Source organism: Aquarana catesbeiana, linkage group LG06 (genome assembly GCF_042186555.1).
Source record: "Aquarana catesbeiana isolate 2022-GZ linkage group LG06, ASM4218655v1, whole genome shotgun sequence".
Lineage (NCBI taxonomy): Eukaryota > Metazoa > Chordata > Amphibia > Anura > Ranidae > Aquarana > Aquarana catesbeiana.
Window position 1 is genome coordinate 59,192,941 of NC_133329.1, and position 52,937 is coordinate 59,245,877.

At 43.4% G+C, this 52,937-nt stretch overlaps 1 protein-coding gene and 3 non-coding genes across 4 annotated transcripts; 3 read left to right on the forward strand and 1 right to left on the reverse strand.

Moving 5' to 3' along the window:
* Positions 1 to 3,805: 3,805 nt before the first annotated feature.
* Positions 3,806 to 3,877, forward strand: TRNAC-GCA (transfer RNA cysteine (anticodon GCA)). The gene has a single exon. It is a non-coding gene; the product is annotated as a tRNA-Cys (tRNA).
* Positions 3,878 to 7,314: 3,437 nt separating this feature from the next.
* TRNAC-GCA (transfer RNA cysteine (anticodon GCA)) lies at positions 7,315 to 7,386 on the forward strand. The gene has a single exon. It is a non-coding gene; the product is annotated as a tRNA-Cys (tRNA).
* A 6,612-nt stretch (positions 7,387 to 13,998) lies between these two features.
* TRNAC-GCA (transfer RNA cysteine (anticodon GCA)) lies at positions 13,999 to 14,070 on the forward strand. The gene has a single exon. It is a non-coding gene; the product is annotated as a tRNA-Cys (tRNA).
* Positions 14,071 to 16,419: 2,349 nt separating this feature from the next.
* On the reverse strand, positions 16,420 to 50,825 carry CLN3 (CLN3 lysosomal/endosomal transmembrane protein, battenin). Its single transcript, XM_073636016.1, has 15 exons — positions 50,481 to 50,825; positions 48,005 to 48,095; positions 43,859 to 43,949; positions 37,907 to 37,963; positions 37,673 to 37,752; positions 36,131 to 36,216; positions 35,738 to 35,810; positions 31,275 to 31,418; positions 31,000 to 31,124; positions 28,783 to 28,844; positions 27,557 to 27,625; positions 27,408 to 27,463; positions 24,643 to 24,736; positions 22,914 to 23,060; positions 16,420 to 19,263 (listed from the first exon to the last, which is right to left on the reverse strand). Exons 1-15 carry the CDS (start codon positions 50,533 to 50,535, stop codon positions 19,144 to 19,146), a joined length of 1,350 nt encoding a protein of 449 aa, XP_073492117.1. The 5' UTR covers positions 50,536 to 50,825; the 3' UTR covers positions 16,420 to 19,143.
* Between the last annotated feature and the right edge of the window lie 2,112 nt (positions 50,826 to 52,937).

Consider the following 52,937-nt stretch of genomic DNA (forward strand, 5'->3'; position numbering starts at 1 on the left):
AAAAAAAAAAAAAATTTAAAGTTCCCCCATGCTCACGTTTAAATGCACATGTAGGTCCCTCATGCATATGTAAACGGCGATCGCACACATGTGAGGTATCGCCGCAAACATCAGAGTGAGAGCAATCATTCTAATACCAGACCTCCTGGGTAACGCTAAACTGATAACTTGTAAAGACTTTTAAAACAATGCCCATGGGTGTTTTTATGTAATGTAATTTGGCCCTGTTCCATGGGCGGACGCAATTTTAAAGTGTGACATGTTTGGTATCTATTTACTCAGCGTAACATCATCTTTTATAATTTACCAAACAATTGGGTATTATATTGTGTCTTTGTGCACTAAAAACCATTAAAGTGTATTTTTTCCCAAAAAATTTGGATTTGAAAAACCACTGCACAGATATCGTCTGACGTAAATATATGCAAATTACAGTGACTGAAGCAGGCTAAATATAGCTAAATTACATCGAGAAACAGGTTGTCATTATTTGTAATTTGGTTTAAAAAACAAATTGGCCTTCTCAACTTAGAATGCCCAGGCCTGGGCCTATTTTTTGTCCCAGTCCGGGCCTGGTTTCACTGCATTTGGACCAGAATACACAGGAGAGGAAGAGCTTGGGGCATGCTGTGCGTGTTTTTCTCACAGCTCTGAACACCCAATACATACATACCTAATCAAGCAATGTTTTAATGTTTTAGGATTCACAAATAGTGCGGCCTGCAGAGTTCAGATACACTTCACATGCTAAACCTCCAAAACCAGTGGTGGTCAACTTGAAATTTATAGAGGGAGTCAAGAATGGCCTTCAAGACACTTCAATAGGGTCACACAATAGCAAAGTGTTTTTTAATGTGTTAAGGTGCATTACATTAACATAGTTGCCAACTGTCCCGGATTTCTCGGGACATTCCCGGGACTTACACTCCATTCCCGAATTTTTTGTGTCCCGGGAAATGTCCCGAAAAATCCGGTTTTTGATTTTCCCCGCCGCCGCCGCCCGCTGCCGCTAGAGGTCAGCCATCTTGAAGAAGCTCAGGAAGACGGCTGGGGGGGGGCTAGACGGAGCTCCTCCGTCGCCGCCCACCCTCCGCTCCGCCCCGCCTCACTCCGCCTACCCCCGCCCCGCTGACAGTCTGTTATGGAAAGGGGCTGGGATTTTGCCATGCGGTATTCGAGAAGACACTGGCGGACACCTCTGAGGTAGGGGAGGGGGGCGCACCGCTGTGGGAATTTGTAATGGGGGCTCCACTGGGGACACACCTGATGTAAGGGGAGCTCCACTGGGGACACCTGATGTGAGGGGGGCTCTGCCAGGGACACCTGATGTGAGGGGGGCTCTGCCAGGGACACCTGATGTGAGGGGGGCTCTGCCAGGGACACCTGATGTGAGGGGGGCTCTGCCAGGGACACCTGATGTGAGGGGGGGCTCCGCCAGGGACACCTGATGTGAGGGGGGCTCCGCCAGGGACACCTGATGTGAGGGGGGGCTCTGCCGGGGACACCTGATGTGAGGGGGGCTCTGCCGGGACACCTGATGTGAGAGGGGGCTCTGCCGGGGACACCTGATGTGAGGGGGGGCTCCGCTGGGGGCACCTGATGTAAGGGGGGGCTCCGCTGGGGGCACCTGGTGTGAGGGGAGGCTCCGCTGGGGACACCTGATGTAAGGGGGGGCTCTGTCGGGGACACCTGATGTAAGGGGGGGCTCCGCTGGGGGCACCTGGTGTGAGTGGGGGCTCCGCTGGGGGCACCTGGTGTGAGGGGGGGCTCCGCTGGGGCCACCTGGTGTGAGTGGGGGCTCCGCTGGGGGCACCTGGTGTGAGGGGGGGCTCTGCTGGGCACACCTGATGCAAGGACGGACTCTGCTGGGGGCACCTGATGCAAGGACGGACGGCTGGTGGCAGGCGACGTGGCAGGTGACACACTCGGGGCTCCCACTAATTCTGCATTATGGTGAGTTGAATGATTTCATTTTATATTACAATGTAATAATAGAAATAATGCACTTCAATCATCCTGACACCATAACAACCATGGTGCCGGGATTATTGAAGTGCTAACACCAGGTGTTTGGAGTATCTTTATCTGCTGATTGTTAAACTTTCTAGAATACACATATTTTTATTGTGTAGGATCTGTGGCTGCTGTCCCGTCATTTCCCTCTCCCCCTCTCCCCCTTTCCCTCTCCATCCCTCATTCATCTCAGACTCTAACCACACCCTCTTGGGCCACGCCCATTTAAGCCACACCCACAATGCCGCGTAAACCACGCCCATTTTTCGCTGCGCCACACTTGTATATTTTTCTAAGCCACGCCTGCAAACGAATGCCCCACCCCCTAATTATTGTGCGGCTCCGCCTACAGCCACAAAAGTGTCCCACATTTTTTTTTTACAATGTTGGCAACTATGCATTAAAGTTAAGCAGCTCTTTAAAACTGAAAGGACTGTAACACACCTCACCACCTGAAAATGTTGATCCTGCATGTTTTGCATAATACTGCAACGCACACTGAAGAGAAAGTGAGAGTAAAATAAGCCCCATCATTGGTGTCGGTGGCAGTAATTGGGGGGGGGGGTCACAGTCAGAATTCCCACCTTTGTGATGTAATAATAACCCCAAGCTTTGGTGTAAGTGATTGTAATAATAACACCCAGCATTGGTGTAAGTGGATGTAATATTAACCTCCAGCATTGGTTTAAGTGTATGTAATAACAACCCCCAGCATTGTTGTAAGACGATGTAATAGTAAACCCCAGCATTGGTGAAAGTGGATGCAAGAATAACCCCCAGCATTGGTGTCAGTGGATGTAATAACGCCTAGCATTGGTGTCAGTGGATGTAATAACGCCTAGCATTGGTGTAAGTAAATACAATAACAACCCCCAGCATTGGTATAAGTGGTACAATAATAACTCCCAGCATTGGTGTAATTGGATGCAATAATAACCCCCAGCATTGGTATAAGTGGATGCAATAATAACCCCCAGCATTGGTGTAAGTGGATGCAATAATAATCCCCAGCATTGGTGTCAGTGGATGCAATAATAATAATCGCTTTTTTAACTGTTCATCTCTTCTACCATAAAGTTTATAGGAACACTTTTATAAAAATGATGTAATTTATGTTTAAGCTCCTTTATTAACTTGATGACCCATGGGACAACCCTGTACTAGAATGAATCCTACATTATACAAACAATAGTAGAGCAATTAGCTTGAGATATTCTGCAGTGAAGTCCCCAATTCCCACAGCACAGCAATATATACTAACTTCTGAGAACTGATTAACCCGTGTATCTGCTGAGCTCTGGGAAGTGGAGTTTATATTTTGCTCATTCTGCAGATTTTGGCTCATTGCAATGTGACAATCTCTAGCCACAAATCACGTTCCAGGAGGAAGGGTTCACGCCGTGACCTCAAATGACATATAGGGAGTGCAGTGTCTGACATGATCCACAAGGTGGCGTAAAATACATATTCTATTTGTCCATGCATGACCCTATTACAGGGTCACTTTTAAAAAATTACATACATGTAATAAAAGAGACCTTCTGCTATTCTTCTGATGAAACGTCATCTCTTTACTGCTTGCAACTAACCTGTGTCAAATATCTCCCCTAGTTCGTAGGGGGACATCTTCCTTGCTTTCTAGATGGCTGTACATGGCTTTGCTACCTTGCTCAGCCTTGAAATGGTCCAGGTGTAAATGACAAAATAAATGATCTCAGATGGGTTGAAGGTCGGCCCGCTCCCATAGGGTTATACTGAAAAACAGTTGCATTAGGCACCTTTGACATCAAAGGGGGGTATAGCTCAGTGGTAGAGCATTCGACTGCAGATCGAGAGGTCCCTGGTTCAAATCCGGGTGCCCCCTTGAGATTTCTTGGTTTGCACTTTCTTCAGAGGAACTGAATGCCCTGCGCTAGAAAATGCATTATAAAGCTTATATAAAGAATAATCTGTGAAATGCACCCGTGCTCTGGGACACAATCATTTTCTTTTGTTTCAATGGCTCCCACTTCCTCCAGGTATAGGGCGTAACGATGGGGACTTTCTGTGCCCCATCCTATGCCAATCTGTACCTGGGGGAGTGGGAACGTATGATCAATATGTCCAAGAGCATGGGTGCATTTCATGACTACATGCTACTCTGGTACAGATATATAGACGACATTTTTCTGGTCTGGAATGGCTCTTCCAAGCTACTCCATTTCTTTCTACAGTCCATCAACGACAACATCTTCAATCTGCATTTCACTATGAAATATGACAGAGACTCCATCACTTTTCTTGATGTTCAGATACACAAGGATGGTGATGATGGCCTCTTAAACAGTAGCCTTTTTTGCAAGCCTACGGCTGGCAACTGCATTTTGTGTGACGACAGCTTCTAGACCCCATGTTGTTTCAATACCTTACAGTCAGTACCTGAGGATCAGGCGCAACTTTACGGACAATACTATTTTTAAGAAAGAGGCAGATGCCTTAAAAACTAGACTCTTGGCACATGGATATTCCCATACATGCCTAAAAAGGGCCTTTAAAACGAGCATGTGTCAGTACACGTCACGATCTGTTATTTAGTAAGACCCCTATACCCAAAACCACTGGTCCAATTAGGATCATTACTCGGTTCTCCAATCAACATAAGGAGAACAAAAAGATTGTGAACAAATACTGGCACATGCTCACTATGGACCCTATTGCCAGTGCTTTTGTCACCTCCACTCCAGCATTTCATTTTAGGAAAGCCCATTCGATTAAGGATAACTTAGTGTCAAGTGAATACAAAGGCTCTGCAGGTAAAGACCCCTGTAAAAGATGGGGCACCTTCACATGTGGAGGTTGCAATTATTGTAGGTATATGCATACCAAACCCCACACCATTTTGCCTAATGGTGAAAGATATCATCCAAAACACTACTCCAACTGCAAAACAGAAGGCGTTTATTTGCTTCTCTGTGAATGTTCCTGCTTCTACGTGGAGAAAACTAAGATGCAATTTTGGCAACGGGCTTACAGGCATATTCATGAAAAGAAAACTTGTGACTCTGATCTCCCTTTGGGACGACATGTCACGACAGTGCATGGGGGCCGGTTTCCCAATATTTCATTTTTAATCCTGGATTGAGTACATCCTGGGATTTGTGGTGGAGACTGGAATAAGATTCTGCTCCAGCATGAGCAGAAGTGGATATTCCGTCTCAACACCACCTCCCCCTCCCCCCCAGGATTAAATGAATTTATCTCATTTAGACCATTTTTGGAGGGTTTCAAATCAGGGGTTTCAGAAATGAATATTTGACACTTTGGTATTATCCCTGTCCGACTACCTGTTTTCACTGTCACTATTGCATAATTCTATATTTTATTCGTTGGTTAGTAATAGCGAAGAGACTAGAATGATTATTTTGATGATATCATTTTTTGGAAATTATTACCGTCAGGCTTACCATAGTATTAATCTATTGTTCCTTTGTCCTATTTGTAAATTTGCTCTTTTTGCTATTTTTGCTATGACTACGTCATCACGCCGGCCTTGTTCTCTTGGTTGCCTGGCAGCAGGATCTCTTTCCCGCTGCTCTGGTATCCTGTGTGCGCTGGTGGGCGGATGACGCGGGCCCTCGCTGCCCCACCCACCTGGCAGTATCCACGCGTATCTGCCACCTTGTGGTCTCGGCATCTTATGCCGGGTCCGCTGCGAGCGGACACTTGCTATCTGGTGGCAATTTTGCGCGCTGCCCACCCAGGGGGGGCCACTCTGGGTATGCCCGCCCCCTCCCTCCATTCCGACTGTGGGGAACATCTGAGGGTAACACACGCCCCCCCCTTTCTTGGTCCAGTACTGTGGGTGTTCCATCTACTCACTCTCAAACCTATCCTTCTTCCTATCTCTCTAACTTCCTCCCCCTTATTGGGGTATATAAGGTTAGTCCTGTATACACCAGTTCAGGCTGTGGCAGACTCAGTGGGGATCTCTTTGCTGTTTGGCGATCTAGCTAGGTTTATGTCCCTGATACTTATATCGATCGTCAGATGAGCTTTGCACTCTTCCTTTGTAGCTATTATAGTCTATATACTTATACCCATTATATATATTATTTATTTATTTTTAATTTAGATTGATGTACCTACTTTAAGGCTCACATATTGATCTCTCGCTTTCGGGTGAATCCTTTATTTAATTTAGTGTTCATCCTATTGGATTCTGCACTTTTGTGACAGCAAGCTATAAGTAAGCATATCTCTTATACATCTACAATTTATTTATATTAGTGTGAACACGATTTTATTTGGGCTGTAGACATCAAATATCTTATATATGTATATATTCCTTAATTATAGATCATTAGACCTGCCATTATAATATCTACGAGTGTGGGGACCACACAATTGGGTGTCCTGATCCCCTCCTTCCCCACTGTGAACCCCTCCAGTCCAGCATACTAACCACTTTTGAGTGAGGTAGATTAAGCTATGAATATATATATATTTTTTTTTTCTTTGATAAGATTGATATGCTCTGATTTTCATGGGCATATTTTTTTCTCTACACAGATCGAGTGTAGTTTTTACCTTTTTTCATGCTTTCTATAGGATCATCCAGACTTGGGCGTTATACCCCTGCCACGGATGTTTAAACTGTGTGTCTGTGGCTTTGTCCTCTCTTCTCTGGCTCCCCCTTTTGATCTCCATCGTTCTCTGGTCTTCCCCGTCCCCGCCTTCTGGGTCACCGTTGGGGTCAGCGCAGCCAAATTTTTACCTTTGCAGGTTGCCGTTAATCTTCAACCTCTTTTCTATATTCAAGATATCTGCCTCCATATCTCTGGTCAGTAGACACGGTTACAAAATTGTAATTAAGTGCCTGTTTGTTCAAGCAAGGAATTGTCTGTATATCTATTTTGTACTCATTATAGCTTTTAATTTGTAGATATCATAAACCTTTATGCCATCTGCTCCTGAAGAAGAGGAATGACGTTTCATCTTGAAACGCGTAGAGTTTCACTCTGTATTTTCGTACAAGAGTGATGTAAAGTAAGTGGTTTTCTATGATTTCATGTGAATATATCATTGAACCTTGATTGAACCATGTTTTAGCATTTGTATCATTAAATGTATATTAATTTTTATACTTATTGTCTATACATACAATTTTTTGGAGTCATTGCCTTTTAAAGTCCCGCCAGAGGGTTTCTGCTTTGTTGTTCAGGTGTAAATGTCAGAATAAATTATCTCAGATGGGATGCAGATGGACCCACTCTCATAGGGTTATACTGAAAAACAGTTGTATTTGACAACTTTGACATCAAGGGGGGTATAGCTCAGTGGTAGAGCATTCGACTGCAGATCGAGAGGTCCCTGGTTCAAATCCGGGTGCCCCCTTGAGAACTTTTGATTTGCACTTTCTTCAGAGGAACTGAATGCTCTGCGCTGGAAAAAGATTCATAAAGTTTATATATAGAATAATCTGTGAAGAAAAAAAAAAAAATTAAAAAAATCACTGCAGGCCTTTTAACAAATGACAACTGAGTGTGAGGGTCTCACATCCTTGGTGGATGTCATATGACATCCATCCAGGATCGCTCCTCACTAGGGTTTATACTAGGACGGTCCACTAGACACAGTGGATGACAGATCATTGTACTGGGCTGCCACCGGTGCCATGTGACCAATCACAGCGATCACATGACAGTTGTACACATTGAATGGCTATCATTAATTTTGTAATATGTTGGTCGATTTATGTAGGATATTATATATATATATATATATATATATATATATATATATATATATATATATATATATATATATATATATATATATATATATATATATATGTGTGTGTGTGTGTGTGTGTACACATACAGCACAATATTGACATATTGACCAGGCCAGAATTCAGTTGATAATGGTTGAATTGTCAAAGCCAACTCAAACATTAACATATCAAAAGGACGGCTGATGACCTTTGATATGTTAATCTTATGCAAGTCTACCTCGTTATTTGAGGAATGGCCTGTTAATCTAATTGAACATTTGAAAGGGTACATTGTTTACATACTTAAAGAGAGAGTCCCACAAAATTTTTTTTTTTTTAAAGTCAGCAGCTACAAATACTGCAGCTGCTGACTTTTAAAATAAGGACACTTACCGGTCACAGGGTCCAGCGATGTTGGCACCCGAGGCCGAACCGTCCCTTAGTCCTCGGGTGCTGCCGCCACCATCTTCGGTATGGGAATCAGGAAATGAAGCCTTGCGGCTTCACTTCCTGGTTCCTTACTGCGCATGCGCGAGTCACACAGCGCAATCTGAATGGTCCGTGCTGTCTCTGGGACCCGTGTGTCTCCCAGCAGACAGCGCGGCGGGACGGGAAGAGGCATAGACTCCCGTGGGAGTCTATGCCCGGAAGTGGGTGCAAATATCTGTCTTAGATAGGTATCTGCACCCCCCTCCCCTCTGAAAGGTGCCAAACGTGACACCTGGAGGGGGGTGGAGGGTTCCGAAAAGCGGAGGTTCAATTTTTGTGTGAGCCTCCGCTTTAAAGTGTAAGTAAACTTCCTATAGTTTTCAGCCAAAGAACATGCCAAATTTGCCTTTGTTTAATCTACAACTGCCATGATTCTGCACATGTGATCAGTTATGACACCAGCCAGTGGACGGTTTGACAGTTTGGTTGAGAGAACAACCAATGGGAGTGTTACATTTTCGGCACGAAAACTGTTTTATGGATGGGTTTACTTCCACTTTATGGATGATAAAGGACCATAGAAGAAGTATTTATTGATGGTAATTAGACTTGAGGGGGTATTCATGGAAATGGTGGCTTGTTTACCTGGGAAACACTAATGTGAGGTTATTGCCAGTAATTACAAGGCCCAATGTGACTATATCTAGACCTGTGACCCTCATCTTCATGGAGAATGAAAAGACTGACTGCCAGCTTGAGTCGTCCACTGAAATACTAGTCTGACACTGGGGGGGAGGTTTCTGCTAGGTCAACCCAAAGTACTTTTTGATCTTATTGTTAATCAAGGTGAAAAGACTCTTTTCACCTTGAGTCTTTTCACCTTGATTAAAAATAAGATCAAAAAGGACTTTGGGTTGACCTAGCAGAAACCTCCCTCCAGTTTCAGACTAGTATTCCAGTGGACGATTCAAGCTGGCAGTCAGTCTTTTTCATTCTCCATGAAGATGAGGGCCACAGGTCTAGATATAGTCTGGGACAAATGGGACTCTGAAGGCTACTGTTCCTTGTCATATTTACTGATGGCATCAGTCAGACATTGTGTGAGAGAGGGACAGTTGTTGGGCCCAAAAGGTGTCCTGCATTGAGCCTAGGTTCACATTGGGCCAATTTGGCATGCAATTTGACATGTCAAATCGCATGCCAAATCGGTGGCTATTGCTGGCAATGCCACCGTCCAAATCGGTATGTAAAATATTGTGGAAAAAAATTATTTAACTCCTTCATTTTCCAAAAAATTTTGAAAAAAAAATTACATTTAAAAAAAAATGCCATACTTCTTACTAAATATATTGGACCGTTTACTTTCCAAAAAGGGGTCATTTGGGGGATATTTGTACTGTTCTGGCATTTTAGGACCTCAAGAAATGAAAAAGGTCATCAGTACATCAGGACTGATCTATTTTCAAATATATATACCATAGCAAAAAATGAAAAAGTGATACTGTAAGTGAGCAAAATTTAGCTGCACGCCCCAATGAAAATGTCGAAAAGAGTATGGAGAATTTCCCTGTGGGGTTTTGTATTGCAGCAAATAATTCAAAATGTTTTATGAAAATAGTTTATTACAAAAAAGTATTGTACAAGATAACAAATGTCAGTCAAGACATGAGCTTTATAATCAAAACTGGAAGACATAGATAGAATACATTTAGTACAGTGTTAAATCCATGCAATGTTACATCAATACCATGAACATGATAAAAATAGCAACTTATCGGTAGAACATCATGTAAGAAGACCCCCAACGCATTTCGACCACATATATACAGGTCTTCTTCAGGGAGGAAAAGATACTAAAAAAAAATGTAATATTTAAAAGAGTATATTAAGACGAGCCAAAAGGCGGGTAACAAATCTGTGTCCACTCCGCTGATACAGAGTGGACACAGATACAGCCCGCTGTCCTCTATGGGCTGTTGGATAAAAACAGACCGCCTATCTGTTTGTCATCTGATCCGACATCCGTCTGTTTTTAGCGGACAAGATCGGATGTTGGCGGATGTCAACGGAAAGATTGTCAGGCAGACACAGTTGGCCTGTCCGCGTGAAAGGGGCCTAAGTAGGTGATAAAAAGCACCTCCAGACCAAGGCAGTGAAAGTGGTATACCTCTGTGGTCTCTGATTGAGAGGTCCTTGCTTCAGATCTGGGTGCCCCCTCACGTGTTTGGGTCCTGTGTGCTGCAGAAGAGCTGAACCTGATCCAAGTGCTCCCTCAAGTAGGCTTGATTTTGAGTTACATTTGCTGCAAAGGAGCTAGGCCTTAGCTGTCACCTTTTTTTTGCAGTAAAATATACAATGTGGCCGTTGAACTGAAAAGTTTAGAAACCCCTGCTTTGGAGTGAACACATCCTGGGAACAGTTCAGGTGTAAATAACAGCTATAAATTATCTCAGGGAGGATGTTGGTGGACCCACTGTAAAGCCAGATTAAAGGGGTTGTAAAGTCTCAAGGTTTTTTACCTTAATGCATTAAGGTGAAAAACATTCTGTGCTGCAGCAGGTCCCCAGAGTCCCATTTTACTTACCTGAACCCGTTCGTTCCAGTGTCAAGGAGGAGTCCAGCAGCTCCAGCTGCTGTCTCAGGTTCTCATTGGATAGATTGATAGACTGTCAATCAAATCCAGTGGCACGGGAGCCGAGGAGCGGGACTCGGGAGCGCACCCGCACGAGTGCCCCCTTGGAATGCGGCTCTCCGTGGGGGCACCTGATGAGGAAGAGGAGCCAGGAGCGCTGTCCGGGCACCCCAGAAGAGGAGGATCGGGGCCAGAACCCTTGCACAGAGGAGGTAAGTATGACATGTTTGTAAAGGGGTTTTTTTGTAAAATAACAATCAGTTTAAAGAAAATGGTGCACTAGCGGCACATGGCTGGAGTAATTCCTACCATATGATTCCTTTCTTGTTCCCTATTCATCGAAGCTTACATTTTGTGCATGGTTGTGTCTCCTACCTACCATGATTCTCGTACATAGTAATGCCCCGTACACACGGTCGGATTTTCCGCCGGGAAATGTTCGATGGGAGCTTGTTGTCGGAAATTCCGACCGCGTGTAGGCTCCATCGGACATTTTCTGTTGGAATTTCCGACAAAAAAAATTTGAGATCTGGATCTCAAATTTTCCAACAACAAAATCCATTGTCGGAAATTCCGATCGTGTGTACACAATTCCGACGCACAAAATACCACACATGCTCGGAATCAAGCAGAAGAGCCGGGCTGGCTATTGAACTTCAATTTTCTCGGCTCGTCGTACGTCACCGCGTTCTTGACTTTTGGAATTTCTGACAAGATTTGTGTGACCGTGTGTATGCAAGACAAGTTTGAGGCAACATCCGTTGGAAAAAAAAAACATGGATTTTGTTGTCGGAATGTGCGATCGTCTGTACGCGGCATAAGGGTTATGAAGTATAAAGTGTGCATCTACTGTATGTATGGGCACCATCAAACTAAAACTAAGATGGGTATTGAAATTATTTTCTTTTTTTTTGCAGTATAGTCACATGAGGAAACCAAACCTTTTTGCTGGCCCTTTCTTAACAATAGCTACGGCAACCCCTCAGCTTGCGGTCCATCTCTGTTGATTTGGTTTCTGTACCCGGAAGAGCGCTGACGTCACATGCACATCTTCGCGCATGTTCGGCTCTGTCCGGCATCCTCCTCTCCTTCGCCTCGGCTCCACCGCACTGACGGACGTCATCCTAGCCAGAAGCCGTGTTTGGGGACCACAGAGGCCAGCTCCGATCACTGCTGTGGCCAGCGGGAGATCCCTCTGCTTTTCCATTCCTCAAAAAATGGGACTTTAAATGGACGTCAGGCAGCAATGAGTATAAAAAATTACAACATTTATTGTGCAATACATAAATTACAACATAAAACACATATTTGTTTTATGTTGTAATTTATGTATTGCTCAATAAATTCTGTGATTTTTAATACTCATTACTGCCTGACGTCCATTTAAAGTCCCATTTTTTTAAAGGAATCTTGTTCTATATTCTGTTTTGGGATGGGACGCACAGGCTGTTTAGTCATTTAAATGAGGCAAACCCCCATTTTCATATCCTCCGCTTTTCCATCTCCACACTCATCGGCCCCGTGACAACAGGCGGAGTTCGCTGTCATCTCACTTCATCATATTGGAGCCAGAGTGTTCTTCCCTGGATGACTTCCTGTCAATAGTGAACGGCGAGCCTTCCGAGGGCAGTTCAGGAATATACGGTGATACCGTGTTTTAAAACTTCTTCTTTTAAATTCTATTTTAGTGTATAGTTTTCAAGTAGAGTTCCACCCACTTTTACAACTTATCAGCATCCCTCACTAAACTGTGCACCGTAAATTAATTGGATATTTTTTTATTTTTTTTCTCAGCACTTACTGTATGTGCTGTATTCATTTATTTTTCACTTCCTCCTCCCTGGCCGCGGCCCATCGCATCATTTCCTGTTTGCAATGCCTTCTGGGAAGGGGCGGCAACTTCCACCGACACTGCCGCTGCTATGGAAACCTGATCTGAAACCTATTACACTGCTTGTACTGCACTGAGCATGTGCAAGATCTGCAAGGATGAGATCCAGGAAGAAATACAGTCTGGCTTCAGATGCCCACACTTAAGATGGCCACGGCCTGCTGTAAGTTTATAAAATAACAAACTACTGCTATAAACTAAGAAAACAGACCTTAGTTTACACATTAACTTTTTATTAGAATACATTAAGCTTGTGTATTATAGGGGTATTTTTATTTAAAAAGTATAATTTCGGCCGGAACACCACTTTAATAATTTTTTCTATATACACTACTATTTACACTTTTACTTATAGCCCTATGGACATTGTTGGGCTCTAACCTATGTGCAATAAAGTGTTTTTTTTAAATTGAATCCAAGGTGTACATACATTTATATGTTGTAAATACACATATAGACATATATTGTTTTACCTTTTTTCCCACAGAGCGCCGCTTGTGTTTTCGTATATTTTGTTCTCCATTTTCCAGTGGTTGGCAGCTGCACTGGGGGTCAATCTTATTCCTATACACCCCCTATTCACGTTCAGTTTGAGGGCTTCAGGAACTTGTTGTTTGTTTTTTTTCCTTTATTAACTTGATGACCCATGGGACAACCAGGGACTAGAATGAATACTACATTATACAAACAATAGTAAAGCAATTGGCTTGGGATATTCATATACAGCACAGCAATATATATTAACTTCCGAGAACTGATTAACCCGTGTAATCTGTTGAGCTCTGGGAAGTGGGGTTTATAATTTGCTCATTCTGTAGATTTTGGCTCATCGCAATGTGACAATCTCTAGCCACAAATCACGCTCCAGGAGGAAGGGTTCACGCCATGGCCTGAAATGACATATAGGGAGCGCAGTGTCTGACATGATCCACAAGGTGGTGTAAAATACATACTCTATTTGTCCATGCATTCAAGTGACCCTATTACAGGGTCACTTGTAAAGAATTACATATTTGTAATAAAAGAGACCTTCTGCGTATTCTTCTGACGAAACGTCATCTTTTTGCTGCTTGCAACTGACCTGTGTCAAATATCTCCCCTAGTTTGTAGGAGGACATCTTCCTTGTTTTCTAGATGGCTGTACATGGATTTGCTACCTTGCTCAGCCTGGAAATGGTCCAGGTGTAAATGACAATAAATCATCTCAGATAGGATGCAGGTGGACCAGCTCTCATAGGGTTATACGGAAAAGCAGTTGCATTAGATAACTTAGCCATCAAGGGGGGTATAGCTCAGTGGTAGAGCATTCGACTGCAGATCGAGAGGTCCCTGGTTCAAATCCGGGTGCCCCCTTGAGAATTTTTGGTTTGCACTTTCTTCATAAGGAACTGAATGTTCTGCGCTAGAAAACGCATCATAAAGTTATTATAAAGAATAATCTGTGAAGAAAAAAAATTTTTTAAAAATTCAACCTCAAATACAGGAAAACTCAGGAAGCGCAGTTTAGTGGTAGAACATTCAACTGCAGTTGTCTGGTCCATGTCCAGGTTGACCCTTCATGTAGGTTTAACAGTAGAACTATAGGCAAAACTTTTTTTGTCATTTTGGATAGAGCAATGGAGGGTTATAACCCCTGTCAGATCCCCCCCCCCCACACCATCTGTGTCCCATTGCCGATATTTCCTTTCACTTCCTGTCCCATAGCCAAACAGGAAGTGAGAGCAAATCCCTGCAAATTAGGGGAATTTCTTGGGGACCCCCCCAGGTCACAAGAACTAGTGTCCCCATTAGAAGATTTCCCCTCTATTACTTTTCTGGGGACAACACAAAATATGGGGTTTTCTTTACCATTAAAAGTGAAAGCAAAAACAAGACAAAGAGAGAAGCTGAATCTCTGTAACGGGGAACGGACAGCAATAAAAACTGACAGGGGTTCTAATCCCTCTCCACCCTATCCAAAACTAAAAAAAAAAAAAAAGTTTTGCCTTTAGTAATGCTTTAACTGCTTCCCATCCAGCTTATTAACAAATGACGGCTGAGCTGGAGCTCTCACATCCTGGGTGGACGTCGTATGATGTCCTCCTAGGATCGCTCTTCGCCCTAGGGATCGCGCTAGAGTAGTCCACTAGACACAGTGGATGACAGATCACTGTACTGGGCTGCTGCCGGTGCCATGTGACCAATCACATGACAGTTGTACACAGTGAAAGGCTATAATTCACTGTGTTTCTTTCTATGATTGGTCAGAGTGATCACATGGTACAGCCAGGACCAGTCACAGTGCATCCGTACCATGTGATAGCTGTGGCCAATCACAGCTTCACAATAGTGTACACTGGATGAATGGATGTCATTCATAAAAAATGATTGCTTTTAACAGTGATCAATGTTTTAAGCAATCATAGTGTGCAAAAAAAAAATCCTGATCACATCCCAATAAAATACATTTATGTTTTTGGTTGTAACATGACAAAATGTGGAAAATTAAGAGGTATGAATACTTTTTCAAGGCCCTGTATAGCCGCTAGAAATAATCACTATGTTCTCTTGGCAGGGACAGCTCCACGTGCACAACAACCCCCCCCCGCCAGAAGAACGAAATAGCTCCACGGTAGGGATTCCCCCATCAACACTGACTGCGTTACTGGGGGAATTAAGCTATCTTCTTTCCTGCAACTATACGTTGCAGGAAAGAAAATAGCTTAATTGCATCATCTAAAATAGAAAATAGCTTAAATGCATCATCTATGGCCTGTCTTAGTCTTCACCTTTTTCCCCCCAGGTCCTTTGAAAAACAAGTTAGGAAATAGCAAAATGAAGAAAAGAACTAGAGGGTATAGCTCATTGATAGAACATTGAACTGCAGCTCAACAGGTCCCGGTTTCAAATCCGGGTGCCTCACTCATATTAATTATGTGCCATGGTTGCAGGGGGAGAACTGAACCTCTTAAATATAAATAAATATATATATATATATATATATATATATATATATATATATATATATATATATATATATATATATATATATATATATAACTGTTGCAGGAGTCACTTTGGGCGGGGGGCTGGTGGAACCCAGAATCCCTTGGAGAGGTTTGAAAAACCTTGCTTCACCTCCCCACGCATCTTCTATGTCTAAGTCAACCTGTGCCTAGTAGGGGCACAGGGTGACCGAGAACCCCAGTTTGATCTGTACTAATCAGACTCACCGTACAACTACACTGGAATGTTGTGTGTGTGTATATATATATATTGTATATTGTCCTATACTGTTGTGGACTGTTTACTGGGTCTCTTGGGGTGTGGCTGTATTCCATTGTTCTATTGTGTCTGTCTGCCTTGTAAGAAAAGTATTATGGTATGTGTATTTGCTGTGAGGGAGGGGGGAATTCCTCCAACAGCTCTCTCTGCTGATTGGACAGTCTACCCCACCCTGAATGAAAAGGGGGGGGGGAATTGTGCAGAGTGTTACCTCTGTGTACCTGTGTTTCAATAAACAGTTCCATGTTCAGTTTGTAACTAAGCTAGTCTCGTCTGGTTCTTGGTTACAATATATGGCTGTAATAAATGATATCTGAGGACCCAGATTGGAGAAAGCAGTGTACTGACGGAAGCACTCAAGCGGAGTACGACGGGGTTCCATTACAATAATGTTGCAGTAAATATAGAGAAAAGGAAATTTAAAAAAATAATTCACAATTTCAGACTAAAAAAACTGTCAATCTTTATTTTAATAACAGTTAAAAAAGCTTACATCATTACAAAATAATAAAACACCTTAGTAACTGCAACCCATAGTAGCACAGGAAAACAGGTCTCATTAAACAGCCACACCCTTTAAACAGAAACCCTTAAACCAGGGGGGGGGGGGTGTCAGCAACCTGAAGATCGCCAACAAGTGACTGGAAGATCTCCGTCTGGTCTTGCTGAACCGCCATTCCAGAGCATCAAACAGAGTGCAATGCAGAGGGACTACTTATAAATTTGAAGGGAGCAAGAGCCGCATAAGCCGATGCCTCCTCTATAGCACTGGCTCCTGTCCCATCCTGAATGCAGGGGCTTTGGTGTGCTTTTAGAAAGTGCACCATACCTGCAGGATAGATTAGAAGTCTATGGCAAAGCGCATCTAACCCAGCCACCCATAGGGGGCTCAGAACAGTAAGGGGGGTGGGGTTTTTACCACCCCCACCACACTCCCTTTAGCTGCAGTGGCCAGAGGTGTACACATGTCGTAGCGGCAGCAGAAGTTATACGCCCTGTCATGGTTGGTGGGTGTAGCACCTACCAAACATCACCCATTCAAGTGAAGGAGACCACTCTGCAAATGCCCTGAAACATTGTGCAGTAGAGCAAATAAGGAGTTAAAGAAGGCAGTGTTCTGTTGCTTTCTCACCACCTGCTTTAACGCCGCAGAAGCATGCAGTTGGCCCCATTTACTTGAATGGGTTGCGTTTTGCAGGCGGTAGTGCCCACCAAAGCAACAGAGGGTGACATTGTGCCCGGTGATCTTTGATTTCTCCCATGTTGTTCAGGTAGATCTCCACCTCTTTAAGGTTGCTCCTGGCTTAAACCATTCTTTGGGTTTTGCTGTAGTTGTACATTAACATTGAGGCTGATTGTCAACTTAAATCTGAATCGGTAGATAAAGTCACACAGAGAGGTCAGTTAGCTTGAAGCTTGAGCAATCATCAGCACTTCTGTCCATGTCAACTGAAGATATTTGCCAATTTAAGTGTATTGGTTGTGGTGAAATCAGGGAGGTGGGGTTGAGGTGGCACCGATGATAATGTCATTTTTGACTTTATTAGGAGCCAATGAGACCTGACACTGAGATGTCTATCACGCTGTTGGGTGTCGGGTTGTAATTTTACAAAGTGGGTTTAAACCCAAGAGCAAAATGTAAAATACTGCTTATGTTCACCTGGTGATCCTGCCAGTAGCGCACTTCCCATCCTAAGGCGACAACGCTCATTTGTTCTCTACTGTGTGTATAGAGGAGAAGCATCGTCTCCCTAAGGCTGGATTCACACCTATGCATTTTTAGTGCTTTTTGCAGATTTGTACTACAGAACGTGTTCCATGGGAAATCATGTTAAATGGACTGTAGTGCAAATATACAAAATGCACAGGTTTGAATCCAGCCTTAGGCCCCTTTCACACTGTAGGGAGCCCGCCAGCGGATCTTCTCGCTCAGCAGGGGATCTGTCTGCTGATTCCCAGTGAGCAGGTGGACGACAGGTCTGTGTCTGCTCCGCTTATGCAGAGCAGACATGGACACAGCCCGCTGTTCTCTATGGGGCTTTTGGAAGGAAAAGGACCACTTGTCTGTTTCCATCCAACTGTCCTCCGATCCATTGGATTGATGGGGAATGGATCCCCATTCGTCTGTTCATAGCGAACAGGATCTGATGTTGGTGGGTGTCAGCTGACATCTGCCGCACCATAGCGAGGACCCGATTGGTCCATCAGGGCCTAAATCAGGGAGTGTGCTAGGACTACAGAACTCCCCCACCTCTCAATAACATGGGGGGGAGTGTTCTGTAGTAAACAGAAAAAAAACCTGATAGCACTGCTAATGATCAGCACAGGAAGTTTGCAGCTTAATGGAGTTCCGGCAGGGTCAACAACCTTTTTTTTTCCCCTACATACTTTGGTCATTGCACAACATGAATGAAGTCATGTACATAAGATTTGTATAAAGAATAATAAAAGCGGATTTGCTGCTTAAAGATAGTAACATGACTAAAATACATAGGAAAACCATAGGAAATAAGAACATGGTCAGCACAGAACAGGCACGCCAACCTTGTGGAGACTGGATGTGGGGAAGAGGGTTATGTCCCTAAGGAGATAAAACAAACCAGTAGTGTGATGGGTGCAAAAACTCTCCTCTGGACCAGTAAGTAGAGGTTGGAAACTCGGGTGATTTTGGTTGGTGGGAAAGGATAAACGGGTAAAAGTAGTAGTAAAAGTTTACCATAAAATAGGTTTTATGGTAAATTTAATACACCAAAAACGTCAGCAAATAAATTCATTCATTTAAAGAAATTTAAATCCCCTTTAATCACTTGTCCTCTATGCTTTGTCATAGAGAATAGCGTTACCTTAGCACAGGCCACTTTACTGCTGCAAAAAAAACAGCAATACGTCACCCAGCCATGAGCTAGCAAGACATTCTGGGACTTACGTTTCTTAACACTTATTGGTTTTGTCCCTATGCAAGCCTATCCATTGCTGCTTTAGGGCGTTATTACTTTAATTTGGAATTTCTGTGTTGGCTGACATTGGGCAGGAGAGGACCTTAAGTTGTTTATAGCCAGGCTTTCCCTCCTCTCCATAATCCGCATAAATGACCGATCTCTATCAGCTCCCAGAGTCATGGTGCTTTTCTACATAGGATCCTCTGCAGCACATCAGATGACATCAATGCAGTCCACAGAAGTAGTTATGAACAGGGATGGCCACGGCTCCGGAGATGGATATTCCCAGAGTGTCCGACACGCAGGCAGCCGCCATGGCAAACTCCTTGTCTTCTGGTTTACTCTGTGGAACAATGTGAAATCAAATGTCATCAAATGATCATCATCATCCATTCAGCAAAGTGTAGAAAATTAGTCACCATCAAACCATCTTCCAGCGAGGACCTCACTTCTGGTAACAATTCAATGTGAACTCCAGGAAACTTAAAATTTCTCCCTTTCAGTGGAGCTGCGCCTGCACGGCAAGAGATAACTGCTCATTTAGATCTAAGGGGCATGGAAAAGTAGATTTACTTACCCGATCCTCTGCGCTGCTATACTGGTTGGCATCTTCTCCCCCCCCCGGCTCCAGTGGTCTAAGGTCCTGACGTAATCAAGTTCGATGCAGGGTCCATAGCGAGGTGAGAGACAGTCCACCACCGGAGCCTAGGGGATTGCTGTCCGTGGGGAGCAGCGGATTGGGTAAGTAAAAAATGCTTTTTAGTCTCCCCTAGATGAAATGAGTAGTTAACCCTTGCAGTGCAGGCAGAGCCCACATTTCCAGGATTTAGGCTTTAAGAACGAATTTCCTCTCACTTTAAAGAGATTTACCCCTCGCTTTTCTTTTAGATCTCCTCAGTGGGAACACAGACAGCAAAAATCAAAAATGATGCTTTTAACTCTTCTCTTGGCAAAACTAGGAGGGATCACTTACCTACTCAGTTCCTCAGTCAATGGGGTATAGCTCAGTGGTAGAGCATTTGACTGCAGATTAAGAGATCCCCGGTGCCCCTGCAGGTATATCTAATGTTAACGTCAACCCCGATAGTTACAACACGGGTGTCTATTGGCATCCTCACAGAACCCCATCCCCTTCAGACACAGCTGAACACAGGGTGAATCACAGCGGCCCTTTACCATGTGATCAGCTGTGTCCAATCACAGCTGATATCTTGTAAACAAATGCCAGTTATCGGCATTTCCTTTCCTCAGCACTGTCACTGTGTGAGGAAAGGAAAGCCGATAACTGGATATCCTGAGACAGCACACATTTAGGCAAGTGGTTAAAGAGGAGTTCCACATATGGATATTTTATACATAGTTACATTGATCCAGCTCGGACCAATGTAACTATGTATATACCATACCTGGCTGATGTTGCGCCCCCCCGGAAATCTCTGAAGTACCCCACTAACTGCAGTGATCTCCATCACCTTCCATGTCCATCATAGCAGCATTTGACTGCAGAAAAAGAGGTCCCTGGTTCAAATCCAGGTGTCCCCATAAGAAGATTTAAACCTGAGTCATGATTTCTGCAAGAGAACTAAGCCTGGTCCAAATCCCAATGACCCCTCGTGTAGGCTTGAGTTGGAGCCACACTTGCTACAATGGAATTAGGCATCGCCCTTTTTATCTCATTCCTAATGTCACATCCACTGGCTATTTGGCAGGCTTGAGAAGACGAATGTCCCAGGATGCACCTCCATAATTCATGCAAGGCATGACATTTACAAAGTGCAATGAGGAAATAATAAGTGCACATTATGGGGCGGATCAGTTAGGAATTTTTTTCCCGCGCTGGAGCAAATTGGATCGTGTTTTGTTGTTTTTTTGAATGCCTTCCTCTGGGTCAACTGTGGGTATAGGAGTGTGTGTGTGTGTGTATGTATATATTATATATATATATCTATATATCTATATATATATATATATATATATATATATATATATAGATATATAGATATATATATATATATCTATATATCTATATACACACACACACACACACGTGGAACCTTGGTTAACAAGCGTTTTGAAAGACGAGCAAAAAAAAAATTCTGACTCGGTTTGCAAGTGCTGTCTTGCAAAACAAGCATAATTCAAGCTAATGTGGTGTGCAGTACCGCATTTGGCCAGAGGTGCGGGGGCGCCGGTGACACTTGGAACGGTTCGGAGCCGTTTGGAAATACTCGGTAATACTCCGTTCGAGGCTTTCCGAGTTCAGCCGAAGCTCTCCGGCGCCCCCCCCCCACCTCTGGCCACATGCGGTATTGCATGCAATAGAAGTCAATGCGGAACAAATTATCTTCGTTTCCATTGATTTCTATGGGGAAACTCCCTTTGAGTGCTTTAAATTACAAGCATTCTCCTGGAACGGATTATGCTCGTAATCCAAGGTTCCACTGTATACACACACACACATATCAGGGACCTCTGATTCCTCTTGTACCAAATTGTAATGTAACTGTAATGTCTGCCCTCATGTTGTAAAGCACTGCGCAAACTGTTGGCGCTATATAAATCCTGTATAATAATAATATACACACACACACACATACATACACATATAAATATATATACTAGATGGACTTGTGCCTTTTTTCAACCAGACTAACTATGTAACTATTATATTGTAAGGATGGACTAAAGCCTCATACACACTATCAGATTTTCTGCTGATTTTTGTCTTTTTTGTCTTCAGATTTACCAAAACCATGTAGTGCACGGGCCTGCCTGATTGCATACAAATTGAAACTCCTAAGGTTTGACCTCATATTATATGTTTTTGGTAAATCTGAAGACAAAAATCAGCAGAAAATCTGATAGTGTGTATGGGGCTTTAAAGTGTTTTTAAAGCTTCCAGGTTTTTTACCTTCATGCATTCTTACCTTCACACCTTCTGTTTGCAGCTTTTTTTTCCCAACCACCCCCCCCCATACTAACCTGAGCCCCATCACAATCCAGCCATGTGCACGAGAGTCTCGGCTCTCCGAGGACTCTCCCTCCTCATTGTCAATCACAGTGTGCCCATGAGGAGGGGGGGGTGGCAAGCCAGGCTCTGTGTGAATGGACACGTAGAGCAGCAGCTGGGGAGCAAGCCTGCTTAGAGGCCCCCACAGGAAGCTGTTTTCTGTGGGGGCACTTGTCAGAAAAGAGGGTCCAGGAGCGATGGCAGGGGACCTGAGAGGAGGAGGATCCAGGCTGCTCTGTGCAAAACCACTACACAGAGCAGGTAAGTATAACATGTTTGTTATTTAAAAAATAAGAAAAACCCTTGCCTTTAAAGTGATTGTAAAGGTTTGTTTTTCTTTTTTGTAAAATAACAAACATGTCATACTTACCTACTGTGTGCAAGGGTTTTTGCACATAGCGGCCCCGATCCTACTTTTTCTGGGGTGTCCCAGCAGCGCTCCTCCTCTTCATCAGGTGCCGCCACTAAGAGATGCTTTCCGTGTGGGCGCACTCTCGAGTCCTGCTGCTGTGTCCATTGACAGACAGCAGGACTTGGCCCCGCCCCCCAGCTCCCGTGTCACTGGATTTGATTGACAGCAGCAGGAGCCAATGTCTCCCGCTTCTATCAATCTATCCAATGAGAACCTGAGAAAGCGGCTGGGCCCGTGCTCATTGCTGGAACGATCAGGTTCAGGTAAGAAAAAGGGGGGGCTCAGAGGGGCAGAAGGTTTTTCAACTTAATGCATAGAATGCATTACCTTGAGGGTTTACAACTCCTTTAATATCACTTTAAAGGAACCATCCCTTTATCATCGGTCACCCTGGATTATGTGTCCACAAGCCATTAAAAAATGAACTCTGGTCAACTATGTATACAAAGAATTATTACCCAGAGCAACCCAATGATAGCTTTCATGAATAATAAAAAACAATAGGAGCTGGGATTTGATTGGCCGCTGCAGGCAGCCGGTGCTGATGTAGGACAAGCACATTGGAACTCACCGTTACTGCAATGTTGTTGAAGGTGTTGACGTATGCAGCGCCCCCCAGAAGCCCCTCAAATGTTATAATGGCACAAATTCCGTACAGCGTGAACTTGATGAGGAAGAGGTAGTACACTCCGATCAGGAGGAAGGTGGCCAGTCCACACTGCGGAAGACAGACATAGAAAAGGTTATTGGCTTCCAAAAAAAATAGAACTGTAAGACTAAAGCTGACCATTTGCATGCAGGACAACCGGGTATTATTTTAACTACTTCCTGCCCGTATGACGTCCTCCGGTGGTTATACCAGGATAATGCCTGCAGATGAGGCGTCGTCTCAGTATGAAAGTTTTTACCTGGCAAATTCCCTTCTAAGCAGAAGTGATCGAGTAACTGAATAGCCACTCGATCACTTCTGCGGGTGGTTGAAGGGGCCCCCCTCCGCCGCCTTTCCCAGGCTCTGCCATCCGATAGCGGAGCCAGGGAGTGATGAGACTGGTGGTGAGGGCATCTCTACACAGAAAGAGGGGAACCAACGCTTGTTCCTCCCTCTCTGTGACCCCAGAAACCGGAAGCGACAAGTTCACATCCAGTTTTGACTCTTGGTTTACCTGGCTGTTACCGGCCAGGGAAGAAGCCGATCAGACCGATCTGTGTCTGTACTGGAGCCCAGAGGAGAGATTTGTGCTCGAATAGACCCCAGATCTCTCCATAAAGAAGGCCATACTTTCAAGCAATAAAGTAAAGGTAAAAAACAAAAGTGATAGATAAAAAAGAAAAAAAAAGAAGTTTTGAATAAAATAATAAAAAAAAAATTATATATATATAATTATAAATTATAAATTATTATATAAATTATATATATATATATATATATATATATATATATATATATATATATATATATATATATATATTTTTTTTTTTTTTTTATTATTTTTTTTATTCAAAACTTCTTTTTTTTTTTATCTATCACTTTTATTTTTTACCAACTTTATTGCTTGAAAGTATGGCCCTCTTTATGGAGAGATCTGGGGTCTATTCAAGCACAAATATATATATATGCCCCTCCCCCACCACGCTTACTTGTAAACGCGAGCGCATATGTTCGGTGAGCACAAACATCAGAGCGAGAGCAATAATTTTAGCTCCAGACCTCCTGTGCAACTCTAAACTGCTAAGCTGTAAAGGCTTTTAAAGCGGGGCTAATAGAGATTATTAGGTAGCGTAGCATTGCGCTGTTCCACAGACGTATACAAATTTTAAAGCCTGAGATATTTGGTATCCAATTACTTGGCGTAACATCATTTTTTATATTCTAACAAAAAATTGTGTATTATTTAGTGTTTGTGTGCAAAAAAAAAAAATCATCAAAGTGTATTTAAAAAAATAAAATAAAATAAATTGCTTTTAAAAGGCCGCTGTGCAAATACCGTGTGACATAAAAAATTGCAACACCCACCATTTTATTCTTAAGGGTCTCTGCTAAAAAAAAAAAAAAAAAAATGTTTGGGGGTTCCAAGTAATTTTCTAGCAAAAAGAAAAAAATACAGATTTTTACATATAGGAGAGAAATGTCAGAATTGGCCTGGGTGGGAACTGGTTAATTAATTCTGCAGATCTAAAAATATTGATAACTATTGAAGGGACATTGACATGTTAAAGCTTCTATAAGATTTTAGTGATGGGGTTTGGATCTACCTTAATTTAGCAGCCTGCCGTATTTCTGTTAAATGTGTTTTACCTACCTGGAGACATGCAAGGATCCAGATGCGTCTAATAGTGACACAGCGAAGAGATGATCGAGATATAAACACTCCGGCCTGGTACAGCATCTGATACCTGAAGAGGAGACAACCAGGTGACACACAGACACATTAACCACTTGCTTACTGGGCACTTAAACCCCCTTCCTGCCCAGGCCAATTTCCAGCTTTCAGAGCTGTCACTCTTTGAATGACAATTGCGTGATCATGCAACACTGTACACAAATAGAATTTTTATCAATTCAATTTTTTTCCCCACAAATAGAGCTTTCTTTTGGTGGTATTTAATCACTGCTGGGTTTCTTATTTTTTGCTAAAAAAAAAAAAAAGAAGACTGAAGATTTTGCAAAAAACAAAAAACAGGTAATTTTTCTCCTTCATTTCATTGATGGGCACTGATAGGCTGCACTGATAGGTGGCACTCGTGGGCACTGATGAGGCCGCACTGGTAGGTGGCACTGATGGGCATTGATAGGTGGCACTAGTTGGCGGCATTGCTATGCACCGGTGGACACTGGCAGGCGGCACTGATGGGCTCTGATTGGCAGCACTGATGGGCATTGATAGGTGGCACAGGTGGGCGGCATTGCTATGCACTGGTGGGCACTGGCAGGTGGCACTGGTGGGCACAGATACTTGGGTGTCTCACCCTCCTCGGGACCGCTGTCCCTCTGACACAAGCCGGTGATCGACTTTTTTTTTCCTGCTCACGCTGACAGCGTGACTGAAAAACAAAACAAATACTGATCTTTTGTTTACATCATGAAATCAGTTGTCATTGGCTGACAGCTGATCACGTGGTAAAGGGCCGGGATCAGCCCCTTACTCCGATCTGTGATCAGACGAGTCTCATTGACTCCATGATCACAGAGCGCGTCCTGCAGGGGGAGCGCAGGCAGCTCATGCATGGGAGGACGTCTATTGATGACCTCCCGGCAATTAAGGTCCGCGCTGTAGCCGTCATGCGGCTATACCGCGGGCGTGAAACGGTTAAATAAAGCAAAAAACAGTGGGCAATATGCAGTAACCTATACCTACCAATCAGAATTCAGCTTACACTGACCCAACTTCCCTTTGTTTTGTATACTATGGGTCACTGCACCTTGCAGTGTCCAGGGCCGTCTTTAATACTGATTGGACCCTGGGCAAAAAATTTCTAGGGCCCCCCCACCCCATGCAATTTCACTCTCCACCTGCTCTGAGGCATACAATAAATAGCAGCTAGACTTAAAATCAGTTTACTGTATAAGATCAGGCAGCAATTGTGATTGGTTGCCAGTGGATACAGCATATCATTACTGCTTACTGACTGGTTGCTAGAGGTTACAGAACACATTACGGCTTACTGATTAGTTGCTAGAGGTTACAGCAAATGATTTCTGCTTGTTAATTGGTTGCTAGAGATTACTGTACAGTAATACTGCTCACTTATTGGTTACTAGAGGTTACAGCACATCATCTCCTCTCTCCAGGGGAGCATGATATACATATGAATGCCGCCGGTCGCAGCTATTTACTTATGAGTGCCGCCGCTATTTACATGTGAATTCTGATTATTTACATGTAAACACAGGGTCTGCAGGTGAGTCATCTGTACACAACAATAGGGCAGAGCTGGGCAGCATTAATAACAGAACTTCACACTGAGATATCGGGACACAGCACAGGACTAAAACCTCAAGGGACAAGGGAATTTAAACTGGGATAGTTGGCAAGTATGAGGCAGCTGTTTTGGGCCCCACAATAATGACAGGGCCCAGGGCAGCTGCCCCTTTTGCCCTGCCTTAAAGACGGCCCTGGCAGTGTCGATGGTCTTTTGTTCACTTCAATTAGGCTTTGCCTTCTCATAGACTGTAAAGTCTATGAGAAGGCAAAACCCACTAGAAGGAGGTCAGAGGAACTGGTCAATTAAATCTTTATAGCACGTCTCTTCTACAATAAAACAAACTAACTTGGCTGTTCACAATCTTCTTTAGCAGGTACACTGCTCATTGCACATGCTCATCACAGTTCCTAGGTGCTGGGATGAATCAACTCCTGCGCATGCTATCCTGCGTTCATCAATCAAGAGGGCTGAAGATCCAACACTTTGACAGAAGCCAGGGGGAAGATGTTAGCACTGGCGATTGAGCTCACAGATGAAGCTAGTTGGAGCGGAGGTATTTGCTCTTTAGGATGACCCTCCAACTCCTGCTCTACATATCCAGTAACACATGGGTATCAGATCTAGTTGGGTGTGTAATATACTGTAACCTCCAAAGACTCTACTGTGTCTTGTGACATGACTGTCCAAGCAGGGAAAAGGGATCAATCTAGGTGCCACAAATCCGACAAAACCCATTAGGTAACAATGGTGAAAGCAGTGTCAGTCCAGACTAAATTCAAGTCACGCACTGACGCATTTCGCCTCACTCACAGGGCTTAGTCATGGGCCTCCATGACTAAGCCGCGTCGGTAGGGCAAAACACATGGGGGAGGCATGGCCTGGATGGAGCCTGAGCTGACACGGCTTTCACCATCGTTACCCATGGGTTTTGTCAGATGTGCGGCACCTGGATTGATCCCTTTTCCCCGTTTGCATATATTGAGCGGAGATGAGCTCCTTCCTAACCTGCACTCGCCAGCAGCTGTTCACCAGACTTGGACCGACAGGAGCCTGGAACGGCAACCCCTGTCTTTTGTGTGGGTTTGCAATATCTGACCAAGGTTTGAGAAGGTTAGAGATACAGTCTAAGAAACTGACTTACCATCTGTACTGCTCCGAGTGGCTCGTCGTGATGTCAGGGAAATAAATTAATTCGAACTAGGAGAAAAAAAAAAAAATGAATGATTTATTATTATTAGCCAGCATTGATACCATGCTCTCCATCTACCACCCTGGAAAAGCCGTACTCACCAGGCCCTGGTTAATGAAGTATTCTGCAAAGTACACCAGAGACAGGGGAATCATATACTTCAGTAGAGACTGTGAAGAACAACAGTGGACAGTGTATGAGACACCTTTCTCCAACCACTACTATAATTAAATTAGGTAAGAAAAAAAAAGACACAAGTCCATCTAGTTCAACTAGAGAAATAAAAATATTAAATTGAAACCCTCCATAACCACTTGCCCTCTGGAAGATTTACCCCCCTTCATGACTTTGCTTTTTTGGTACTGTGTTACTTTAACTGAAATCCCCCCCCCCCCAATAGAGCTCTCTTTTGGTGGTATTTGATCACCACCACTGGGTTTATTTATTCTTTGTGCTATTAAAAAAAAAAAAAAAAAAAAAAAAAAAAAAACAGAACATTTTAAATTACAAATTATATAATTATATATTTTGTAATTTAAAATGTTCTGTTTTTTTTTTTTTTGAGATATATATAATCTCAATAAAAGAAAGGTTTAAAAAAAAAAAAAAAAAAAAAAAAAAAAAAAAAAAAAAAAATCGAATTTCTTCATACATTTAGGCCAATATGCATTCTGCCAATGCCTATTCAAAATTCAATCAAAATTAAAAATGCCAACAATTGGGCATCTCTATCTACCAGTAACTAGATCTGTACTCTCCTCCTTTTTATCAGGACCTATCCTTCCTCCCCCCAACCACTTTTTCCTTAACCCCTTGCCACCCAGGCCAATTCTGACACTTCTCTCCTACATGTAAAAATCATAATTTATTTGCTAGAAAATTACTTAGAACCCACAAATATTATATATATATATATATATATATATATATATATATATATATATATATATATTAGCAGAGACCCTAGGGAATAAAATGGTGGTCAATGCAACTTTTTAGCTTGCGTGGTATTTGCGCAGTAATTTTTCAAACGCTTTAGAAAAAAAACAAAAAACAAACACACAGTAGTGATCGCCGCTGATAAATCACTAGCTGACATGAGCCATCAAAAAAGAAAATAGGCAAGATAAAAAAAAAGGAGAAACATTAAACAGCAGAAACCAGCCATAAAAGTATGTACCTGCTGATGGTTTTCCCATGCTCATTCCTTTTTATGTGTCCTCTACACACGGAACGTGTTCAATAACGCCAGGCGACTAAGAGAGCCAACCTTCATATTCTCACAATGCAGGTTACCTTTAATACTAATAAAGCATTCTGGTCTCACCTTAATGATTTGCCACTTTTTAAGGAGCGTCAGATGGGGACCAGATGGTGTCAGATGAGGACCTGTAAAAACATAGAAACAGCCACCCAATCAAAACTCATATTAAAAGATAGTCATTTCAGTATTGAAATAAATTGGTCAATTTTCAGTTTTTGGGTTTAAAAATCCATGTTTTATGTATAGTAATTAGTCAGGTACACTCACTCATGTCATAGAAATACCCACATGGCAAATCATGAGGTTTCATTAAGCATGCGACGCGGTTCGATAGATTCAGTTTTTCACCCGAAGTACAAAGAGTAAACATGTCAGTTTTGGTCGCAGCTCTACCCACTTGCAGACCAGTGATGTGCCCGTACATCGTTGGACTTTTAGTGGTTATAGCGGGCTGATGCCTGCAGCTGCAGTCATCATCCTGGTATGGTTTTTTTTTTTTTTAGCCGGCGGTCGGCTTTTTTTGCACAAGCAATCCTAGCGACGGTTCCGCTGGCCAACCATAGAGCTGATCATAGACTGGAATGTCTCTGCTCACCTTTTTGAGACCCCTGTCTTGGACCATAACTTTTTAAAATAAAAGGGCCAATTTATGGTCCTTCAGACTTTAGGGGGGCTGGACTGCGGCTAGTGGGAGTAGATAATGCCTCAGGCTTGGTGGTCAGTGGGAGTAAAAAAAAAAAAATAGCACCCCTGTGGTCAGGAGAAGGAATAGTGCCCCTTCATTGGCATTGGTAAAAGGAATAGTGCCCCTTCATTGGCATGAGTGAAAGGAATAGTGCCCCTTCATTGGCATGAGTGAAAGGAATAGTGCCCCTTCATTGGCATGAGTGAAAGGAATAGTGCCCCTTCATTGGCATGAGTGAAAGGAATCGTGCCCCATCATTTGTGTCAGTGAAAGGAACATTGCCCCTTCATTGGCTACAGTGAAAGGAATAGTGCCCCTTCATTGGCTACAGTGAAAGGAATAGTGCCCCTTCATTGGTATCAGTGAAAGGAATAGTGCCCCTTCATTGGAATCAGTGAAAGGAATAGTGCCCTTCATTGGCATCAGTGAAAGGAATCGTGCCCCTTCATTGGTGTCAGTGGGAAGAATCGTGCCCCTTCATTGGTATCAGTGAAAGGAATCGTGCCCCATCATTGGTGTCAGTGGGAGGAATAGTGCCCCTTCATTGGTATCAGTGAAAGGAATCGTGCCCCATCATTGGTGTCAGTGGGAGGAATCGTGCCCCATCATTGGTATCAGTGGGAGGAATCGTGCCCCATCATTGGTGTCAGTGGGAGGAATAGTGCCACATCATTGGTGTCAGTGGGAGGAATAGTGCCCCTTCATTGGTGTCAGTGAAAGGAATAGTGCCCCTTCATTGGCATCAGTGAAAGGAATAGTGCCCCTTCATTGGTATCAGTGGGAGGAATTGTGCCCCATCATTGGTGTCAGTGGGACGAATAGTGCCCCATCATTGGTGTCAGTGGGAGGAATCGTGCCCCATCATTGGTGTCAGTGGGAGGAATAGTGCCCCTTCATTGGCATCAGTGAAAGGAATAGTGCCCCTTCATTGGTATCAGTGGGAGGAATAGTGCCCCATCATTGGTGTCAGTGAAAGGAATAGTGCCCCTTCATTGGCATCAGTGAAAGGAATAGTGCCCCTTCATTGGTATCAGTGGGAGGAATCGTGCCCCATCATTGGTGTCAGTGGGACGAATAGTGCCCCATCATTTGTATCAGTGGGAGGAATAATGCCCAATCATTGGTGTCAGTGGAAGGAATAGTGCTCCATCATTTGTATCAGGAGGAAGAATTTATGCTCCACCATTGGTGTCAGTGAGAGGAATAATACCCCATTGTTAATGTCAGAGGGAGGAATACTATCCCAAGGGCCAGAAAGGCAAGGAAATGGTTTGGAGACCACTGGTCTAAGAAACTGAAAGCGATGAGCATTTCATCACTACAGTTTCGCAGTTGTAAACGATCCCTTAGTGGTTTGGTAAACTTTAGTGTGTTTTTACTGACATTTTGCGGTAATATTGTGCGACATAAAAAATTGGAACTACCGCTATTTGTTTCTCCAGGGTGTCTGCTTTCAGATAATTTTTGTGTAGTCTTCAGGCCTAAAATGATTTTTTAATCTTGTGCAAAAAATGCAAAAACAGCCCTGGGAGTGAAAAGGTTAAAGCTTACTTTTAACTACCTGTTGTAATACAGTTCTGGCATGCAAAGAGTACCTGTCTGCTGGGCAGAGGATTCATTCAGCAGGGGTCTCTGGTGAGTCGGGGTGTAGCGTCTGCTGGATCCTTTAGGGAACCTCCAACGAGGAAGAGAAGGTGGCGGGAGCAAGAGGAAAAAATAACTGAGAAAGAGAAGACCATGACACTGCTCAGATTTTATTTTACCCAGGAGGTTCCTGCACAAAGATTCTACGAAACTTCATCAAAAAGTTTAATTTGGTTAACCTGATAGAATTCATTCACACAGGAGGTGTCCAAATTTCTGTACTCACCTTACGAGGAGCAGCATGGGGATAATCAACATGACCAGCAAGGAGCTCCGCGGGGACAGACCAGCCACCGTGAGTCCCAGATAGGAGAGGGCACCAAGGATACCAGCACCGCCCGTCCCAGAGGACCAATAAGACACCACGTCACTGATGGGAAGACCCATGGGCCAATCAAAAGAGAAGCGGGAAGAGGAAAAAAAAAAAAAACATGTCTATTATGTGTTTATAGAGAACTTTGGTCATTTGTAGAAACGGTGACTAAATAAACCACATAGAGGCTGATTGTGGAAAAAGTCAAATTTTACAACTTCTATCCTTTTGGAGGTTCTCATTTACCAGGTCATGGTATATCTAGTAGTAGTTAGTCGCATTTAACTGGATTTTTACTATAATGTTGAAGTTTTGTAGCTCCTCTGAGCTATTTCTTCAGTTCTAATGAGTGTCAGGAACATACCTCAACACTGATATCCACCTTAATCCAGGGCTCTCCAAACTTGCTAAGCAAGGGGCCCTTTAACTGTCCTTTAGACTTCAGGGGGGGCAGACTGTGGCCATTGGGAGTAGAAAAGGTCCCGACGTCAGCAGGATAAAATTGCCCCATCTTTGGTGTCAGTAGGAGGAACTGTGCCCCAACTTTGGTATCATTGGGAGGATTCATGCCCCATCATTGGTGCCATTGGGCCCAATTGTTGGTGTCAGTGGGGGGAATTGTGCTCCATCGTTGGCGTCAGTAGGAGGAAGGATGTCCCATCACTGGTGTCATTGAGCCTAATTATTGATGTCATTCGGTGATTGGGAGGAATTGTGCCCCATCATTTGTGTCAGTGGGAGAAATTGTGTCCCCTCACTGGTGTCATTGGGCCCAATTGTTGGTGTCAGTGGGAGGAATAGGGCCCCATCATTGGTATCAGTGGGAGGAATAGGGCCCCATCATTGGTATCAGTGGGAGGAATAGGGCCCCATCATTGGTGTCAGTGGGAGGATTCATGCCCCATCATTGGTGCCATTGGATCCAATTTTTGGTGTCATTGGGAGGAATTGTGCCCCTTCGTTGGCGTCAGTAGGTGGAATGGTGTCCCATCACTGGTGTCATTGGGTGGAATTGTGCCCCATAATTGGCGTCATTGGGCCTAATTATTGATGTCATTCGGTCATTGGGTGGAATTGTGCCCCATAATTGGCGTCATTGGGCCTTTTTATTGATGTTATTCGGTCATTGGGAGGAATTGTGCCCCATCATTGGTGTCATTGGGCCTATTTATTGATGTTATTCGGTCATTGGGAGGAATTGTGCCCCATAATTGGTGTCATTGGGCCTAATTATTGATGTCATTCGGTCATTGGGTGGAATTGTGCCCCATAATTGGTGTCATTGGGCCTATTTATTGATGTTATTCGGTCATTGGGAGGAATTGTGCCCCATCATTTGTGTCAGTGGGAGGAATTGTGTCCCCTCACTGGTGTCATTGGGCTCAATTGTTCGTGTCATTGGGAGGAATAGTGCCCCTTCGTTGGCGTCAGTAGGTGGAATGGTGTCCCATCACTGGTGTCATTGGGTGGAATTGTGCCCCATAATTGGCGTCATTGGGCCTAATTATTGATGTCATTCGGTCATTGGGTGGAATTGTGCCCCATAATTGGCGTCATTGGGCCTTTTTATTGATGTTATTCGGTCATTGGGAGGAATTGTGCCCCATAATTGGTGTCATTGGGCCTAATTATTGATGTCATTCGGTCATTGGGTGGAATTGTGCCCCATAATTGGTGTCATTGGGCCTATTTATTGATGTTATTCGGTCATTGGGAGGAATTGTGCCCCATCATTTGTGTCAGTGGGAGGAATTGTGTCCCCTCACTGGTGTCATTGGGCTCAATTGTTCGTGTCATTGGGAGGAATAGTGCACCATAATTGGTGTCAGTGGATGAATAGTGCCCCATCATTGGTATCAGGAGCAAGAATTTATGCTCCACAATGGGTGTCAGTGAGAGGAATAATACCCCATTGTTGATGTCAGAGGGAGGAATACTGTCCCAAGGGCCGGAAGGACAAGCAAATGATCTTATCCAGCTCGCAAGCCACGGTTTGGAGACCACTGGTCTAAGAAACTGAAAGCGATGAGCATTTCATCACTACAGTTTCGCAGTTGTAAACGATCCCTTAGTGGTTTTAAAAACTTTAGAGTGTTTTTACTGAAATTTTGCGGTAATACAACCCCTTTTAAAAAGGACAATTGCGCGGTCGTGCAACACAGTACCCAAATAAAATTGATGTCCTTTTTTTCCCCACAAATAGAGCTTACTTTTAATCAACTCTGACACTTTTTGGGGACCAGTGACACCAATACAGTGATCAGTGCTTAAAAAAAAAAAAAAAGCACTGTCACTGTACTAATGACACTGACAGGCGTTAACATCAGGGGCAATCAAAGGGTTAACTGTGTTCCCTGGGGAGTGCTTTCTTACTGTGTGGGGGATGGTTTAACTGAAGAAAGACAGAGATCCATGTTCCTGCTTAGCAGAAACACAAGATCTCTGTCTTTCTTACTAGCAGAATGGCGATCTGCCTTGTTTACATAGGCAGATCCCCGTTCAGCCTCTCTCAGAACAATCACTGGGTTTCCAGCGGACTTCAGGTTGGTTGATTGGCTCCTGCTGTGTCCAATAACAACGGAAGCGGGGCTCCGAAGAAAGGAATCACGTACATGTATGTGATTTTGTGCTTAAGAGCCGCCCTGCTGCAGTACATGTATGTGGGGCGGTCCTTAATCACTAATCAAGACCAGCCGCCACAGTTGTACTGCGGCAGGTTGGCTCTCCTGGGCGAATCGCTGTCATTGTACGTCAGCCACTTTAAGACCGCTAGGGGGCGCGCGATGCCGGAGCCGATGCTCGTGGCCCGGCGGCTGCGATATCGGCCGGCCTCCCGCGATCGCCCCCTGAGAGAGACAGAACGGGGAGGATAGACATATCTGCTGTTTCTAGTGATCAGGAACAGCGATCTCTCTTCTCCTCCAGTCACTACACTGCCCCCCACAGTTAAAAACACCTCCCTAGGGAACACTTAACCCCCTTGATCAGTTAATGCAACGCAGTGCCTTATCGCAAAAAAATTACCAGGCCATTAACAACTTCAGTACCCGGCCATAGTAATATGAAGTCCACAGATGGGATCTCCCATCCTGGGTGGACATCATATGACGGCCTGGGATTCCCGGCCGTCTAGGGGGCGCTCGCGCGCCCGCCGCGTTGCTTGGGACCCGGTGCGTGTGCCCGGCGGCCGCGATGTCCGCCGGGCACCCGCGATTGCCCGTTAACCGGGCCGGACCGTGGATCTGTGTGTGTAAACACACAGATCCACGTACTGTCAGGTGAGAGGAGAGCGATCTGTGTTCCCAGTACAGCGGAACACCGATTGGTCTCCTCCACTTGTACGTCCCCGCCCCCTACAGTTAGAAACACTCCCTAGGAAACATAATTAACCCCTCGTCTCTCCCTAGTGGTTAACCCCTTCACTGCCTGTCACATTTACACAGTAATCAATGCAATTTTATAGCATTGATCGCTGTATAAATGTGAATGGTCCCAAAAATGTGTCAAAAGTGTCCGATGTGTCCGCCATAATGTCGCAGTCACGAAAAAAAATCGCGATCGCCGCTATTACTAGTAAAAAAAATAAATAATTTTTATTTTTTTTTAAATGCCATAAATCTATCCCGTATTTTGTAGACGCTATAACTTTTGCGCAAACCAATCAATATACGCTTATTGCGATTTTTTATACCAAAAATATGTAGAAGAATACGTATCGGCCGAAACTGAGGAAAAAAATTTGTTTTTTTTTTTTTTTTAAATTATAGCAAAAAGTAAAAAATATTGTGTTTTTTTCAAAATTGTCGCTCTTCTTTTGTTTATAGCGCAAAAAATAAAAACCGCAGAGGTGATCAAATACCACCAAAAGAAAGCTCTATTTGTGGGGAAAAAAAGGATGTCAATTTTGTTTGGGTACAACGTCGCACGACCGCGCAATTGTCGTTTAAAGTGAGACAGCGCTGAAAACTAAAAATTGGTCTGGGAAGGAAGGGGGTGAAAATGCCCGGTATTGAACCGGTTAAGGGGGGCAAATCCTTCCGGACCTTAAGTGGTTAAGCGGGTTCAAGATAGTAAGGATGTGGCACCCTAATGATCTGGAGTTGAACAACATGGGTGTGCAATATGCAGTTTGAATAAGTGTGTGTGAGGAGGAGGAGGAGGAGGAGGAGGAGGAGGAGGAGGAGGAGGAGGAGGAGGGGGGGGGGTGTATAGAGGACTGAAAATAACGGCCTCCTCCCCAGGGGGTGTATAAGTCAACAGCACACAATCAGACTGATACAGGATTAACAAAAGATGGACTCTGATTGGCTGCCATCTCTATATCAATTCACTACTATTTTATTAAATAAATGACAGTATAGACTTCAGTTACTTACCTGTAAAAGAAAGCGGTGAGGCTGAGAAAGGTGATCTCCCCCAATCCGGAGGACACGCTGGCAAAGATCACACCTGGAGGGGGGGGAGGAGACAGAGACATCAGTTTTTATGAAAGAAAAGAAAAAAGTGAACAAACATGAAGGTCGGTAGCATTGGGGGGGGGGAGAAAAAAACACAACTCCTTGCATACATGAATTGGATCAAAGTATTGAACCCAGAGGGTTGGCATGGGAGCGAAGCAATTTTCTTTTTTTCAAAAGCGGGCAGCAGTGGCGGACAATAGATTCCTATTGTGACAAGTTTCCATTAAAGCAGAACTCTGCTTAAAAATAAAAAAAAAGTTTGCCAAGCACAAAGAAAAGAGATGGATGTGGGTTTTATGATATACTCACCCAATAGGCTCACTGCTATATGTGTGGAGAAGGACACAAGGAGGAAGCTGCTGGCCGCGGTGATGATGCACACACACACCCTGTAACTGAGAGACAGGAGAGACATCACAATGGGCAACCGCGTGCCAGGACAGTGGTGGGCTCTGCCACATCGCAATATTAGGCTCAAATTCTACCGACACCTCTGTCTGCTTGGAGTTTGTATATTCCTCTACTAGCAGGCCAACTGCCTTCTGACCTAATTATGTTTTGCGATTGCGGTGAGGACATTAGAGCGTAAGCTCCTCTGCTGCAGAGACTGATGTGACTGGCTCAGTGTTGTCTCTGCAGCATTATGGAATAGGACAGAGCTATATACTGTAAATGTATAATAATAATGTATAACTGGAAGGACATTAGAGTGTAAGCTCCTCTGGTCACTGATGTGACTGGCTCAGTGTTCTCTGTACAGCACTGCAGTATATATATATATATATATATATCTACATCTATCTATATCAGAGCTCTATATACTGAGAGTGTATAATAATATTATACACTTACAGTATATAAGAGAGAGAGAGAGAGAGAGAGAGAGAGAGAGAGAGAGAAGAGCTATATACTGTAAGTGTATAATATTATTATACACTCTCAGTATATAGCTCTGATATATATATAGATATAGATATATATCTATATCTATATCTATATCTATATCTATATCTATATCTATATATATATATATATATATATCTATCTATATATCTATCTATCTATATATCTATCTATCTATCTATCTATCTATCTATCTATAGATAGATAGATAGATAGATATACTGCAGTGCTGAACAGAGAACACTGAGCCAGTCACATCAGTGACCAGAGGAGCTTACACTCTAATGTCCTTCCAGTTATACATTATTATTATACATTTACAGTATATAGCTCTGTCCTATTCCATAATGCTGTAGAGACAACACTGAGCCAGTCACATCAGTGACCAGAGGAGCTTACACTCTATTATTATTATTCATGTGTGATTGAGGGGACATTAGAGCGCAAGCTCCTCTGGTGCAGAGACTGATGTGACTGGCTCAGTATTCTCTGTACAGCACTATTGTAAAAGTCAAGAGTTATATAAATGTAAAATAATAGTAGTGTGCGACTGTGGGGGGGACATTAGAGTGTAAGCTCTTCTGCTGGAGAGACTGATGTGACTGGCTCAGTGTCCTCTGTACAACACTGTGGTATACATCAGAGCTATATAAAAGTGTAATAGAGTGTACATTAGAGTGTAAGCTCTTTTGGTGCAGAGATTGACTCAGTGTTCTCTGTACAGCACTGTGGTATATGTCAGAGCTATATAAATGTATAATAATATAGTGTGTGACTGTGGGGAGACATTAGAGTGTAAGCTCTTCTGATGCAGAGACTGGTGTGACTGGCTCAGTGTTCTCTGTACAGCACTATGGAATATGTCAGGTCTATATAAATGTATAAATAATGGTGTGTGACTGTGTGGGGGGGGGACATTATGAGATATATACCTAAGAAGTCACTTACTTATAAGGAATCTGCTCAATGTAGAGTGGTGCAGTGAATTTAATGACCAGTGTGGGTAAAATGTCAGCTAAGAGGACGGCCTGTAGGAGAGAGAGAAAAAAATGATCCAAAAAGACAGAAATAGAAATAAAAAGTGACAGAGAGAGAGAAACAGACAGATACAACTTCATATTTTTAATTAAACGATGGGTGATCTCAGACACAGGGTGGATGGTAAGTCTGATGAATACGTACGGCGGTGGAAATCTGATTACAGTCATATCGGCTGCTGTTGGAATTTGTAACATTCACCTAGAATTAAAAAAAAAAGTAGACACCAATTAAAGGGGAACTCTAGCCTTGCACAGTTGTACCGGCTCCTCTCCGGGACTGAAATTGCTCACTCTGATTTCACTGCACACTGTGAACACAACGGGGGTTATTTACCAAAGGCAAATCCACTTTGCACTGAAAGTGCACTTGGAAGTGCAGTCGCTGTAAATCTAAGGGGTAGATCTGAAATGAGGGGAAGCTCTGCTGATTTTATCATCCAATCATGTGCAAGCTAAAATGCTGTTTTCTATTTTCCTTGCATGTCCCCCTCGGATCTACAGCGACTGCACTTCCAAGTGCACTTCCAGTGCAAAGTGGATTTGCCTTTAGTAAATAACCACCAATGTGCATTAGAAGCTACAGCAAGTCAGATAGAGCCAGTCTCATTTCCTGGCTGGAGGACATCCAGCATCATCTAGTCCCCCCCCCCCCAACCTGACTGTCCCTGGCCCACCCCTTTGATTCATTAGATATCAGTTACTTCAATCATGGAGGCTCAGCGTCACATGTGGGTGTTACCTATGTAAATGCAATCTGCTTAGTAACACCCAGTCCTCCAGACTGGCACCTGCCCATCAAGGCAATTTGGTATTTGCATAACCCCTCCCACAAGCCAGATCACTGCTTGCATCAGGGCTTTGGGCTCTTGAGAGGATTACTGATGCTGAGGCCCCTCCCACAAGCCACGATCTGCCCGCATTGCACAGAGAAGCACACAGGCCAGTGATTACTGGGTCACTGGGTCCAAAATAAGGCAAGAGATGAAGATGCAAAGGTTTTATTGAAAAGCTTAATTAGCATGTTGATGGTGTAGGGGGGTTGGGGGTGGAAGGAAGGAAGAGCCAGGGTAGCAAACTATGAGCAGATTAAAGTTGAAGTAAGGGATTATAACAAATATAAACCTACCTACATACCTCCATGCTAAAGCATCTGTGTGATACCGCAGCTGTGGCTCCACCCACTCTCTCCACGCCACCCCCTATATGCAATGGATAGATTCGTGCATAGCATGACTCTATCCATGGCCACCGCAGCCACCCCTTATTCATGCGTCCGGCCCCTTTCAGGGCACCAGGTGCATAAATTACAGCGGCAGGGTTTTTTTTTTTTCTTTGAAGCACCAGAGGCTCTAATAAGCTTCAAAATAGGGTGGGCTCGGGTCGCAGGGGATGCGTCCGGAGCCCACCCAGGTGTGTCACAACAGCGAATAAATATTCACTATTGCAACACTGATTCTCCCTGCCAATCAGGAAGCGGCTCTGATACCCGTCACCCGACTGGCTAAAAAGGACAGGCGATCCTATTGGATGCCTAGGAGAAGGGGAGGAGACGCACAGCAGAAGCGAGGAGGAGAAGAGCCGCTGGCCAATTCCTGGATGTTCTTTCCCCGCCGCCGCTCCTCTGATGCCCGAAAATGCCCTAGATGAGGTAAGTGCTGGTGGACCAACCAGCAGACAGCGGGGGGGGGGGGGGGGGGGGGAGGGTTTTTGGTTGTTTCCCACCCCCCCCCCCAAAAAAAAAAAAAAAAAGAAGAAGAAGAAAAACAGCCGCCACTGTCCTAGAGAATAAAATAGTGGTAGTTCCAATTTTTTAGGTCACACAATATTACCATAATTAAATGAAAGTTAATTTTAGAGCACACAATTGCAATAAAATGACCCAATTTTTTTTGTAAAATATAAAAGTGGAGGTTGCAGTAGTAATTCGATACCAAACATGTCAAACCTAAAATTTGCGTGCGCCCCTGAAATGCCATCAAACTTTAGTACCCTATATTTTCCATAGGGGACGCTTTAAAAGCCCCCTACATAGAATTGCTTAACCAGATTAATTTAGAAAAGGAAAACACTGGATACTATCCTATCAGAACAAACTGAAAAAAAAATCACTTCGGTGGTTCAAGGCTCGTTTCTTACTGTATAGCGGTTCGGCTTTGACCATGTTCGCAAGGAAATTTAAAAAATGTGAAAAAAAGGGCAAGAAGCGCCAATCTAAGTGTAGTATCATAAAAACTTTAATTTAAATAAAATAAAAACAACAGCCAAATGGCTACTCACAAAGGCAGGATTAATATAGGCAAGGACATATAATGGGTCCAGGGACGTCCTCCTCAGATGTTGTAAAGGTGCATAGTGCAGGTTCCAGTGGAAGTGCTGTCAGCGCTATGATGTACGGGTGGTCTCTGGGGTCTCTGCTGTGGGTGCTGGGCTGCAAAGGGGATGGAAGTGTCCGCAAGGAGAGCCGGCATCTACTCGGACATAAGGAGCCAGGACCGTAGCAGGAAACAGGAACCGGATGGAGACAGGCATGGAACGCAAACACTATTCCAGGAACCAGAAGAGCGGAAGTGACGTATGGACGTGTCAGATGACGCGTTTCAATGCTTCCGCAGATCTAAAGAAAATGCGGAAGCATTGAAACGCATCATCTGACACGTCCATACGTCACTTCCGCTCTTTTGGTTCCTGGAATAGTGTTTGCGTTCCATGCCTGTCTCCATCCGGTTCCTGTTTCCTGCTATGGTCCTGGCTCCTTATGTCCGAGTAGATGCCGGCTCTCCTTGCAGACACTTCCATCCCCTTTGCAGCCCAGCACCCACAGCAGAGACCCCAGAGACCACCCGTACATCCTAGCGCTGACAGCACTTCCACTGGAACCTGGACTATGCACCTTTACAACATCTGAGGAGGACGTCCCTGGACCCATTATATGTCCTTGCCTATATTAATCCTGCCTTTGTGAGTAGCCATTTGGCTGTTGTTTTTATTTTATTTAAATTAAAGTTTTTATGATACTACACTTAGATTGGCGCTTCTTGCCCTTTTTTTCACATTATCTTTCAGAGTTGTTTGCTTCCACTCTCAAGAGAGCTGCCGCTGGTGTTTAGTATCAGATTCCTTTAATCTACATATTTTTATCATTGACTATTATATATATTATTTTCTTTTCTCATTGACTATTATTCTTACTCTCTGGACGTTTTGTGGCAAAGTCCGTATATATTTTTACATTTTTGATCTTGCACACCCAGGTTGTTTAGTCACCTGCCCGTCTTATTCTGGACTTGTTTTTATGTTTATGTGTATTATTTCCATTCATGTTTGATGTGTGTTCTTGCGCCATTTATCCTTTTTGTTTGCAAGGAAATTAAAATAATCCTTACAACCCACACATACCTACAATCTGAGGGATAAGACAGAGAACCTCACCTCCCATCCAAAGGAGGTGTTACAACTGTTCTCCACATACCTTCAAACACTACTTGCTGACCCTCAGGTTCCTATTGCTCTGGCATCCCTATCATGGTTGGAGGCCATTTCCCTACCTAAGCTTACCGAGGAATAACTACAATCCCTGAATGCCCCCTGCACAGAGGAGGAGGTTGCCTCAATCATATCCACACGGAAACCTTCGAAGGCCCCCGGGCCCAGATGGCTTTACAGCCTTTTATTAGAAGTTTTCTGGACTATTAACCCCAAAGTTGACAAAACTTTTTTAATAAAGTTTTAGCTGGAGACTCATTCCCAACTGATATGCTTATGGCCAACATGTCATTGATCCCAAAGCCAGGAAAAGATCAGGAACACCCCCCTTCTGAGTCACACTTCATCTATGCCCCCTACCCATCTCAAGGCACCATCCCTTGGTTCCACCCTCAACCCACCTCCCAGTACAGCACCTTTCAGAGAATACAGAACCAAGTATTTTGTGCTACTCAGTAATTTCTATGAAATTTTTAATGAAAACAAGAAAGATAGTAAAACAGATCCCTTGCAATGAGCAACAATAGACCCCAGCAACAATAGACTCCACCCCAGAAACAATAGACCCCCATGCAGCAACAATAGATCCCCCCAGAAACAATATATCCCCCATACAACAAAATACTTTCCCCCCGCAACAATGGACCCCTGACACAACAAAAGACCCCCCCCCCCCCCAGCAACATTGGACCCCCACACAACAAAAGACTTTCCCCCAGCAACAATGGACCCCCCCCACAACAAAATACCACCCCAGCAACAATAGACCCCTAGCAGAAATAACAGATATCAGCAGCCAGCATCAATAGACTCTCTAGCAGCCAGCAACAATAGGCCTCTCCCTCAATAGTAGATCCCACCCAGCAACAATTGACCCCCCCAGCAAGATAAGACCCCCCCCCCCACCAGCAACAGTAGACTTACCCAGCAACAATAGACCCCCACCCCAAAACAGATCTCCACCAGCAACAATAGATATCCCAGCAGCCAGCCTCAATAGACCCTCCAGCACCCCTTGCTAGTACATACATTCAGTGCTGGAGGTGCCGGAACTGCGTTCCCCCGCGTTCCCGCTGAAAAAAAGCTCTGCCCAGAACTATAGACCCATATCTGTCATTAATAATGACTTGAAAATATTTAGTCGCCTGTTAGCAGATCGCCTAGCATCCATCATCATAACATTAATATCCCCTGATCAAGCGGCATTTATCCCTACTAGACAAATCACTTGCATCAAATAGTATACAAGATGCTGACTTGCACTCACGCAAAGTCTTGATGCTGAGTCTAGATATTAACAAGGCCTTTGATAGTGTCCTTTGGCCATATTTAGACACTATTTTATCCAAATTTGGGATCCAGGGAGGATTTGTAAGCGTTTTCCGCGCTCTTTATCGCCAACCTCAAACCAGAATTAAACTACCTGGCTGCTCATCAGGATACTTTTCCTTGGGGAGGGGTACTAGACAGGGCTGCCCCCTATCCCCTCTCTTATTTGCCCTCGCAATGGAGCCCCTGGCTAGGTATATAAATAGCAACCCCAACATTAGAGGATACTGTAGTAATAATCAAGAATATAAATTAAGTCTGTAGGCAGACAACGTCCTTCTGTTTCTAACCGACCCCATAATCTCTTTGCACAATCTTTTCACGACATTAGACACCTTTAGTAAAATATCGGGTCTGGGGGTTAATCCCTCTAAATGTGTAGCTATGCCTATATAAAAAACTTACCGCATCCCTTGGTTTCATCCCTGCAGAGCAGCTTTGAGTTCTCCTGGAATATGGAATCATTACAGTACCTGGGTATAAGACTAGCACCAACTCCAGGGACGGACTGACCATTCGGGCTCTCGGGCACTGACCGAGGGCCCCATGCCACTAAGGGGCCCCATCAGGGTTGCCAGCCTCAATAAAACCAGGGACAGTGTGTAAAAATCTGTGTTTTTTTTAAAATCCCAAGATTATATCTGACCCGCCTCTCCAGTACCTTTTCAATGTGTGTATATGTGTATTCTCTGTGTGTATACTGTATGTGTATATTGTGTCTGTGTGTGTGTATACTGTATGTGTGTATACTGTGTGGCCCCATAATCTATTGCCTGGGGGCCCCATAATCTCCTACTGCCCGGGGGCCCCATAATCTTCTCCTATTGCCCGGGGGCCCTATAATCTCCTATTGCCCGGGGGCCCCATGAGTTGTCAGTCCACCCCTGACCAACTGAAATTATTATACACCCACAACTCTGCTTCACAAGTAAATATCTCCTGAACGGCGCACGCTTAGGAAGCCGCCGATGCCCGTGGAAAGCAGGGGAAGGGAAAGCTGTCGCCGCTGAGCAAGGGAAGCCGCCGGTGAAGCGCTGCATAGATGGGGCAAGTGCACCAGAACCGCCCACCGACCCGACCTTGGGGGGGGGGGCCTACTGTTTGCCCCCTCCTCGAAAAAATATTACCACCGCCCACCACTGCCAAGGGAATTTACTCCCACTTTAACAACTTACAGTAAATATGTTTTGTTCCCCATTGGTCAGCATTCATTTCTAAACATGACTTGTGCATTGTGAGTGGATTCTGCCAATCAGCTCCTGCCCCCCCCAGTATGACTTACCGTTGAAGTCTCATTGGTCTCTGTCCGGAGGATGTCATGGGCTGCACTCAGCATCACCACATAGGCAAAGTTATTACATAGACCTAGCAACCTGCGAGACGAGAGCCACAAAAATGAGAGAATACAACAGACACACAATGAGTTTGGAACATTTAAAAAAAACACTTGGACAATACCAAATCCTCCCCTTACTACACCTCCACTCCCTCCCCGAGTTTTAAAAAAAACAAACAAAAAAAAACAAACAGTATGCACCTTGGGATCCCAAAAGTTTATACTATGCGGCACTGGCTGGCAGGATTGTCCTCGGTGTATACGGATCACCGACATTTCTCACACACACACATATGGTGAGAGGCTCCAGGGGTTTTTGACCGATATGGAGAAAACTAATTTTTTGTTTTCTCAGAATCTTAATAAGTTCTGTTCTGGGTCCTGGAGCCCAGAGGCTTTGTAGAACTGTGGATGGGAAACGCCTCCATTCCTAGATCCACATCTTACCCGGTAATGAGACTTCATTATAATACCTGGGAACTTTTTAAACATTAGTGGGCCTGAGAATGGGGTGGGGGGGGTGGGGGGGATTTTAGAGTGAAGTGGCAGTGCCAATTGTGTGCCCTGTCAAATGGTGGGTGTGGCTAAATTGTGGTTACAGTGGGAGGGGCTTAAAGATATGGTAAATAAAAACCTACTCTGCTCTGGGTCAAGAGTGCGTAACAAACACAAAGTGCAGGGGTAAGGAATGAGTAATACACAGAGAGAAGATGTCAGGAATAAGTAACACACAGAGTACAGGGATCAGGAATAAGTAACACAGGGATCAGGAATAAGTAACACAGGGGTCAGGAATATGTAACACACAGAGTGCAGGGGTCAGGAATATGTAACACACAGAGTGCAGGGGTCAGGAATATGTAACACACAGAGTGCAGGGGTCAGGAATAAGTAACACACAGAGTGCAGGGGTCAGGAATATGTAACACACAGGGTGCAGGGGTCAGGAATAAGTAACACACAGAGTGCAGGGGTCAGGAATATGTAACACACAGAGTGCAGGGGTCAGGAATATGTAACACACAGAGTGCAGGGGTCAGGAATAAGTAACACACAGAGTGCAGGGGTCAGAAATAAGTAACACACAGAGTGCAGGGGTCAGGAATAAGTAACACACAGAGTGCAGGGGTCAGAAATAAGTAACACACAGAGTGCAGGGGTCAGGAATATGTAACGCACAGAGTGCAGGGGTCCGGAATATGTAACACACAGAATGCAGGGGTAAGGGATAAGTAACACAGAGTGCAGGGGTAATGCAGGTATTACTCCATGTCATCAATAACATACAATGGAACAATGGTTAACGAGTAACGCGGTTAACAAGCATTTTGAAAGACAAGCAACTTTTTAAAAAAAAATTCTGACTCCGTTTGCAAGTGTTGTCTCGCAAAACGAGCAGAATTCAAGCTAATGGGGTGTGCAGTACCGCATTTGACCAGAGGTGTAGGGGCGCCGGTGACACTCGGAATGGTTCGGAGTCACTCGGAAATACTCCGTTCCTGGGTGTTTCTAAATTCAGCCGAGCTGTCCCAGAGTATTTCCAAGGCTCTCCAGTGCCCCCTCCCCACCTCTGGCCACATGTGGTATTGCATGCAATAGAAGTCAATGCGGAACGAATTATCTTCGTTTCCATTGACTTCTAAGGAGAAACTTGCTTTGATATGTGAGTGCTTTGGATTACAGTCATTCTTCTGGAACGGATTATGCTCGTAATCCAAGGTTCCATTGTATTATCACATTCCATGCTTCTAGTTTGACACTGGTTGTACTCCACAAGTATATTCTGATATGTAGTAGATGAGAGTGTTCAGAAAGTTTGCTCCACACAGCAAATATACAAGGATCACTTTTGTATCAAATTCTCACACGGTTTGGTTGATGTCATATAGAGTGGGAATTAATAAACTTGTGCTCAAAGTGAACACGGTGCCTGTAAATAGAATGTAAATATTCAGTAAATATTCCAACTGCAGGAGCCACACAGTACATACAGGCTGCAAATAAGCACATTCTCCAGAAACAGTCACATGTTGTGCAATGGCCTCCCAGTTCCTCATGTCTCAGCCGCAAAGTAAAATAGAAAGAAGTCTCCCCACAGGCACTGCGCTGGTCTTGATTCTGGCTCCAGATCCGTTTCTAGAGCTAGAGGAAGTGAGAGCACAGCCCACACCTCCTCCCTGCTCTCTCCTGATTACCAGCTTCGGCTGCTATGACTGACGTCAATGTCGACAAATAAAAAGCCAGCACTGCCGGGCCATATCCTGTATGTTCCCCCGGTATGCTCATTATGAGTCTCAGCTGTGCACAGGCCTGATACACAGGGCTTACTCTCTATTGTGAAGGCCGGATGCTGGGTGAAAAGGCTGACTGCTGACAGAACACCAAAAAAGTACAAGATCTGCCTGCTTGTTTTTTTTTTTTTGGGGGGGGGGGGACACATTCGGAGCCCCGTTAGGAACTGGCATGAGTTTAGTTGGGTGGCTTGGACATGAAGATGTTGTTTTGTATGTTTTATGCTATAGATTTGCTGTACATTGCCCTCCCGCATTGAAGCAGTGTTTGTTTGCTGTCTTCAATAAAACTGCAGGTCAAACCTTCTGTGACTGTCCCTGGGTCCTGGGTGTCCCTTTCTCGGGCATGGTTTACCACCGCTGATACCAACTAAGCCTATTCCCCTTGCAATACCCAAACCTTTTTTTTAGCACGGGCAAAGATTAAAATCCCAGTCTCTATTTAAGAAATTTTGGGTATTAATACATTTTATAACACTTGTCTCCTGTTGCTCCCTGTACCATCCTGGCTTGTAGGACTACCTGTCAATTTGGTGGCCAATAGGAAAGTCTGGAGAATGGCAGTAGGTGGGGCCAGGTGGGTGATTTGGAAGCTGTGGTCACGGTTTGGACCCTGGGGCGCAGTGAAGAGGATCCAAGGATGGGAGCTCCTTGCTTTAAGGATCAGGGGCAGATTGGATGGAAGTTGGTTTAGATGGGACAACCAGAAGGTTTAAGTTACGAGAACACCTAGCCTAAGTTCACACTGTGAACCACACTGGAATCGCAACACACCCCTGTGCAAATCACATGCGATTCTGCGCGGTGCGATTATTTGAGCCCATTCATTTCGAATGTCTCAAATCACTCCACATCCGCATGAAAAAGGCGTGGCCAGCTTTTTTTAATTATTTGCACTGGAACGGAATTGCATGGGTGTTTATACCCATGCGATCCGGTCCAGGCAAACTGCCTGTGCAACCTGCTTTTGGGCGTCGTTAACTTTCCATTGACACCCACAGCAGATCGCAGAGGAAACGCACAGAAATCGCTACATTTCTTACACTGCATCATTGTGAGGCTGGGTTCACATGAGCTGCGGCCGTGGCTCACAGCAGGGGGTCCATTGCGTCGCCGTACACCGTTTCAGGAGGTGGGAGCAAATACCTGTCTAATACAGGTATTTGCTCCCACTTCCAGTGATAGATCGCTGCAGAATCTGCGGCGAACTACTCCACGTCCGGCCCCTCCTCCGTCCCCCACTGTCTTCTGGGAGACAAATAAGGTCCCAGAAGACAGCAGGGACCACTCAGAACGCGCAGTGTGACTCGCGCATGCGCAGTAGGAAACAGGCTGTGTAGCCTGCAAGGCAGCACTTCCTGATTCCCTTACTGAAGATGCCGGCGCCTCCACCTGGGAGCCGAGGGACGTGTCGGGTTCGGGTGAGGACATTGCGGGCACCCTGGACAGGTAAGTGTCCTAATATTAAAAGTCAGCAGCTGCAGTATGTGTAGCTGCTGACTTTTAATTTTTTATTTTTTTATTTTTTTGCAGGTGGAACTCCGCTTTAAGGATTTGATGGAGGACAGGCAGATTCCTCAGCACTGTACAGGTGTTGGTTTACAGCATGGGTGCTCAACCTGTGGCCCTCCAGCTGTTGCGGAACTACAAGTCCCATCAAGCCTCCGCCTTTGGGAGTCATGCTTGTACCTATCAGCCTTGCAATGAATGCCTCATGGGATTTGCGGTCCTACAACAGCTGGAGAGCCACAGGTGGAGCACCCATATAGTTTACAGACAGCTAAACGAAACCTGTACTTACCAAAACGCTGCCAAGTTCCTCCGGTGGGATCCAGTCTGCGCCTGCGGTGGTGGTGCTGATCCTTCTCCATTCCCTTCTTCTTCCTCTGGATCTATAAAATAAGACAGAGAAGGTCTATTATCTATAGAGAAGGTCTATTATCCATAGAGAAGGTCTATTATCTATAAAATAAGACAGAGAAGGTCTATTATCCATAGAGAAGGTCTATTATCCATAGAGAAGGTCTATTATCTATAAAATAAGACAGAGAAGGTCTATTATCTATAGAGAAGGTCTATTATCCATAGAGAATGTCTATTATCTATAAAATAAGACAGAGAAGGTCTGCTATTTATAGAGAAGGTCTATTATCTATAAAATAAGACAGAGAAGGTCTATTATCTATAAAATAAGACAGAGAAGGTCTATTATCCATAGAGAAGGTCTATTATCCATAAAGAAGGTCTATTATCTATAAAATAAGACAGAGAAGGTCTATTATCTATAGAGAAGGTCTATCATCTACAGAGAAGGTTTATTATCTATAAAATAAGACAGAGAAGGTCTATTATCTATAGAGAAGGTCTATTATCTATAAAATAAGACAGAGAAGGTCTATTATCTATAGAGAAGGTCTATTATCCATAGAGAAGGTCTATTATCTATAAAATAAGACAGAGAAGGTCTATTATCTACAGAGAAGGTCTATTATCCATAGAGAAGGTCTATTATCCATAGAGAAGGTCTATTATCTATAAAATAAGACAGAGAAGGTCTGCTATCTATAGAGAATGTCTATTATCTATAAAATAAGACAGAGAATGTCTATTATCTATAGAGAAGGTCTATTATCTATAAAATAAGACAGAGAAGGTCTATTATCTATAGAGAAGGTCTATTATCCATAGAGAAGGTCTATTATCTATAGAGAAGGTCTATTATCCATAGAGAAGGTCTATTATCCATAGAGAAGGTCTATTATCTATAAAATAAGACAGAGAAGGTCTATTATCTATAAAATAAGACAGAGAAGGTCTGCTATCTATAGAGAAGGTCTATTATCTATAAAATAAGACAGAGAAGGTCTATTATCTATAAAATAAGACAGAGAAGGTCTATTATCCATAGAGAAGGTCTATTATCTATAAAATAAGACAGAGAAGGTCTATTATCTATAAAATAAGACAGAGAAGGTCTATTATCTATAGAGAAGGTCTATTATCTATAGAGAAGGTCTATTATCCATAGAGAAGGTCTATTATCTATAAAATAAGACAGAGAAGGTCTGCTATCTATAGAGAAGGTCTATTATCTATAAAATAAGACAGAGAAGGTCTATTATCCATAGAGAAGGTCTATTATCCATAAAGAAGGTCTATTATCTATAAAATAAGACAGAGAAGGTCTATTATTATCTATAGAGAAGGTCTATTATCCATAAAGAAGGTCTATTATCTATAAAATAAGACAGAGAAGGTCTATTATCTATAGAGAAGGTCTATTATCTATAGAGAAGGTCTATTATCTACAGAGAAGGTCTATCATCTACAGAGAAGGTCTATCATCTACAGAGAAGGTCTATTATCTATAAAATAAGACAGAGAAGGTCTATTATCTATAGAGAAGGTTTATTATCTATAAAATAAGACAGAGAAGGTCTATTATCTATAAAATAAGACAGAGAAGGTCTATTATCTATAGAGAAGGTTTATTATCTATAAAATAAGACAGAGAAGGTCTATTATCCATAGAGAAGGACTATTATTCATAGAGAAGGTCTATTATCCATAGAGAAGGTCTATTATCTATAAAATAAGACAGAGAGGTCTATTATCTATAAAATAAGACAGACAGAGAAGGTCTGCTATCTATAGAGAAGGTCTATTATCTATAGAGAAGGTTTATTATCCATAAAATAAGACAGAGAAGGTCTATTATCTATAGAGAATGTCTATTATCTATAGAGAAGGTCTGCCATCTATAGAGAAGGTCTATTATCTATAAAATAAGACATAAAAGGTCTATTAGAAGTCTAATTTATGACTATAGTAAACTTGTCCTTTTATTAACAGTGCAAAATTTGGTCTGGTCATGAAGGGGCTAAAACATTCCAGAGGGCAAGTGGTTAAAACCGGAATAAAAAAAATATATATATATTTATAAAAAAAACAAAAAAAAAAAAAAAAAACAAAAAAAACAAAACAAAACACATCAATAGGAAATAATAACATTATATTACATGGCATATGATCTATTAACCAGAACAAATGATATTGTTAGTAACAATAGCCGCTTTCTGCGACAAAAACAGGATAAGTCACCGAAATCCACGAACGTCTCTGGAAATTTGTACCAGCTGGTGACTCTCCTCTCTGCCTACAACGCACACCATACACCGTGTAACAAAGGCCACAAAGACATGCTGAGATTTGTAGTCCCACAACAGCCCCGTCCAGTTAGTATTATTCCCCCCCCAGCAGGGATCAGCCCCTCTCACCATCCCAGTCGGAGTCGGAGTTCCCCCCTCCAGTGTCGTACACCCTCCTCTCCATCTTCACCCTTCCAGCTCTGTGTATATACTCCACTTCCTGGAGGGGAGGGCTCTTCCTGGTTCCTGGGCCCCGCCTCTGTCTGGTTACTGTTACCAGGGAAGGGAAGCTTTTAAAGGGCCAGCGTCCAGGGAATGTGCAGAGACAGCTGCATCCCAGGATCAGAAGTCAAAGAAGGGACACCGAGCTCCAAATAATGACCCCCAATTTCTAGGGACAGACCGCCTGGAAATATGGAAATATCCCACTGTAATACAATTCCTTTTTTTTTTTTTACAATACAATTAGGGAGATCTTGCTGCTGGAGAATTCAAGATTTCTAATGTCCCGTACAACACAATCCGAATATCGTACAACCTTTTTCGCTTAATAGTCGCAAGTAGAAGTTGAATAAGTAAATAAAGTCACGAAAATTCTCGTACGACAGAAAAAAAAATTAAAAATCGGAAGTGATGTCATGTGTTGTAATGTATTTGTATTGTATTTTCGGACGACAACTATACTGACTAAACGAAAATCATACGATCTGGTATCGTACGAGGGAAAATTTTCGTGCATGTCCGATCAGATAATATCAGATGAACTGTCGTGATCGGCTCTTGAAAGTCGTGTACACACGATCCTAAAATCGTACGATTCTTCCTCGGACGACCGTTTTCGGCCGATATTCGGAATCGTGTGTATGGGCCATTAGGCTCCATGCACACTGGACGTTAAAATAGCGTTTTAAAAACGCCAGTAGCTTTGCAGTGAGTCTTACAACGTTTTTTTAAAGTTTTTTGCAATAGCGTTTATTAGTGTTTTTTAGCGTTTTTTTTTTGCGTTAGCGTTTTTCTTTTTTTTTTTTTACAGTGGATCAAAAACATTAAAAAACGCTGGTGAGCCACGTTTTTTGAGCGTTTATCGATGTTTATCAGCGTTTATGAGCATTTAGCATTTTTTTGTGGTCAGAAAAACGACTCCTGAACGCGATTTTATGACGTTCAGAAAACAGCGCATAGACTCCACTGCTGATAAACGTCCATGTGCTCATGGACACATAGGACATTTATGGGCTGTTAAAAAAACACCCAAATTCCCAAAAACGGCCGTTTATGAGCTTCAGTGTGCATGGAGCTTTAAGGTCCGTACAACACGGTCAGAAAATCTGAAGATAAATTTCATCCGATGAACGATCTGTCGATTGTCTGATCGTCAGTATGCTGCTTTTGACAGCCGATTACGAATTTTCGGCAGACAAAAACTGGATGTGCAGGCTTGAAAATTTTTGTCTGATGTGACCACCATGTCCGATTTTTCTTTCCATTGGTACGGTTTTCTGAGTAAAAAAAAAATCTGAAGAGCAAGACTAGGCATGCTCAGAAATGAAAGAACGCATACAAAACAATTCAACGCGTTACGTCACTTCTGACGTTGAATTCTGTCGTCAGAAAATTTTCTGATGGTGATGAGTACCCTCTTCACTTTCCATTTGAGACTAGCATCCAACAAAAAACTTTCGTCCAATAATCTGACCGTGTGTACGAGGCTTTAAGCCCCGTACACACGATCGGATTTTCCGAGGGGAAATGTGTGATGACGGGCTGTTGGCGCAAAATACGACCGTTTGTACGCTCCATCAGACAATTGTTGTCGGATTTTCGGTGGACAGATATTGGATGGCAGGTTTTAAAATTTTCCACGGACAAATGTCTGTTGTCGGATTTTCCGAGCGTGTGTACACAAGTCCGTCGGACAAAAGTCCAAAGTACAAACACGCATGCTCGGAAGCAAGGAAGAGCCAGAAGCGGTCGGTCTTGTAAACTAGCGTTCGTAATGGAGAATTAACATTCGTGACGCGGCAAATTATGAAATCTGGAAATGCAGCGCACAGTTCTCTTCTTCTTTAATGGGATAATAATGAAGCTGCTTTGCTGGTGATACTGATGGAGTTTTTGCAAACGTATTTTCAAAGGCTTTTTTTTTTCTAGTGATATCAAGAATAATATTATTATGCTTTTCTTTTTTCTTTTGGTGCAAGTTACCACAACACCATTATCCCGTAGTTTTTAAGATCAAAGATACAACTATGTTGGTGTCCCTTGTCAATTTTACATTGTATTTTTTTAAATGTGACTGCCGACTCCCAAACTGTCATTTGAAGTAAAACACATAGCCAAGTATTATTCTTCACAATTTTTTTATTGTGCATTAAAAAAAGAAAACAAATAAAAATTAGACATGCTATCTGCCAATAGAACATAACCAAAAAGTGCATTCTTTGCATCCAAAAATATAGAAAAAATAACAAATCAAATCTTTATTCAACCAAAAAAATTAAATAAAAGCCTCATGCATGTGTCCTGCTTCTTAATATAGGGGTCAGCAATGACAAGAGTTGGTGAAAGCAGGGGTCCGTCATCCGG

Coding starts and splice junctions, on each gene's coding strand:
- CLN3 (XM_073636016.1), bottom strand. CDS start 50,535: ATGGAGAGGAGGGTGTACGACACTGGAGGGGGGAACTCCGACTCCGAC. Junction 37,753..37,906: donor GTAATCAGATTTCCACCGCC/GTACGTATTCAT, acceptor TCTCTCCTACAG/GCCGTCCTCTTAGCTGACAT. Junction 31,419..35,737: donor CTCACCGCTTTCTTTTACAG/GTAAGTAACTGA, acceptor TCTTCCCATCAG/TGACGTGGTGTCTTATTGGT.